The sequence below is a fragment of the Clarias gariepinus genome, chromosome 5 (genome assembly GCF_024256425.1).
Source record: "Clarias gariepinus isolate MV-2021 ecotype Netherlands chromosome 5, CGAR_prim_01v2, whole genome shotgun sequence".
Taxonomy (NCBI): Eukaryota; Metazoa; Chordata; class Actinopteri; order Siluriformes; family Clariidae; genus Clarias; species Clarias gariepinus.
Genome location: NC_071104.1, coordinates 3,296,339 through 3,368,427, shown reverse-complemented (window position 1 = coordinate 3,368,427; position 72,089 = coordinate 3,296,339). Strand labels below are relative to the sequence as shown.

Here is a 72,089-nt window from a genome sequence, read left to right as displayed (position 1 = left end):
TAAACGTATAAGATGTATCACCTTCATTAAACTAACAGCATTAGACATTTAGCAGAGAAACAGTTATTTTCTTTAAAAAATATATATTTCATATAATGATGTATAGTATAATACAGTGTAATGCAGAATTATCCAAACATTGCAGTGGATTAACATGTCTGGAAGATCACATGCCTAAAAGTTACAGGATAGGCATATATACATGTGTAAGTTCTTATTTATACAGTATATACAGTAGTGCAATAATGATTATCTATGGTGCAAAAATGAATAGTGGTAAAAAAAAAAGCAATGCAAAAAAACAACAGTTTTATGTAATCAGTGATATTATTATTATTATTATTATTATTATTTCAGATTAAAGCCCACATGTGTCTGTACAGCAGAACTCTCTGTCTAACTTATTAATACAAAGAAATCACATTCTGTAAGGTTGAGTATCTTATGCCTTGTTTACACTAAGTTGTCCTCCTTTCATAGGCCAAATCTACACAAAAAAAATAGAAAATTTAATAAAAAATTACAAATTGAACCCAAAAGGAATAAAAAACAAATACGAAAAAATAAACGGCAATCGTGCCTCCCTTTAAGGGAAATAACATACCTAAAACATTTAACAAACATTACAGTCATAAAAAGATTAAAAACCTTTCATAAACTCCTAAAACATACTTAAATAAAAATAAACATGACCTCTACCATCCGTTATTTAGGTTAGTGACATTCAGGCTGCCGTCCAGCCATAATAATAAAAAACTATAAAGTAACAACAAAGTAACATTAGTAAAGTGTGTGTTAAATACACATGACCATCGATCAGGGACTAATAAAACCACTAACTCCTGAACGACGCATCATTTGTTCAACACTCAACAAAACTCCTGCAGTATTTGATGATATTTGACGGCACTTAAACAACCCTGTAATCTGCTGCTACATTGCAGCAGTATAGGCAAATTATCTTATATTCATAAACCCGCAGCAAAAACTGATGGGATTTTTACTTCCCCAAAACACATCTCATTACACATATAATCAGAGATTAGACCTTTTAGTCTGCCAGAATTCCCATCACTACTAAGCATATTAAATATTTACTAAAAACGAAACTGACTTAATTATATAAAAACTACTATTGAAATGTGTATAACTCCTAATTAATGATTTGCTTAATTTACAAGACGTACAGAGATTTTATTGTACAGATTATTGGCCTATATAATATAAAGTATTTTTTGGTTGAATTAAATTAAAATAAAATTATTGTGTCATATTAATATGATGGCGTCCTCGATAATAATGATAATAAACAGAGGTGGAAAGTTATGAATTACATTTACTCGCATTACTGTAATTGCGTAGATGTTTTGTGTACTTCTACTTTTTAAAGTAGATTTTAAAATCTGTAATTTTATTTTTACTTAAGTATGTTTTGTTTAAAGTATTGTACTTCACTACATTTTAAATCATATTTGCTACTGAGTAAAAAATAAATAAATGAAAATAAAAAATAATACATACAACGGGGAAGGAAAAAAATTGCACCCCAGAAACCCCTGCACTGATTGATTGATGGAGAACAAACATGCTAAATTCACAAGAATGATACACAACTGAAAGTGAAATGCCAAACAAATTCTTATGAAGCAAACGCCTGGTCATATTTAAGCGACCACTTTAATTTCAAGCACAACAAAGGCAACAGATTTATTATGCAAGTGTGTTTCATCCCCCATCCCACCCCTGCTGTAAAAAAAATTTAACTCAGTAACTTTAATCTGGGTAAATTTTTAATGAGCTACTTTTTACTTTTACTTGAGTAGATTTTTATAATGGTAACTTTACTTTGCTTCTGTAAAAGTTTACTAAATTAACAGTACTTTTACTTAAGTACAAAATTTTATTACTCTTTCCACCTCTGATAATAAATATATAAATCCCTTTTTTTCACGCTCCAGCGAGATGCAGTGACTGATGGGAAATATTCCGTGAAGTAAGGACTCCTTGTTCACTCGTTTTCTACAACGTTCGATTTGAATCACACTTGTCATGGCGGAACACCCTGTGCAGTGCACTTCAAAGGGAACTTCAGCCAGTCGGAACGCAGCCCTAAATGAGGCGTCATTACGGCCCAGCTCCTCACCCCACCCCCTCTACCCTAATGGCAGCTGCGTGACGGTAATGCAAAAACGCCGTACCGCGACGTAATGATGTTACTGACCCGCGCAGACTTACACCGGCGGAGAGAGATGAGATGAACAGACTGCTGTGTAATGACCCTATTCTAATTTAGAAATCTGTCTTACCACAGATTCTAATTTCATCTGTGGTAATCTTTATTTCTCCAACTTCAACCACAATAATTGTAATTTCTTTATCGATAAAGTTCAAAAGTTGTTCTATGTACAGTAATTAACGAAAATTATAAGACAACCTGTGATTCCAATCTAACAAAATGTCATGATGCGGGTGTTACTGGCTGTTGTTAACACCGTGGGCTTAAAAAGGGCAGGCATAAATGCAGAGGGTTTTCCAAACATAAAGAGTCTTTTATTTAAAACCAAAACAGAATTCCCCAAAATAAACAAAACACTGGCTCCTTTGGCATACAACATCTAGGTTTCTTTTTAAACATAAGACACAATGCCTCACAGGATCTTTTTAAGCATTACTCACAGAATCTCTTGAAGCATGACGCACAGAATCTCTTAAAGCATGACGTACCCGCACTCCTATGAGCGAACCACACATACTTGTGCTCCAACGAGCAACATATCTATACTTGTGCTTCTACGAGCGGCGTACCACACATACTGGCGTTCCTACACACGGCGTATCACACATAATTGCGCTCCTACGAGCGACACATTCGTACTTGCGCTCCTACGAGCGACACATTCGTACTTGCGCTTGTACACTGCATTCCAAATTATTACGCAAATGATATCTTTCTCTGATTTTCATAATTAGTAAATGCAAATGACAGTCAGTATAATTTTCTAGTCATCAACTATTGGGATATAATTTAAATTTTGTTGAACAAACCTCCTAATGATAATATTTATTTTAAAAATAAAAAACTGAAAATCCACTGTTCCAAATTATTATGCACAAAAGAGTTAAAACATTTTATAGGTTGTAAAGAACTGAAAATAGGCTTTTGTTGAATTTGCAGCATTATGAGGTCATATTTACTGAAATTAAAAATTATTTCAATTAAAAACATCCTAACAGGGCAAGTTACATCTTAACATAGGACCCCCTTCTTTGATATCACCCTCACAATTCTTGCATCCACTGAACTTGTAAGTTTTTGGACAGTTTCTACTCAAATTTCTTTGTGGGATGTCAGAATAGCCTCCAAGAGCTGCTGTTTTAAATTAAACTGCCTCCCACCCTCATAGGTTCTCAATGGGGTTGAGGTCAGGGGAGGATGGTGGCCACACCATGTTTCTCACCTTTTATGCCCATAGCAGCCAATCACACAGGGGTATTCTTTGCAGCATGAAGTTGATTTTGTCACGGAAGGCACGGTTCTTCTTTTTGTACTATGGAAGAAAGTAGTCAGTTAATATACTTTGCAGAGTTCATTTTCACACCTTCAGGGACCCTACAGGGGCCTACCAGCTCTCCCCCCATGATTTTGACCCAAAACATGACTCCGGCACCTCCTTGTTGACGTTGCAGCCTTGTTGGGACATGGTGGCCACCCACCAACCATCCACTACTCCATTCATGTGGACCATCCAGGGTTGCACGACACTCATCTGTAAACAAGACTGTTTAAAAACTTGTCTTCATGTATGCCTGGGCCCACTGCAACTGTTTCTGCTTGTGAGCATTGATTAGGGGTGGCCGAATAGTAGGTTTATGCACAACTGCAAGACTTTAAGGGATCCTACACCTTGAGGTTCGCAGGACTCCAGAGGCACCAGCAGCTTCAAATACCTGTTTGCTGCTTTGTAATGACATTTCAGCATTCATTGCTCTCTTAATCTGATGAATTTGTCTTGCAGAAACCTTCTTCATTCTGCCTTTATCTGCACGAACCTGTCTGTGCGCTGAATCAGCAACAAATGTCTTCACAGTATGATGATCACGCTTAAGTTTTCATGAAATATTTATTGTTTTTATACCTTGTCCAAGGCATTGCAATATTTGACGATTTTTGGCAGCAGAGAGATCCTTTTTCTTTCCCATATTGCTTGATACCTGTTCCCTGCTTAATAATGAGGAACAACCTTCTTCAGTACTTTCCGTTTAATTGCGCTTATCTGGCAAACTATTAAGGCATGTCTCTCCCCTGTCTTTGGTGTCTCTCCCCTGTCTCTGGTGTCTCTCCCCTGTCGCTAGTGTTGCTCCCCGGCCTTTCTTCTATGCTCTCAAGCCTGTGTATGCTCTCAAGCCTGTGTATGCTTCGCTCATACACCGCGTTCCAAATTATTATGCAAATTGGATGTAAGTGTCATAAACATTAAATGTTTAGTTTTTAAATTCAACTCATGGATGGTATTATGTCTCAGGGCTCTTTGGATCACTGAAATGAATCTCAGACACGTGGGAAGCTCAGCTTCTCTGGGAGTGAATGGAGCAGTGGGCGGGCCAGGACGCTGGGCTGCTGCATGATGATCGGAGGAGCTGTTTAAAGTTCGGAACCCCTTTTTTGATTGACAGCATGTCTTAAGTATACATCAGCGCTACAGAGATTCGAGTTCAGTCACATGTGGATTTGCAGGTGAAGTGGTACGATGAACTGCTGCACTCTGTATTGTTTGCTGGTGATATAAACCATTTTTATTTGTACAAATCATTCTTTAAATAATAACTTAACTTCTTGTTTCAGCATTGTAAAGTTAGTTCAATCATATAATTAAAGAAGCTCATGGAATGGGAAACTAGCCAGAATTTACGTACAAATAACATAATGAATTTTATGATGAAGGCCTAATATGAGCTTCCCCTGTTTCAAAAGCTAGCAGCCGCCACTGATAGAGACACTTTTGTTTCTATTGGTATACAATGTACTCACAATTCAACGTTTTTAACTTTGGATCCAAGCTGGCCGAGTGAGATCCTGAGGGAGAACAAAGGACGCGGCGCGAAGCGGCGGCCCTGAGGGAAATGAGCCAGCATCAGGAACAAGCTGAGAGCCCGTGCACATCGCACACCTCTGCCTAGCATCCTGCTCGCCAATGTCCAGTCACTGGAGAACAAACTCGATGATCTCAGGGCCAGGATAAAGTTACAGAGAGACATTCGGGACTGCAATCTCCTCTGCTTCACCAAGACATGGCTGAACCCAGCCGTGCCGGAGCACGCCATCCAGCCGACAGAGTTCTTCTCGGTCCACCTCATGGACAGGACGCGGGACTCGGGGAAGTCAAGGGGAGGCAGCGTGTGTTTAATGGTGAACAACAGCTGGTGCAACAGCACAAGCGTTGTTCCTCTTACATGCTCCTGCACTGCTCCTGCTCCTGCACACTGGATCTACTGTCCATCATGTGTCGTCCTTTTTATCTACCTCATAATCAGCGCCGTTTACATTCCACCACAAATGGACACTGCCTTATGCGAGCTGCATAAGGCACTCACACAGCACCAGACACAGCACCGGGACGAACTTTTATCAGCATATCACCTGCCCCACCAGGGGCGAAAGGACACTGGACCACTGCTACACTACAGTCAAGGATAGCTACAAGGCGCAATCTTGTCCACCGTTTGGTAAATCCGACCACGCCGCCATCTTCCTTATGCCAAAATACAAACAATGGCTGAAACAGGAAGTTCCGGTTCAGAGGAAGGTCGCGCGCTGGACGGACCAATCAGTGGCCGCGTTACAGGATGCACTTGATGATGCAGACTGGGACATGTTCAGAAACAGCTCCAATGACGTCAGCGTGTTTACGGAAGCGGTTGTGGGATTCATCGGGAAACTAGAAGATGATACCATAGAGAAAAAGACTATCAGAACGTTTCCCCACCAGAAGCCATGGGTGAATGAAAGTCTTCAAGAGAGTGAACACTAGGAAAGCAGCAGGACCAGACAGCATCTCAGGTCGTATTCTTAGAGCCTGCGCAGACCAGCTAGCACCTGTGTTTACTGAGATATTCAACATCTCTTTATCTCAGTCAGTGATCCCCACATGCTTCAAAGAGTTCATTATTGTTCCTGTCCCAAAGAAACCTCATCCTACTTCTCTTAACGATTATCGCCCTGTAGCCCTCACCTCAGTAGTGATGAAGTGCTTTGAGCGGCTGGTCAAGGACTTCATCATCTCTTCACTACCGGACACACTAGACCCACTACAGTTCACTTACCCCCCAAACCGTTTCACAGACGATGCAATCTCACATCTCCTCCACACATCACTCACTCACCTGGACACTCAGGGGGAATTATGTTAAATTGCTCTTCATTGACTTCAGCTCTGCATTTAATACAATAATTTCCTCCACACTCACCACCAAGCTGGAGCACCTGGGACTCAGCTCATCACTGTGACAGTGGATCTCCAACTTTCTAACTGGCAGACCACAGGCAATAAGGATGGACGGACATGTCTCAGCCTCCCTCACTCTCAGCACTGGAGCCCCCCAGGGTTGTGTTCTGAGACTCCTGCTCATTGTACACCTATGACTGCATAGCCACTACGAACTCCACGACCATCATTAAGTTTGCTGACGACACCGTCGTGGTGGGCCTGATCTCTGACAACGACGAGACAGCCTACCTGGAGGAGATTGGAAATCTGGAGAACTGGTGTCAGAGGTGCATTCTCCTCCTGAACGTCAGCAAGACAAAGGAGTTGATAGTGAACTTTAGCACAAAGCAGGAGAGTTCACATCACACAGGACCTGACATGTTCCTGTCCCGAAAAAACCTTATCCTGCTTCCCTCAACGATTATTGCCCTGTAGCCCTCACCTCGGTAGTGATGAAGTGCTTTGAGCGGCTGGTCAAGGACTTCATCATCTCTTCACTACCGGACACACTAGACCCACTACAGTTCACTTACCCCCCAAAACCGTTCCACAGACGATGCGATCTCACATCTCCTCCACATCAACACTGTGGTGAAAAAGGCCAGGCAGCGTCTCTACCACCTCAGGCACTTGAGAGACTTTAGACTGCCCTCCAAGGTGCTCAGGAACTTTGACTCCTGCACCATAGAAAATCCTGACTGGAAACATCCCAACCTGGTTTGGGAACAGCACCATGCAGGACAGACGAGCTCTACAGAGGGTTGTGCGTTCAGCTGAGCGCATTATCTGCCCCAAGCTCCCTGACCTGCACTCGATCTACAGCAAGCGGTATTAGACCTAGACGAGGAAGATCGTGAAGGACCTCAGCTATCCCAACAATGGACTGTTCTCTCTGTTGCAGTCAGGAAAGCGATTCCGCTCTCTGAAGGCCAATACAGAGAGACTGAAGAGGAGCTTCTTCCCGCGGGCTATACAGTCTTTCAACCAGGTTAACACACAGGAATAATCATCTTCGTGTTTTGAAACATTGCACAGAAATGGACACTATGGCTATTCATCTGTGCACACACTCCTACACACAGTAGACCGAACAATCATGGACATAGAACATTTGCACACACATTGCACATTTGCACACCACTTGCACACATATTGCACATTTGCACAAACAATGCTCAGTTGCACACTTCAAGACAATTGCAAACTTCAGACATTTTTCATTTAATTTCACGTATTATTTGCATTTAAGTTCATTTTTGTCTGTACAGATAGGTTATATTTCTTATATATTTTGAAAACTTGTATATTTTGTTTAACTTTCTTATAGTTTAGATATTTATTTATTGCCTCTTTTATATTTCTTGTTATGTCTTGTTGATTTTTTTAAAAATTTTTTATTTATTTATTTTATTTTTTATTTTTTTGAGGTCACGGGCGGTTGTGTAAACATTTCACTGCATATCTTACTGTGTATGATTGTGTATGTGACAAATAAAATTTGAATTTGAGCATAGGGATGAGTAAGTAGGTGCAAAGGGCCGATGAGGTCTGGATCACTGGAAGCACAGGAGCAGCATGTGTAGCTCCAACCATCATAAAGCAGAATCCAGCTGGAGCTGGTCCTTCTCTGGATTTTTCAGGAACCTCGCAGGGCTGGCCTTTGCCTACTGGAGCTGGCACAATCTCCCGATGCCTCTGGATGGGTAGAAAAATAAAGTACATTAGGTGGAACAAATTAGCGTAGTTGCCATTCAGGATAGATGTACTGGAGTATGAGGTTATGGGATGAATTACATGTATGCCAGATTATAGAGATGCATCTTGAGTCTACTTTTAAACTGGTAAACTGTGTCTGAGCCCCGAACACTGTCTGGAAGGCTATTTCAAAGATTTGGAGCTAAATATGAAAATGCCCTACCCCCTTTTGTAGATTTTGAAATTCTGGGAACTACAGAGTTTTGTGATCTTAAGGAGTCTCTGATCGTCAGTCAGAGGTTAGTAAGTTTACAGAGGTGTTTAAATTAGCGAAGGTGATGTCTGATGGAGAAGTATGCTCTGGTCCCATCCCAATGAGACGTGGCGACATATAGCTTACAGCAGGTTATGGTCGCTGAACCGCTGGATGTCCAGGTGGCTCCGTGCACTGCCGAAATCTCCACAACAACATCATGCAATAGTGAGGACTTCATGAACTTTTTTAATAATAAAATTGTAAATATTAGGCATAAAATTAAGGTTTTGAAACCGAACAATGTACTTGATGCAGATGTTAATCTAGCCATGTCAGATGAGAATCTAGAATACTTTACTCCCCTTGAAGAGAATGAACTAATTTCACTCATCTCTTCTGCAAATTCATCAACCTGTATATTAGATCCTGTACCGACACATTTTCTTAAACAGATAGTACCAGCAATAACAGAACCCCTGTTGAGAATAATTAATTCTTCACTCAGCATTGGTTATGTTCCAAAATCTTTAAATTAGCAGTTATCAAACCAATAATTAAGAAATCTGACCTCGACCCCTGTCAGCTGTCCAGTTACAGGCCAATATCAAACCTCCCCTTTATCTCTAAGATTCTGGAAAAGATAGTAGTGGAGCAGCTATGCTCATATCTACATAGAAATGACATACAGCACTCGTTAAAGTAGTAAATGACATCCTATTGGCCTCTGATCAGGGTTGTGTAACTATGCTTGTATTACTCGACCTCAGTGCAGCTTTTGACACCATTGATCACACTATTCTTCTTCACAGATTAGAAAATGTAGTAGGAATTAAGGGTACAGCCCTCTCCTGGCTCAGATCCTATCTGACCCATCGTTATCAGTATGCAGACTTAAATGGTGATTATTCTGCATGTTCTCTAGTGGAGTTTGGCGTTCCACAGGGTTCAGTTTTAGGTCCACTGCTTATTTCCCTTTACATGCTTCCTCTGGGCAACATAATCCGTAAGCATGGTATTAGTTTTCATTGTTATGCTGACGATACACAGTTATATGTCCCAGCAAAACCTGATGAGAAAAAACAGCTTACTAAAATTGAGCAATGTGTGCAGGACATAAGAAATTGGATGCTAATTAACTTCCTTCTGCTTAATCCGGATAAGACAGAAGTTCTAGTCATAGGACCGCATACAGCTAGGAGTAAAATTTTAGATCACACCGTAACTTTAGATGGCCTTTCTGTTCCATCAAGTCCAACAGTGAAAGACCTTGGTGTGATTATATATTCCAACCTTTCATTTGAAGCTCATGCAGATAATATTACCAGGATAGCATTCTTTCACCTCAGAAATATTGCCAGGATAAGAAATTTATTGTCGCTAAACGATGCAGAAAAACTAGTTCATGCTTTTATCACCTCTAGGTTGGACTATTGTAATGCCTTACTGTCTGGTTGTTCAGATAGATGCATAAATAAGCTTCAGCTAGTCCAGAATGCAGCAGCGAGAGTCCTCACTAGAACAAGAAGATATGAGCACATCACCCCTATCTTATCTTCACTGCTTTGGCTCCCTGTGAAATTTCGCATTGATTTTAAAATACTACTCTTGACATATAAAGCAACCTACTTCAATAAAAGGATGCAGGCTGCTTGTCAGTACCTCGTATTATGAAAAATACAGCTGGGGGCTGAGCTTTTTCTTACAACTTCCTACAAGTCTACCTGGGTCTTCAATAACTACCTGGACTCCATATTAACATCAATTAACATCAGCTATTATAGCTGAACTGCCTGCCACCTAACACACCTATAAATGCAGATCATTTACTACTTTCTGTTTCACCCAAATGAAATAGAAGTGAACTATTACAAAATAATTAAAACTAAATTCTGCACTACTACATGATGAAAAGTCTGTTTAAAGGTTTAAATCTCTGTTAGTTACTGATTTGTAGCAGTCACATGTATTTGAGCTTCAATTCACACAGGAGTCACACAGACATTGTAATAGAAAACTAGTTATATTTCTTCCTGATTTTAAAACATCAGCCTGTGTATTTCACACATCACCCGCACTTGACTGGTTACAGAGTGTGTTTTTTTTTTTTTTTTTTGCTTCCTGAAATCACTAATACATCTCTATTGCGCTAGGTGAAAAGGATAGCATCGGACAAAGGTAATATTAGCGAGAAAGAGAATACTGGGTGGTCCAGTCAGTCCTGCGATCTCCACACCTGTTTTATTTTTCCTCTGATGAACAGAGTGCAGAGGAAATGGAAAACAAAGGTCTTGGAAAATAATAAGCAGACATTAATATGTATTTTTTTTTTCTTCCCCTCGGGTAGCTCCTCGCGCTACACTCGCTTCATTCCTCAGGCCATGAGGCAGGCGAAGACGGTCATCAACATTTTGGGCTTGACTTCCACCAAGTCTTCAGGAAGTGCATAGACCCGTTTGGGTGGCTTGCTGTCTGGTCTCTGTATTTTTATTTATTGTTTTATTGTTTAATGGTTTACATCTTGTTTAATTAACAATGTCTCATCATTTTTGGTGTACGATCAAGCAACACTTCTTATGTTACGCTCTACTGTTATCCGACTTTATAAGCAAGATCTGGGAGGTAAACAACATCCTTTACCCCCTTTTTTAGCAAACATACCGGTGAATCTACGCCACTCTGTTTGCGCCCTACACCCAATTGAAAATGCGTAGGCGCCGGGGGAAACGGGGAGGCCTATCGATAAGGTTCAAGACTAGCACTCATCACCAGTTATTTATTTCTGGACTCTTATCCGTGGGTGGTTATACTGCACAGCGCTCACTGCAATCCATCTATCAATGGGTTCTACTTGTTGTGCCATCGCACTCATCTCATGTGCCTGGTCACCTTTTCCCGCGTCTTCGCAAAGGAGAAGTAACTCATCGGAACCTTCGTTGAAACCCGAGGACGACTCGGCCCGGGTCACGATGGCTTTGTTTAATACTAGATCACTAGCAAACAAGATTTTCATCCTTGAAGATTTTTTCACTTCAAATGGATTGGACTTTTTTTGTGACTGAAACCTGGCTGAGTGGTGGTGAGTCAAGCCCTCTATCTGAACTTGTTCCGGTGGACTGTAACTTCTTCAACTCGCCCCGGCTGACAGGTCGCGGTGGCGGCTTGGTCCCAATATTTCGGAACAGTTTTCAGTGTCGACAGATTTCCACCGAAGTTTATACTAGTTTTAAACTTCAGTTATTTCATGTGGACTTAAAATATCCTATACTATGTGCTGTGATTTACCGTCCACCAAAGTTCAACAAAGATTTTTTTCAGGTGTTTTTTGATCTTTTAGCTGTGTTTATGCCGAAGTTTGATCGCAATTTAATTACTGGAGATTTTAATATTCATGTAGCTGTCCATCTAAACCTCTGGTTAGTGACTTTTTAAATCTCATTAAATCTTTTAATCTTGTTCAATGGGTGTGTAGCCCGACTCATGAACATGGTCACACCCTAGATCTAATTTTATCACATGGTTTGCCATTATATGATATTCAGATATGTGATGCTTATTTTTCTGATCATAATCCTGTTAAGTTCGGTATTCACATTTCCTGTCACATTTCCGCAGGAATCTGTTAAATTCTGCATTCCGGCATCTCTCTCACGCAAAATCAGTCCTGGTACTGCGGGACAATTTTGTACACAATATGAGAATGCTGTTGAATTGGTTGAGCTGGTAAATCCTGGTCCCGAAGTGAAGAGTGCTGAGAGTTTACTATCTCTGTTTAGCTCCACCTGTTTACGCATCCTCGACTGTGTCGCCCCATTTAAACCAAAGTGCTCCAAACTAAAATCTAAGCCCTGGTAAAATGGGAGAACCCACTCTATTAAACAGAAATGACGGCGAGCTGAACATAAATGGAAAAAAGACAAGTTACAGGTGTCCTTTGAGATTTTTAAAGAATGCCTGTCAGAATACCAGAAAACTGTCAAAACAGAGAGAACTAAATATTTTTCTGATCGGATTGAAAACAACCACCACAGACCAAGAGTTCTGTTCCAGACTTTAAACACTGTTATTAACCCCACAGACACTACCTGCCATAATGAGAATTTTCTAACATTCTTTATAAATAAAATCAGTGACATTAGATAGTTCTACATGCTGGAGCTAATAATATACGCCTTCGTCAGTCAGAGGTTAGTAAAATTAACTTTATAGAGGTGTTCAAATTAGCGAAGGTGATGTCCGATGAAGTAATATGCTCTGGTCCCATCCCAATGAGACGTGGTGACATAACTTACAGCAGGTTATGAAAACAACATGGGCTTTATAAATAATTGGAAGACCCTTGAGGGCAAAGCTGGCCTGTTAGGGCGGGACGGTGTCCATCCCACTCTGGAAGGTGCTGCTCTCATTTCTTGTAGTATAGCACATAGTCTCAGAAGAGGCCTAGTCAATCGGTGACAATCCAGAGCCCAGGCCAGGGAGCAGACAGACAGGCTAAACCAACCGCCTGCTAGCTGCATAGAGTCGTCACTCAGGGTTTACTATATTGAGCCTGTGTCTGTTCCCCGAGCTAAACAAAAATTTTGAAAGACTAAGAAAGTCTGTTTTAGTAATTTAATTAACATAGACACCACAAACTTGGATCATACTAAATGCGCAGCCGGCACCTCTGATCTGAAGCTAGGACTGTTAAATATTAGATCTGTCGCGTCTAAAGCAGTTATTATTAAAGAAACTATCACAGACCAGGAGTTTGATATATTATGTCTAACAGAAACCTGGATTAAACAGGACGAGTATGTAGCTTTAAATTAAGGCAGTCCTCCTGGATACAGCTACATAGACCAGCCTCGGTTAACTGGTAGAGAAGGAGGCGTCGCAGTTATTCACAATGATAATTTGACCATTATACAAAAACACGAACACAAATTTAACTCATTTGAAGGTCTTTATAGTAACATAACAAGTGTAGCTACAAATATTAAGTTAGCTCAGTCGATTCCACTAATTGGTGGAGACTAATGGTCTCAATCACACCACCACACAGTACTGACACACATATGGTTTTTACACACACACACTGGACATTCTGGACATTCGTTTACACTAGTAGCCACTGCACAACTACACTTGGTGGTCACAAGTCACTTTAAATAAATCACTTTTTAAGCATTTTTTTTGCACGGCACTAGACACTTTAAATATGTGGATTGCACACACAGTGGACATTACATTATCATTACATTACCATTCTTTCATCACTATTTATTCTAACACCAATCCACACAAAAATTACATAAATATACCTACCCATTCAGCTGCTCTTATTGTTTTATATTTCTTCATACTGTAGCGTTTTTACGCCGGGAAGAATGCTGGAGAGACGAGTGAGCTTATTTGCTACCCAATGCAATGGCTGGGAGTACTTTATTAAGCACACAGCATGTAAAGCATAAGCAGCACCTTCACTCAGGAGCCTACATCCAATTCAGCACTAGCTTGAACTGGAGCACATTTCACACGTCACACCCCCCCCACACAAACAGGGCCTAAGCCACTAACCAGAACACCTTTCCCCATCATGGTGAACACACCGACATCCCCGCAAGGCATGCTGGTCGTCAGCCGCCGCCCCGCCCACGCCACACTGCCCCCACCCGAGCTTTGACCGTCCTTGATCACCATGACGAACTCCGTTTCGGAGGCATGGAGGCGGTCGGCGGTGGGAACGCCGGCGTCCTTTGGCAGGTGAGGGGTGAACGCGAATGTAGTCCTGAGGCGGTCCGGCCTCCAGAGTTCGATGGTTCCCCGGCATGCGGCTGGTGAGGCGCAAGACGGTCCCGGTGGGGCAAAACTCGTGCCCGCCCTGCCAACCGCACCCGGTAGATGACATCGGAGAGCCGAGCTGGCTGTGAGTGTCCACGCCCATTCGCCCCATAGGTGCCCCCACCCAAAAGTCTTGCAGCGGTGCCTGCGAGCGCTGGGTGGGGCCCTTCTGCCTGGCGATGAGCGGTTCACAGTTCCACAACCCGTGGGAAACAGTGGAGCCGGTGTCCACGAGCGCCCGCAGTAAGACGCCGTCTGGCACACAGTCGATGTAAAGCCCCGCGGGGCTCCCCAACCGTCCACCCGGCGCTAGGTTAGCGGCTGCTGGTGTACGCTGTCCCTCAGGCCTGAGAACGTTGCAGTGGTAGTCCGGCGGTCCCTGGCCTCGGCGTCGTCGCGGAATCTCGGAAGCGGTGTCGAGGCCTAGCCGCGACGGGTAGCCCCGTACCCGGCTAGGTTCACCTACCGAGCGCCACTGAGCTGCGGGCGGTCGCTCGCCTCTTTCGCCGTGATGTGCCGCCATTATGGGCTCAGCGCGCTCGACCTCGCGCAGCGCCTCCTTACGGTCACCCGCGCCATCGCCTCGCCGCGAAACGTCGGAGAGCTGCTCGTTGCCTAGCCGCGACGGGTAGCCCTGTCCCCGTCAAAAAAAGCCCCAAAATTATGGAATAGTCTTCCAAATAGTGTTCGGGACTCAGACACAGTCTCAGTGTTTAAGTCCAGGCTAAAAACCTATTTATGTAGTCAAGCATTTTTATAAATAGATTTGCCATAGGTAAAGGAGCAGATCTGGGGGACTCATGGATGTAGAGTATTATGGTGAACTGGTATGTTTGGATGCTGTCTTCCTCACTCTCATTGATCACTTAGGTTTGCTGACTGTGAGGTGATTGTTTGCTTTACATGTCAGGAAGCCCTCATGTTTGTGTTTCCTTCTGGCTCTCCCTTTTAGTTATGCTGTCATAGTTAGTCCTGCCGGAGTCTCTGCTTGCACTCTACAGTTAATATACATTCACATTATACATTGTGTGACTGTGACCATACCTAACTGCCATCTCTCCTCTTCTTCTCTTCCCCCCCCTTTCTCTTTCTTTTCTCCTCCTGTCTCCCCCTTTCACTCTTTCTCTCTCTCTGTCGAGCTACACATGTCGTTCCTGAGCTGCCAGTGACCCAGACTCCCTCTGCCCTCCGGACCTGTCTGACCCATGGATGCCCCGTGTGTCTCTCTGGGATGCGTCTGGTGTCTGGGAATGATTCTCTCTACCTAGAAAATGGTTCTGGCCTTGACTGGTGTTGGCAACTGTTTCTCTGGGGACTTGACAGTTCGATAGTCCATGACTGAAACTTCTTACAAGTCTACCTGGGTCTTCAATAACTACCTGGACTCCATATTAACATCAATTAACATCAGCTATTATAGCTGAACTGCCTCCCACCCTACACACTGTATAAATGCAGATCATTTACTGCTTTCTGTTTCACCCAAATGAGGATGGGTTCCCTGTTGAGTCTGGTTCTTCTCAAGGTTTCTTCCTATTACCATCTCAGGGAGTTTTTCCTTGCAATGTCGCCCTCGGCTTGCTCACCAGGGACAAACTGACCATTTTGATTCATACAAATTCACATTTCATACAAACCTAAATAATTCTTTTGACTGTGTAAAGCTGCTTTGCGGCAATAAAAATTGCTAAAAGCGCTATACAAATAAAATTGAATTGAATTGAATTGAATCTCAATAGTTTTACAAACATCAATGTTGGATGGCCTGGAAGTGTTCATGACTCCAGAGTTCTCAGGAATTCAGAAATTAATGACAAGGCAGAAAAAGGAGTGCTTTTTCCCAACGTGAGTTACTTTCTGTTATTGAGATTTACAATCATATGTTAAACCATATTATAGTTTTGTTGATACAAAATGATGTGTACTGCAATATACTTAAAACACGAACCTGAATTGTAAATACTTATGATCTGTACTTTTAATCTGTACATTGACTGCAGATACACATTTTCTGATATTTCCACACAGATCACAGATGATATCCAAGGCACGCAGGTCCCCATCATGCTGCTGAGAGATCCGGCCTACCCACTTCGACCATGGCTCATGAAGGGTTACCCTGATACAGGAAACCTAACTGAAGACCAGCGCTACTTCAACCAGAGGTTAAGCAGAGCTAGAATGGCAGTGGAATGTGCATTTGGTCGATTAAAAGGTAGATGGAGCTGTCTAGCCAAACGACTTGATTTTGACATAGCTTTGGTCCCCACAGTTATTGTTACATGTTGCACTTTGCACAATATACTGTATGTAAGAAGCACAATTAAACATATGGTGAAGACCTCCCTGCAGCTGGTCCTCCTGAAGCAGCAGGTGAAGATGGTGACCCAGTGGGTCCTGTGGACACTCAACCACTGAGTGTTCGGGAGGCAATGACCCAACATTTTGCTACACAGTGCTGAATATGACAATACAGCAAGATAAGAATGTGTAAATACTGTACAAATTCAATTAAACATAGAATGAATACCTTTAAATTATTATTTTTAAAACTTTTGAAACTGTTGTCACAGTTTACAGTCCCACTTAAATTACCAAGTTATCTTGTTCCAATAAAATCAAGACCACATTTATTCTTGCTGAACATGTATTTATTTAAACTGTATCAGAAGCATGTTGAAAAATAAAAATGACAAGTGGATTCAAGTCACATGGGATCAAAACAAAGCTAAATTCCTCTAACCTGAGACAGCTCAAATGAACAGTGGCTACACATTATGACAAAACAAAAAAGTCCATTCTGAACCTTTAATTCCCTGAGTACTAATAAAAACAAAATAGGATGCAAGTTTTGCCTATTCCTTTTCAAATATGAACAGTAGAGAAAACAAACTAAAAGGAGTTCTTAGCCTTGAACTGCTAGAATATTATTTCTCAACACTATCAATTGTGGGGGTAGGGCTGGGTGCTGAGGCTGAACACTGTTGGGGCTGCCTGGCCTTGGCTGAGTAAAAACGATGGGTTCAGAGTGTGTATGGCCCTGGGAAGGGGTCGAAGGTTGGACATCATGGTGAAAGGAAGGTATGTGTCTGTGAGTAGAAGCATAACCTTCATACCAGGTACAGTAGTTGAACAATTGGAATGGTTTATACCGTCGCGCTCACCGCCGCGTAAAAACGTCAGCGGCCAAAATAAATCAGTTGCATTTCAAAGTCATTCGTAAAATGGCCGCCAGGTGGCGCAAAGTGACATTTTCGCTCGTTGCCGTAAATACAACAGTGACCGTTATACAGCGTATCTCTGTATCGGTTTATTGTTATTTAAGTTCTAGATTATTTCAGGTACTTTAAACACATTCTTGGGTTGCTCATGTTGGCTCTTATGAGATGTAGTTTACAAATGAACACCTGGTTGGGTTATTTTGACCTAACAACTGGTTTATTCATTATTCTTTCCTTTCTCCAAATATCAGCCTGCAGAATGTTTGAAATATTACTGTTTATTGTGTTACAGGTGTAGTTTTAAGAGTTGTTTAGGCAGGAATGCGTGTGTATACAGCTCAAAACCTCCATCAGTTATTAAAGATAGCGGCTATTTAGAAAACATGCCCAGTGATTTCGGAGGTTCAGGAAATCTCCCGGCGCTCTGCGTATAACACCGGGCCAACTCATGTCGGAAAGAATTTATAAACGGTTTCTAAACATGGGCTATTGTTTTTTTTACTTATAATATTTGTTGATTTAATTTAAATGAGGTTTGGGCTCAGGACTTCGCTTCGACATCGTGATTCTCCTCTTTAATTCACTCCATAGTTTTAATCAGCGCTCAGCCGCATGCATGAAGTTTTCTAGAGCGCACCGGCAGAAGTAGACTAATGAATATGAACACGTCGGGAAAACAGCAAGCAGACTGACTCTGACCATTTATATAAACGTTTGCGTTCATTTTCTGACGCGCTCAAGTTCACCAAAAACAATACAGAACAGCGCAGCTTACAACACTTACAAAATCACAACGTTTTCGTTATTGTGAGTGCGCTTAAATAAAAGTTGAGTCTTATAAAGGCATGTAGTCTTATATAGTTTTATTATATAGTTTTTGCACATTATCTGACACAGTTTTTTCAGCCTGTCACGGCGTGCACCCAAATCAATATCGCTCCTCGCTCACTAGTTAGGCGGCCTTCCCTTCAGACATGCGAAGCAGCGAGACCGCAGAATTACACATGACTGGTGAGCTATCGTTGCTATCGTTGCCCGGGCTTGCACCCCGCGCTATAAAATACTCGGGGTTTGTTGGGCTACAGTGGATTTTACTACGCGCTGTGTATGCAGCGCGCGTGCAACAACGCGGAAGTGCGGCAAATGGAACGCGCCCCAGGGACTTCAAAGGAGCGAGAGGTGGGAGGGGGCGGTACGGCCATCCGCGGAAAGCAGAGTCAGCGCGAGCAGACGGATGGCCATTGCACTCACACCGCGTAGTAAAATCCACTGTAACCCAACAAACCCCAATCATCACCAGCCGTGCCTTATTCCGTCATGTCATGTGGGCATTATAAGCTTTGTATTGAAAACTTCTAACTAAAAAGTGGCAGCTGGCACGCCTAAAAATAGACGCAGGTTATTTTTTTAATAGTCTAAATAAAAACCCTCCGATTTAATTTCCTATAGTCTAACCAGCGCTCAACCGCACGCATGGTTTTCCCGAGCGCGAGGAATTTTTTTGTGCTAAATAATGTTTATGCAGTATAATAATTCCTATTAATCCTGGGTTGTTCTTTTAGTGTCACTATAGTGCTTTACAATGCCAGCCAACATTCAAATACAAATTATTCACCCTCCCCAGGTGTGAATCGGCTGTTCTCACCTATACATTCAGAGGAACTGAAATGCACTTCTCCCCACTTTAAAAACCTCTTGAATCTGAGGCTCTTCTGGAGACTTTCAGTGATTTCAATTTGTGTAATTTTAATCTGCTGGATTCTAGATTCTAAAGTTGACATTGTTTACCTTTTTTAATCATTGGAATGGAAGAACTTGTTATTTTCCTTATGAAAGCATAAATTGCATTGTTTTTAATCAGTCTATACACAATAATATATATATATATATTTTTTTAAACGGGTATGGGGGCTATCTTGGTTCAATAATCTCCGTGCCTGGTTTAGGTTTAGTATTCAGTGCGCATCTGTTATATTACAACCATCATAACACTCAAATACCTTTTATTGGGGGTTAAGTGACTGATGTGCCTAACATTTTTCAGCTGAGCCTTTGTTTCACTGAAAACGACCGCGACACCCCTCTCTCTCACACACACACACACACGCACACACACACAGAGCCGACCAAATCATTAGCACGTCCCTCCCCCAAACAGCACAGACATTTACCTTCTATCCATTTAATTACACCTGAACTGAGTTGTTTGAGTAACATGGGTCAACCCGTTACAAATCATAACAGTCTACTGCATTTCATTCTTATAATAACGCAAAAACACAAGCGGGGCTGAAAGACCGACATCTGCTGACGCAGTAGAACGTCCTAACACTGTTTTAATTTTATGGTCATTTATTTCAGTTAATAAATCTACTATAAATTTAAAGAACACAAGAAATAAGATGGCACAAATCCATACCCGCTTTTTTTTCTAATTACAAGTAATAAAATCAAAAGGCTCACTGTGTTAACATTTATTGTGCTTAAATTTGATCCTAAGAAGATATTTAATTTGAATTTTAGAACAGTGGAAGCTGGAACACCTAAAACAGATGCAGGATTATTTTTTTATAATCTAAATAAAAATGCTTTTTTAAACGTGGGCTATTGTTATTTACATGCAATATTTGTTAATTTATGTTAAATGGGGTTTGGTCTCCGGAATGTTGAGCATCAGGATCCTTTTCTTTACTTTCCTACGTAGAATCAGCGCTTAATCGCACGCATTAAGTTTTGTAAATTCGTTTAATGTTTAATAGTAAATAATGACCCCCGTTGCGCTGTACCACCGCTCAGAAAACCTTATGAAATACAAGTTTAGGACAATTATGATGATCTGCCACGGCGTGCGCGTGTGATGGGTGTACGCCCAAATCTACTTTAACTACTCCCTCACTCCGTAGGCTCCCTGAATAGGCGGCAAAGGGGACGGGGCCGCCTATTTGTGCCGGCTGGCGATAATTAACGTTAATATGATGTCGGGCTTGCTCCGCATTATAAAAGCAAGGCACGGAGGTTTGTCTGAGGTCTGGGAAGTACGTGATGTAATGGAGAATATAAAAAAAGCATGTCAGTGGGGAGATGTGACGCGCCCCAGGGACTTTAAACAAGGGCACTAGAACTCCGCCCTTTGATCTCCGCGCTGAGGACAGCGCGAGAAAGAGCTGCGCGAGCTCCCGCGGCATCTTCACTCCCGCACCGTGCCCGACCTCGCAGCCCCGCTGCCGAAGAGGAAAAGTGTGGTTAGGTTTTTGCGTCAGCGAGAACTCGCGCCGGCCATCGACAGCGGGAGAAGCGCCGTCACGAGGGAGCGTGCAGGAGCGCTGCCTCCGCGTGCTCAGTTCTGCCACTCAAACCAACACTTAGCATCAGCTGTGTGCCCGCATGCCAGTGTGGCACAGCCCCCGGAACTGCACATGCACAACCTTTATCCCATTCTTTCCTTTCTCCCTCCTTCAACACTTTCCTTTCCCATTTTACCTAAATAAATTACCCTTTTCCCGTAAGACCTCGCCTCGCGTCCGTGCTTTATGGTGCCGCCCGTGCAACATGGGTCGCATCCGTTACAGATCATAACAGTCTACTGCATTTTATTCTTATAATAACGCACAAACACAAGCGGGGCTGAATGACCAACATCAGCTGACGCAGTAGAACGTCCTGACAATGTTATAATTTTTATGGTCATTTATTTTAGTTAATAAATCTACTATAAATTTAAAGAACACAAGATATAAGACGACACAAAACCCTACACGCGTCTTTTCTAATTACACGTGATAAAATTTAAAGGCTCACTGTGTTAACATTTATTTTGTTTAAATTTGATCCTAATAAGATTTAATTTAAATTAAATTCTACATTTGTATCATCATTTTAGTTCTGTGATTATCAATTTGTTTAACTACAATGTTTTACTTGATTTTATCCGCTACTACGTGCAGTTCTAAAACTCCGTGTCTCATTAATCCAGCAGAGAATGAACTAAGGCATGAGGCGTCAGTCTGTAGTTATATAGCGCCACTCAGCGGTAAAAGCCAGCAAACGCACAAAGCCAAACGGTACCGCCGAGCGCGGCGGCGGTAGGACCTACATTCCGATTGATTAACCACTGTATGTAAGCTGTTAGCTTCACTTTGGTGAGGTGTTACTGTTGTGCGTGTTTGATCTGGCTGATAGAGGCAAGGTGGGTATAATCTGGGTGGAAGTGAGGAGGGCGAGTGTGGTCTTGGTTGGAGTCATAAGCATTTCTATGATCTGGGTAGAAAGGTGGAATGTGTGATTGATCTGCGTTGAAAGGTGGAGTGTGTGATTGATCTTGGTAGAAGGGAGCAGGACGTGTGTGTTCAAACCAAGGAGGTTAATCTGGGAATGACCTTAGGACAGGAGGTCTGCTGGCGAGGAACTGGGTGAACATGTTCATCGTGCGTAACTCGTGGGCATGCTGGGCAGCTCTATTGTGGATTCCATCTTGTTTTTCCGTTTTCTCCGTGTTGTAGTAGAACCTGTAAAAAACAAAACAAAACTGAATTTCTGGTAACATTTTCAATAAGCTGTTAACGCTTTAAAAATAGTTAATTTATTAATAAACATGAACTAACAACGAACAATCTATTTGTTACGGTATTTATTTATCTTTGTTAAGGTTAGTTAATAAGAAGTTATTTGTTAGTTTACAGTGCATTAACTAATGTTAACAAACCAGTCATTTGATTTTAATGTACTGTATTAGTAAATGTTAAAATTATCATTAAGATTAAGAAATGCTGTAGAAGTCTTGTTTATGTTTAGTTTATGTTAAGTAATTTAGGTAAATAGTGTTAACTAATAAACAGTATGAAAATTATTTATGACACCAACTACATTTTTACTTTTTCCATTTAAACACCAAAAAACAATTATTTGTAAAGTGGACAGACGGTGACTGGTAAAACCCTACCAGTTCCACCAACCTCCTGGCATGAACCTCATCTTTGATAGATGAGGTAGGCCTATTGTCGCTTGAAGGAGTTGAGTCACTGAGTGAGGTCTCAGGAGAATCATGAGAATCATGAGATGCATCATTAGGATCATCTGGATAAAAATTAATTTATTATTGATACATAAAAATGACAATTACAATATCAGAGAATTGTGCTATTTAAAAGGTCAGTTTTAGGCATATAAACAATGGCAATATATGAATAAAGCAAATTTAATTTGGGATGTATAATATGGGCAAAGCCTTTTCAACTGACATATTTTAGCCTAGCGTGTAGGTACAGGATGGTTCACAAATCAAAAATGTTATCTTTTTAATGTTTTATATACAGCTCTGGTATAGTGTGACCCATGTCTGGAATGTGAAAAACTGGTGGAGAGCATGCCAAAACGCATGAAAGCTGTAATTGCAAAAAGGAATTATTCCACCAAATACTGATTTATTAATGTTATTTAGCCTAAATAAGCATTAACACAATTTGTTTACTAATTTTTTGTATTTTGTTTATTTGAGTTATTAAAGCTCTGCAAATACTGCATGATCTTGGGTTATTTTTATGTGTTGTGATGATGTAATTTCCTTAAACAATAGTTTTGAATTCAGAAGAAATATTTGTAAGCAGTTCAAAAAATTAAACAAAACGTCTCGGGTTACTTTGCTGTAACCCTGTTCCCTGAAAAGGCGGGAACGAGATGCTGCGTGAAAACGCTATGGGAACATCTTTTCGTGTTGCCGGTTGTGAAGCATGTGTGTATCAAACACACCAAATTTTGGCTTATATAACCTCAGTCAGGTGACATTGTCTGATGAGACGCACCTGCAGGTTATAAATAGGAGTAAACTGGAAACATTTCTCAGATTGATTTTGTTTAAAGGGACGTCCGGTCACGTGGGCAGTGCGGCATTGGAGCGCAGCATCTCGTTCCTGCCTTTTCAGGGAACAGGGTTGCAGCAAAGTAACCCGAGATGTTCCCTTTCAAAGGCTACACTCGATGCTGCGTGAAAACGCTATGGGAACGAGAATACCAACGCCGCCGCACTGCAAGTGTCTGGACCCCCGGGTTGTGTAGCTTGTGCACACAAAGACCGAGGAGGTCTCAGAACTATCTCTGGGAAGCTGACTCGAGGACCCGTAACCCCGGAGTAGCAGTCACATCCAGGCTATAAAATCTAACAAATGTGTGCGGAGAGGACCAACCAGAGCGATAGATGAGGCAATCCCCCTGTTTGAATGAGCCCTAATTCCTAGAGGCGAAGTGAGCCCACGCGCCTTATAGGAGAGGGCAATAACATCCCTCACCCAGTGTGACAGAGTCTGTGTAGTGGCGGCTATCCCCCGGTTGCGGCCCCCATAGCATATAAAGAGCTGCTCTGTTTTACGCCACTGGCCGGTGCGGTGGACATAAATCTGAAGAGCACGTACTGGACACAGTAAGTGAAGTCTCTTCTGCTCCGGAGCTGTAAAAGGCAGAGGACAGAAGGTCTCAAGAACAACAGGGTGCATGGTTAAGAATGAAACTTTTGGTACAGATAGTACCAGCAATAACAGAACCCTTGTTGAGAATAATTAATTCTTCACTCAGCATTGGGTATGTTCCAAAATCCTTTAAATTAGCAATTATTAAACCGTTTATTAAGAAACCTGACCTTGACCCCTGTCAGCTGTCCAATTACAGGTCAATATCAAACCTCCCTTTATTTCTAAGATTTTGGAAAAGATAGTAGCAAAGCAGCTATGCTCATATCTACATAGAAAAAGCTTACATGAACTGTATCAGTCAGGATTTAGGCCTCATCACAGCACAGAGACAGCACTCGTTGAAGTAGTAAATCACCTCCTAGTGGCCTCTGATCAGGGTTGCGTCACTATATTTATGTTACTCGACCAAGGAAAAACTCCCTGAGATGGTAATAGGAAAAAACCTTGAGAGGAACCAGACTCAACAGGGAACCCATTCTCGTATGGGTGAAACAAAGAGCAGAAATTGATCTGCATTCATACTGTGTGTTAGTTAGCAGGCAGTTCAGCATAACAGTTGATGGTAATTGATGTTAATATGGAGTCCAGTTAGTTATTGAAAACTCAGGTAGACTTGTATAAAGTTCCAGTCCTGAACTATCGAACAGTCAAGTCCTCAGAGAAAACAGCTGCCAACACCAGTCGAGGCCAGAACCATTTTCTAGATAGAGAGAACCATCCCCAGACATGAGACGCATCCCAAAGAGACACACGGGGCATCCGTGTGACGAGATCTCCAACCAGAAGCAGGGCACCAGGATGGGTCAGACAGGTCCGGAGGGCAGAGGGAGTCTGGATCACTGGCAGCTCAGAAACAACATGTGTAGCTCGACAGAGAGGGAAGAGAAAGAGCAGGAGAGAGAGCAGAAGAGAAGAGATAACATTCAGGTCTGGTCACAGTCATATAATGTTTAATGTAAATGTATATTTACTGTAGAGTGCAAGCAGAGACTCCGGCAGGACTAACTATAACAGCATAACTAAAAGGGAGAGCCAGAAGGAAACACAGACATGAGGGCTCCCTGAGATGTAAAGCAACCAAACACCTCACCAACAAACCTGAGTGATCAATGAAAGTGGGAAGGACAGCATCTAAACATACCAGTTCACCATAATACTCTACGTCCATGAGTCCCCCAGATCTGCTCCTTTACCTAAGGCAAATCTATTAATAAAAATGCTTGATTAAATAAATAGGTTTTTAGCCTGGACTTAAACACTGAGACTGTGTCTGAGTCCCAAACACTGCTTTGTAAAAAAAAAAGCTCTGCCGCAGCTGTAGTTTTCATAATACGCCGTACTGATAAGCAGCCTGCACTCTTTGATCGAAGTAGGTGTGGCGAATCATAAGACACTAGCAGTTCACACAGGTACTGCGGTGCAAGCCCATTTAATGCTTTATTTGTCAAAAGTAGTTTTTTTTAAATCAATGCGAAATTTCACAGGGAGCCAATGAAGTGAAGATAAGATAGGTGTGATGTGCTCGTATCTTATGGTTCTAGTGAGGATTCTCGCTGATGCATTCTGGACTAACTGAAGCTTGTGTATGCACCTAGTATAACAACCAGACAGTAAGACATTACAATAGTCCAACCTAGAGGTGAAAAAAGCATGAACTAGTTTTTCTGCATCGTTTAGCGACAATATATTTCTTAGTTATGCTGTCATAGTTAGTTCTGCCGGAGTCTCTGCTTGCACTCTACAGTAAATATACATTCACATTATACATTATGTGACTGTGACCATGCAGATTAATTCCTGCTCTCTGTTTTACCCAGATGAGGATGTGTTCCCTGTTGAGTCTGGTTCCTCTCAAGGTTTCTTCCTACTACCATCTCAGGGAGTTTTTCCTGTAGACTGTTTTATCTGCCACGGGGAGTTCACTTCCACCATTATAACTGTCGCTTACATCCCTCCCGACGCTAATGCCAAGCTTGCTATGAACGAACTTCATGTGGCCATCAGCAAACAACAAACTGTTCACCCGGAGGCTGCTTTTATTGTTGCGGGGGACTTTAATCACTCCAACTTAAAGACAGTACTCCCTAAATTTCACCAGAACATTTTCTGTCACACGAGAGGAAACAAAACTTTAGATCATGTATACACAATCATGGCTGAAGCCTATAATGTGGACCCCCTCCCCCACTCGGACAATCTGACCACCTTTCTTTGCTCCTCACCCCTAGATACTCACCCCTCATTAACCGTGTGCAGCCATCAGTGAAGACCATCAAAGTGTGGCCAGCGGGGGTAGACTTTACACTCCAGGACAGGTTTCTACACACAGACTAGAGTATGTTTGCTACTCAGGCCACCTGTGGCTCTCACACGAACATTGACAGCTACACTTTCTCTATTCTGGATTACATCAATACTACCATAGACAGTGTCACAACCCAGAAGCCGATCACCACATACCCAAATCAGAAGCCATGAATGAACAAGGAGGTGCGTCTTCTACTGAAGGCACGTAACACTGCCTTTAGATCAGGTGATGCACAGGCCTACAGCACTTCCAGGGCTAATTTAAAGAGGGGCCTTCAAAAAGGCCAAACACTGCTACAAACAAAAGCTAGAGGAGCACTTTTTACACTCTGACCCTCGGCGCATGTGGCATGGCATCCAGGCCATCAGCAACTACAAACCCAGTCACTCCACTCCCACAGCCACTAATGTCTTCTTTCTGAATGAGCTTAATGGCTATTATGCTAGCTTTGAGAAAGACAATAAAGAAAATGTCACCAAGATCGCCTTCCCACCCGACCACTCACCCATCACACTTACCTCATCTGACGTCTACAACGTGCTGAATTGAATCAACGTGCACAAGACTGCTGGACCAGACGGTATCCCTGGGCGCGTACTGAGGGCATGTGCAGAGCAGCTCGCTGGGGTATTTACAGACATTTTTCATGTGTCCCTTGCCCAAGCAGCCGTACCAGCGTGCTTTAAATCTACCTCGATTGTGCCAGTGCCGAAACACTCTAGCCCAACCTGCTTGAATGACTACCGCCCTGTAGCACTCACACCCATCATTATGAAGTGCTTTGAGCGGTTGGTCCTGACACACCTAAAGGACTCTTCAATTTTCACTAGACCCACACCAGTTTTCTTACAGTGCCAACAGGAGCACAGATGATGCAGTCTCCAAAGCGCCTCACTTTGTACTTACACACTTGGACAATACAAACACCTATGCACGACTGTTTGTGGATTTTAGCTCAGCATTTAATACTGTTTTACCCTCTAAGTTAATCACCAAACTTAGGGATCTTGACATTAACACCTCACTTTGTAATTGGATTACGGACTTTTTGACCAACAGACCCCAGCATGTTAGGTCAGGCCACATCTGCTCCACTACCGCCACACCCTACACTGGCGTACCACAGGGCTGTGTGCTAAGCCCCTTCCTTTACTCCCTCTTCACCCACGACTGCAGACCTGTGTATGGATCTAACAACATCATTAAGTTTGCAGACAATACTACGGTGATCGGCCTCATCAGCAACAATGATGAGTCTGCCTACAGAGAGGAGATCAAGCACCTGGCCATTTGGTGCACAGACAATAATCTGCTCCTTAACACCAACAAGACCAAGGAGCTCATTGTGGACTTCAGGAAAGGTAGAAGAGGTTCACATCAACGGGATGGTTGTTGAGCCTGTCTCATCCTTTAAGTTAGTGGGGACCCACATTTCGGAGAATCTATCCTGGTCCACTAACACCTCTAGCCTGGTCAAGAAGGCTCACCTATTCTTCTTGAGAACACTTAAGAAGAACCACCTGTCCTACTCTGGTGAACTTCTATTGCTGCACAATAGAAAGCATCCTAACCAAATGTGTCACAGTTTGGTACGGAAGCTGCTCTGTTGCTGAGCGTAAGGCACTGCAGCGGGTGGTAAAAACTGCCCAGCGTATTATGGGGACTCCACTTCCAGCCATTGAGGACATTCAAAGGAAACACTGTCTGCGACGAGCACGCAGTATTCTTAAGGATTACTCTCACCCTGCCCACAAACAGTTTTCTCTCCTGCCTTCCGGTAGGCGCTTCAGGTGTGCCAGGTCAAGAACTAGCAGACTGAGGAACAGCTTCTTTCCCAGAGCTGTCTCCTTATTAAACTCTGTCACACTGACACCTGCCCACCCCTCACACACCCCTATACTCTTCCCATTACACTAATTACATTTAGGCATTTGGCAGACACTAATTACACTTTACACTATTTAATATGGACTGCACTACAATGTACATACCTGTTTAAAAATACAAATATCCATGCACAATATATTTGTAAACTTCTGGCTGAGTATATACCCCAACATGCCTACTTGTAAATTCCTGTACATTATGTTCATATTCACCTGTACATATCTACTTGAAAATTCCTGTCTATGGAGAATAGCAACCTGTACATTATGCTCATATCTATTTGGAAATTCTTGTCGACAGTTAATAACAACTTGTATATATTGTCCACCCTGTGTAAATTTTATAATTATAGTTACTTGCAATATGTATATTATGCTTACATAAAATCCTTGCACATTATGTTCATATCTATTTGCAAATTTCTGACTACAGTTAATAACAACCTGTATATACGGCTCATCCACTGTAAATTTATAAGTATAGTTATCAGCAATCTGTATAATATCCTTCTGTAATAGTTACCCATAGCTTCTCCCTGCACATATCCCTCTTAAGTGTACTTAGAACTTATACCTTTATCCTGCACTTTCTGCTAATTGCACTTCTGGTTAGACCTAAACTGCATTTCGTTGCCTTACTTGTACATGTGTAATGACAATAAAGTTGAATCTAATCAAATCTAAATTAAATTTGCATGATATCAATGTTCATTTAAAACCTACGTATTGCCCCCTAGACGTTGTTCCAGCCCGACTCATTAAGGAGACCTTTAACACAATTGGTCCTACTGTTTTAACATTGATAAATCGTAGTTTCGAAACTGGAAATTTTCCTGATGCTTTAAAACATGCTATTGTCCAGCCTCTACTGAAAAAGCCCAATCTCGACCCCACAGATCTAACAAATTTTAGACCGATATCAAAACTGCCATTTCTCTAAAGTATTAGAGAAGGTTGTGTGCTTACAGCTGCAGACTTTTCTAAATAAAAATGCAATATTCGAATTATTTCAGTCTGAATTTAAAGCACACCACAGCACAGAAACTGCACTTTTAAAAGTTTATAACGATCTTTTATTGACAGCTGATTCAGGAGATCCTGCTATTTTAGTGCTATTAGATCTTAGTGCGGCGTTTGATACCATAGATCACAACATTCTTATCTCACACTTTGAAAACTGCTGTGGCATTCGAGGATTAGCACTGAACTGGATTAAATCCTATCTGACTAACAGAACATTTTCAGTGAGGTTTTTCTTCTTCAGAGGCTTCACTAACTTGTAGGGTACCACAGGGTTCTATCCTGGGTCCTATCCGCTTTTCTTCATATATGCTACCTCTGCTACCTACGGAATCTCTTTTCACTGTTATGCTGACGACACCCAGATCTATTTGCCTTTAAAGAAAAAACTCACTAAAAATGCCATCAAGTCCCTTATAGCTTGTTTAGATGACATTAAAGCATGGATGTCTCTAAATTTTTCTCAAATTAAATGAAAATAAAACTGAGATTGTGGCCTTCGGAAAAATGGATTCCTTGTGTGCTCCTTGCAGCGACTTTGCTCCATTAACGAACTACTGTAAAACATTTGTAAGGAATTTTAGGCGTAATATTTGATAATGATTTAAAATTTGATAAACAAATAAACTCAGTGGTTAAATCTAGTTTCTTCCAACTGAGAGTTTTAGCTAAAATTTATCATTCACAAATTTTGAGAAAGTAATTCACACTTTTATTTCATCTCCAGTCATCTCTTTCTCGTCCACATCACCCCAGTATTAAAGTCACTTTACTGCCTCCTGGTTCGCTACAGGATTGATTTTTAAATTTTATTACTTGTTTTTAAATCTCTGAATGGTTTCACACCTCTGTACATCTCTGAGCTTTTACAACCGCATACAATATCAAGAAATCTTAGATCCATAGACCAGTTACTCCTTTATGTCCCAAGGTCTAGATTAAAGCTCAGAGGTGACCTAGCATTTATTGTTGCTGCGCCTACATTATGGAATGGTTTACCGTTCAATATTAGAGCAGCACCTACATTAGAAACTTTTAAATCCAGACTGAAAACTCACAACTTTTCCTTAGCCTTTACACCTGGCTGAGATATTTGACCCTCTTTTATTCCTTTTCATTTTAAATTTTACTTTTAGTTAGTTTAATTAATTATTTATTTATTGTTAATATTATTATTATTATTATTTTTTTTTAATTAAATTGTTTATGCATGTGTTCATTTGATTAGTGTTTTATTAACTGTCACTAACTGATTTTTATAGTCATAATTAATTTTATTTGCCTTCATTTTATGCTGTTTAATTCTGGTCATTTTATTTCTATTATTGTACAGCACTTTGGTCAACTTTGGTTGTTTTTAATTGTGCTATAAATAAATTGAAACAATCAAACCTCAAATAATTGCAAACTTTCAGTTTCAAATGTAAAAGGGAATTGAGGTATCTCTGACTGATGAGGTGAATCAAATTATCTGACCCAAAAACACTGGAGATGAGCAGACTGCCCTCATCAGCGTTACACACAACAGCACCAGTTAAAGTTTTGCACAGCAGGTTAGAAGAACATACTTGGCATTGTTGAGTTTCTCTTCATCAGTAAGGTTTTCAATCTTGAGCAAATCGTAACGAATTGAGCCTGGCTGGATGGCATCAATCAGGTCCAACACTGGCAAGCTACTGCTTATGGATCCATCCTGCAGGAACCAGAGATCAGAGTGAACCATCACATCGCTGCACAGAGCTTTGCCAAATCATGTGATGTTTGTTCATAAGCATTGGCTAATCACATGATTTCGAAAGTTTTAACTTTAACAAATCTTTATTTTCAAAGTACCCGAACCTCATTTTAGGCTCAAACCAAGAAAAAAAGCTCACAGTAAATGTTTTCTCAACACATGTAATAACGAAGACAGGTTGGATTTGCTTCCTTGAAATCTAAGGTGGTGTTCTTTCCAGCTTGTGTGAACATGTCATTCACCCATTGGACGATGGTATCATCAGTTACCTTCTGGCCATCTCCAAGATCTTCCAGAATGTTCAGAGTGTACCTGAGGAACAGAGGCAAATTTACCAACTTACCAAATTTACCAACTTGAGTAACTTAGCCTTTTATTGTTATAATAATCCTGTTAAACCCGCCCACTAAACGCTCAGAAACGTTCCTGATGTCAGGGATGGAAACACAGGAGGTAGAGGATGAATTAGAGGAAGTGACTGGATAGCGCGTTACCCTGTGTGCGCGTTCCCTTGATGTTGCATAAGCAGCAGTTTAAAGAGATGCAGTTGACTGGCTTCATGTTTCTTAAATAAATAGGGTAAAATTCCACCCAAAATCTTTTCAATGGATAAACGCTCATTTTGATCAAAACACATAAATGTTTTCTCTCTGTCTTTACATTTACATGCACAGCTTGACTACACCAGATTTTACCGGGGTTATTGTCCTTGTCCCGTTATACCAACAGGCAGGGGCATCAGTTTAGACTGGAGTATGTTGGATTCTGTTACGATAGGTGGCAATATGCCTCTTTTAGCTTGTTAGCATCGTGCTCCCAGTTGACAAATTCTGTCACACACCAAACACTCCACAAACAGTTAGAAAGCATCAAACTGGTAGCATGTCCAGCAAGGAAAACTTTACAGCTCTGTACATTTTCGTATTTGCTGTACGCTTTACTTTTTGTACAAATGAGATGCACTCTATTCCTCATGATCATTGTTAGCGGGTTCTTCCACCCTTATGCATTTTGACATGGACTTCTGGTTCAAAGCCCATGGTGGGAAATGTGAAGCATGCTCAAAATTATCAAAAACAAAAACTGTTGCCTAAGATGTGTTAGAAGAGTTTGCTGAAAAGTTTTTAAAACATTATACTTACACATAGCCTTGATGCTTAACAGATCTATTAAGCATGAAGGTTTAGTGACAGAGGAACCAAGTCTAAACAATCAAGAACTTCTACTTTTACATTCTCTTAGATTTTTTCTTTTTTAAAGTTTTTAAAATCAAATTATTGCTCACAACATTTACTAACAAAACCTTTTTGTTAAAAATTTCATATGTGGAAGTTTAATGACAGAGGAAACAAGTCTAATCATTCAACAGTATCAACTTCTTACTCGGATACAGTATGTTACAAAAATAATTTGTGTAACTAAAATTCCAGTCTAATTTCTTTTAACTTAAGTGGAGAAATATTGTAATTAAAGATGCAACCATCAAGCAAAAAAGAACAACTTTTACCTCAGATTTTTTTGTAGGAGTTTTCTGAAAACTTTCTAAAATGGCATTATATTTACACTTAGCAATGACAGCTAACCAAACTTTCAAGCGTGAAGTTTTAGTGACAGCAAAAAAAGACTATGCCCTCAAGAACATTTACAGATCTGTTTACTTCAGATCAGTTTTTGTTAAGCTTTTGAAAAAAATACTGTGTGTAACTCACATTACCGGTTATTTTGAGAGCATTGAGAGCTAACTCAACTCATATGTTAGGGTCTAGTGAAACATCAAATCAAAACTGTAAGGGGTATTCCTAACCCTGTGTGAATGTTTCCCTACCGAGATATACTGTAATACAACCCCATGTGTGACCGGTTTGTGTCAAACTCTGCATTGTGTTGTGAATTGAAGGAGACCGGACAACAAATATTCCACAAGCCACTCTTTTTTATTATTCTGAATAAATAAAAAAACAAACAAATGAATAATAAAAATAAAAAAAAATCATGTTTGCTTATAAATGACCTGTGAAATAGATCATTTTAGCCATGGAGTTCAAACATACATACATACATACATACATAGTGTCACTTCCAAAGAAAACATGCATTAAAAAGCCTCTATTTTGCTTCAATACAATTAAAATGCATTTTTTAACACGAAAATACATCCTACTCGCAATAAACCAACTTTAATTAATTTTTCATTTTTTTTAGCTAGAGCTCCATCAGAACTTACCTCACTCCAGCCACACTTACCGCGCAAGAACTAAAGGAGAGCAGCTGGAACCGGGAAAAGCGGTAACTCTTAAAGGGTCCATGTCCACCGCGGTGAAGTTGGTTTGACGTTGGACGTTGGATATTTGAGCTCCGGTATCCAGATTACCAAATTGTAGCGGAGATTCGCTGATTTGTAGCGGGGATTCGCCAACAGAGTCCGGCGAAAGCAGCTCGCCTACTGCGCTCGTTAGGGACCGTCTGCAAATTACTGTCCGACTGAAATATGGATAATATTAATATTATAAACAATGATATTTAAAACAAATAAACAAATTATTGTTTCAAAATCCATTCTAAAATGTGTGTCCACCTGTTCTGCAGAGGGCACAACCTTTTTTTTGTCAATATTATTACTTTGCATATTTATTAATCAATTTTTATAGAATTTTCATTGATTTTACTTTAATACCTTTCAGGTCATGAGACCTATTGCCTCAAAATCTATTCTAAAAGGTGTGTCTACTTGTCCTGCAGAGGGCACAAACTTTTTTGTCAATATCATGACTTTGCATATTTATTAATAATTAATATTTAATAATTCTGCATTTTACTTCAGTACCTTCCAGGTCATCTGACCTATTGCCTCAAAATCCATTCTAAAATGTGTGTCCACCTGTCCTGCAGAGGGCACAACCTTTTTTCCAATATTATTACTTTTCATATTTATTAATAATTAATATTTAATAATTCTGCATTTTACTTCAATACCTTCCAGGTCATGTGATCTATTAACTCAAAATCTATTCTCAAATGTGTGTCCACTTGTTCTGCAGAGGACAAGTGGACACATTAAATTATCAGTATTATCACTTACATTTAAGTCACTTATGCAGTGCAATGGTGCAAACGTTTTAAAGAGGTCCGTACATCAATGAATGATGATCCCAGTTGAGGTGGATCAGTTGTTCCTGTGAACTGTCAGCAAGAAGAACACTGATCCCTGATAAGCAAAGGAAAACTTGCAGCCAACTCGTGGAAGACATGCATTTGTCTGCAGGAACTATACAGAATATCATTCACAAACACCACTTGCACATTACAGGAACTGTTTTGGGAGTTACTGCCACATTTCCTGTACAGTCCTGACGTTTGGACCATTAAAGGAGTTCCTGGGGGGCCAGTGTCTGAGACATGAAGCAGGCAGTCCTGGCATATGGAGAAATCTTTCTACCTTGATGGTATCCAAGCACTAGTGAAAATCTGGGAAAAGTGCATTAGTGAATGAGGAGATTATATTGAGAAATAAAGGGAGTTTTTACTCTCATACCTGAGATAAAACAGTCCCAGTTTGACTTGAACACCCCTTGTATATTTTCTGTATGTTTTAAGTGTCCAATTATGAAAAATAAACATTTTAATTAACATTATGAGCAAACTGATTCCATTCTATTTATATACTTTTTCTTGTATTAAATCATCACATCACATGATCACCCAATGTAGGATTAACATATAAATCCTTCTGATCTAAAAAAAAAAAAAAATGCTGGTGGAGGGAAACTTACAGATTGAAATCTCCTGCACTGCACAGTTTCACATACAAGTACAAATACAGTAAAGACATTTAATGTCTGTTTATTATTAATCAATCAAAATTAAATATAATTTTTTTTTAACAGAAAATATAAAAATTAAATTATCTATTTAAGAATATAAATTGGGCAGCACAGTGGTGTAGTGGTTAGCACTGTCGCCTTGCACCTCTAGGGTCCGTGTTCGATTCCCAGGCTGCATCTCAATACTAGTCTTGCTTGATCTTAGTGCTGCTTTCGACACTGTAGATCATAATATTTTTCATAGATCGTTTACAAAATCACATAGGTATTCAGGGACAGGCATTAAAATGGTTTAGATTATACCTGTCTGAACGATACCATTTTGTAGATCTAAATGGAGAACTGTCTGGTGTAATGCCAGTAAAATATGGCGTCCCACAAGGGTCAGTTTTAGGACCTCTACTGTTCTCAATATACATGCTTCCCTTGGGTAACATCATTAGAAGACATGGGATTAGTTTCCATTGTTATGCTGATGATACCCAATTATATATCTCAACAAAACCAGACGAAATACCTAAGTTGTCTAGATTAACCGACTGTGTCCAGGACATAAAAGATTGGATGACCAATAACTTTCTTTTACTAAACTCAGACAAGACAGAGATATTACTCATCGGCCCAAAAACCAGCACACAACAGCTTTCACAATTCAGCCTGCGTTTAGAAGGATGTACTGTTACTACTAGCCCAACAGTAAAAGACCTGGGCGTAATATTAGACAGTTACTTGTCCTTTGAAAATCATATTTCCAATATCACAAAACCAGCCTTTTTCCATCTTAGAAATATCGCCAAACTTAGGAGCATCTTATCCGTATCTGATGCAGAAAAGCTAGTTCATGCATTCATGACCTCCAGACTGGACTATTGTAATGCATTACTAGGTGGTTGTCCTGCATCCTCAATAAACAAGCTTCAGTTAGTCCAAAATGCAGCCGCCAGGGTTCTCATTAGATCCAGAAAATTTTATCATATAACACCAATATTATCATCCCTGCACTGGCTACCTGTTCAGTTTAGAATTAATTACAAAATAGTATTACTTAAATGGTTTAGCTCCCACATACCTAACCAGTCTTCTGATACTCTATAATCCACCACGCTCCTTAAGATCACAAAACTCTGGACTTCTAGTAATTCCCAGAATTTTAAAATCTACAAAAAGGGGTAAAGGGGGGGCTTTTTCATATTTCATTTTACATTTAGCTCCAAAACTTTGGAATAGCCTTCCAGACAGTTTTCGGGGCTCAGACACAGTTTCCCAGTTTAAAAGTAGACTCAAGACACATCTCTTTAATCTGGCATACGCGCAACTCATCCCATAACTTCATACTTCAGTACATCTATCCTGAATGGCAACTACGCTAAATCTCCATCTGTTCTGTATTTTTCTACCCATCCTGAGGCATCTGGAGATTGTACCAGCTTCAGTAGACAAGGGCCAACCCTGCGAGGATCCTGAGGCATCCAGAGAAGGACCAGCTCCAGCTGAATTCTGCCTTATTATGGTTGGAGCTACACATCCTGCTCCGGTGCTCCCAGTGATCCAGATCCCATCTGCCCTCTGCACCTACTGACTCATCCCTATGTTGAACTGGTCTTCATGTTAATTTAAATAATTTCTGTTATATTGTACTGTACTTTCAGCTGCATAACACACATGGTGTTATATCATCTCTATCTGTTATCACCCAAATGTGGATGGGTTCCCTGTTGAGTCTGGTTCCTCTCAAGGTTTCTTCCTATTGCCATCTCAGGGAGTTTTTCCTTGCCACTGTCGCCGTCACCCTTGGCTTGCTCATCAGAGAAATTTCATTCATTCATCTCATTATTATCTAGACACATTTTTCTCACACATACACAATTTATTATTATTATTATTATTATTATTTTATTCTATTATTTTATTATATATATATATACATTTTTTTTTTATTATAATTTTTTTATGAATTTCTTTCATTTTTGTGAAGCTGCTTTGAGACAATGACCATTGCTAAAAGCGCTATATCAATAAAATTGAATTGAATTGTTCTTGGTGGGTTTCCTCCGGGTTCTCCGGTTTCCTCCCACAGTCCAAAGATATGCAGGTTAGGCTAATTGACGTTCCCAAATTGCCCGTAGTGAGTGAATGAGTGTGTGTTTGTGTGCCCTGAGATGGATTGGCACCCTGTTCAGGTGTACCCCGCCTCGTGCCCTAAGTGTCCTGGAATAGGCTCCGCCCACGCAACCCTGAATACAGGATAAAGCGGTATAGATGATGAGTGAGTGAGTTTTAAATTGTACATCAAAACAGACTTCATCCTGTGGTTTATTTAATTTTGAAGCACTGAACTAAACATTGAAAGGAAAAGTGCTCTGTAGTTATTTGAACCTAATATCACAGTTTTTTTAATTTAATATCTCTTGTAAGGGTTAGCCCCTAGAGGCTGGTTTTTGTTGTGTTTCATTTGTTTTTTGTTTTTTTAGGAGGAAAACTTCAAGTCCCAGACTGCACCTCGATCAGGTGAGGGAAGCACTCACCTGAATTGAGGCAGGTAATTTAGTTTATTATAAATAGCCTGACTGAAGCTCAGCTAGCTTTTGTTGCATTATCTCTAGTTATGGTTTTCGTGACGGGTGTTTTGTTAATGAAAAAGTTACATTCACTAGTTCATTAGTGCTCTAGGAAAGGAGCTTTTGTTTTTGTTTTTGTGTTTTACTTTAAATAAAGATGAGCTTTTGAAACTACATCTTGCCTCTGCAAAATATGCCACGTCCACACACACGCCGTAATCATGACATCTCTTTATTTCAACGAAGTAGGTCATTATTTTACCTCAAAATCCTTTTCATTTAAATTTATTTTGAAACTTGAAACCCTTTTCACAATGAACTACTCAGTGTTTTTTTTTTTTTAAAGAAAACGTTTATAAAGACTATGAATCTGCAGTATTTCATTAATGAACTCTAACTGATCTGATTGACTCTTACAGAGCACTGAAGTGGGAGGAGCTTTACAGGAGATATTTTACTACAAACACTTAGGAATGGCAGTAATTTGTCAGTAAATGTGTGTGTTATAGTGTATATGTGTGTGTTAGTGAGAGGGTCAGACAATGACAGTTTTCCTTCGTCCCAGTCCAGCTTCACTCTTACCCCTTTTCCACTGCTCTGGTTCCCGTGCCGGTTCCCAATTTTGGAACCAGTGCCGCGCTTTTCCACAGAAAACAATTGGTGCCAGTTCCCTAAAATAAGCACAGAACCGGCCCCTAAACTCTGCTGGTCTAGTTGCGAGAACCCATGACGTCACGAGTGGTGGGCGGAGTTATAGGGAGCGTTAAAAAAAATGGCGGAGACCCAAAGTCTGTTAATGTGGAGCGTGGACGAAACAAAAGCATTTTTTCAGCATTTTGGACATTTGCCGAGATTCAGCAGAAATTATAAAGTGCTTTAAGAAAAAAAACAAAGTGTATGAGGAAATAAGAGAAGAACTATTAGTTGCAGCCTTCACACGAACAACCGACCAAATAGTGTATAAGCTTAAAAAAAACTGAAGAAAGACTTTCAGGGGTTATAACACGTCGAATAAACTGCTTTTGAATACTGAAATACATTTTTATACTAGTTTGGAGAATAACCAGTAAACTGACATCGGCCATGGTAGTTTCTGTTTAGTGGGCGTGGCCTGTGACATATTATCAGGCAGCTCCCGCTGAGCTCCTGTCTAGTGTAAATGCGGGCCGGTTCTCGGTGGTTCCCAGTCCAGCACCGGCCGAGCACCAATGTAGTGGAAATGAGGTATCTGATCCTCTGGAGTTTCTATAATACTGAGAGGAGAGTGTCTGTGTGTGTGTGTGTGTGTGTGTGTGTGTGTGTGTGTGTGTGTGTGTGTGTGTGTGTGTGTGTGGTGTAGAACGTGTGTAATATTTACCATCATAATACCACACACACCAGATTCCACTTCTGTCGAATACACCTCCCTTTCTTTAAACAGATTCTGTCATCACACCAACAAACCAACATGTACAGTCTCCAACTTCAACATCCCAGCAGTGAGTCCCTGAGTTAAAGCCCTCAGAGCCCAGGATACACAAATATTCATCAGGATGAGCAGTGTTGGGGTCCAGAGTTACAGGTGCTAAAACACACACACACACACACACACACACACACACACACACACACACACACACACACACACAAACAATTTGTTTGTTTTAGTAGGGCTTTGCTAACTTAGGCATTATGTTAGCATGGCACTAATTTATTTATTTATAAACACCACATAAGTGTTATTAACTACTACCACACACACACACACACACACACGACTAGCTAAGCTAACTTAAACATTATGTTATGATAATATTGACTAAAATTTGCCTAAATATTAACAAAGAAATAAACTTAATAACGTATATAACTTAACATCATGTCTTGTGCCCTTTTGATGTGTTTTAGTTACAAATTTAAACAATATTTTTTAGCTGTAACTGATGCATCTCAATTATTGAACAGTCTGTCAGCAATCAAAGTCTTTCAAAATAAAAGTTCTGTTAAATTACAGTCAAAATAAAGAGTGAACAGATCATCATCATCACCAAGAACATCATCATCAACAACAACAAACACAAAGATAAAACTAAGGCTTACTGTATTAGACAGTGTGCTGCATCTTCTCCCAGACTCTGAACTTCAGGTTGTCCAGATGTTTGGCCACATGGATCAGTGCTCCTGAAAGCTCCTCTGGATACCACAGTGTGCTCTGGGCTCTGGAAGAACATTCAGGAGTCAGTGTTGCTGTGGGTTTGGATTCAGAAACACAGAACGAGAGAGACAGGAAGCACATCACTCACCTTTTTACTGTGGCCTTGTAGTTCTGTAACACAACAAAGCAAACATCAGTGGATATGATTTACATTTTTACACCACTGAAATGTGACGTTTCTGATGATGGAAAGAAGTTTGACTCTCACAGTATAAATACTGACTAAATGATCATCACTTGTAATAATGAGACGTCTTCAGCTCTCATCTCCTCTTCTGTGGCTCTGATTGTGTCTGAAAGAGATGATATTTCTCTGCTCAGCTTCTCATTCTTCTCCTTCATCATCTGACTCTTCTGCTCCTCTTCCTCTCTCAGTGCAATGATCCTGGCTGCCTCTTCATCTCGTAGAAACTGGTGAAGCTTCTCAAACTCCTCCTTAATCTGACGCTCTGTGTGTCGGGCCTGAATCTGCAGTGAAGAGGAAATGAAATGAAATATAACTGATTATATGTGATAAAAAATATAATTACAATATTAAAACCATGTTATTGATTCTAACCTTTATATGTTCTGCAGTCTGACTCCAGTTCAGTTTACAGTCATTAAAGATCTTCAGTTTCTCCTGTAGGGGCTTCAGTGCAGTTTTGAGCTTCTCCTGAAACAAATCAACACACTGCATGGAGACTCTGTGTTTCAGCTCTTATTTTACACATCATTAACTCAGATCACTGACAGGATTTAACTCTACAGTATTAATGTGAGTTTAAAAGTAATGTAACTGTAATACTGTGTATTTCTGTTCTCTTTCATAAACACTCTGATGGCCTTTTAAACTTCAGATAGAATTTATAAAATGTTTAGACGTATATGATGTTAGTTGTTTCTACTGTTAGACACTTATAATAATATAATAAAATATTAGTAAAAAGTAATTATGTCATTTAATTATTACACCTTATTCTTTACTTTGACACTGTAGATAATTTAGGGAGAATAAAGGTTATTCCTTATTTATTTGTCATATGATCCATAACCTCGCAGGAATATAATATTTACCTCACAGTCTGTTACTGCCTCGTCAACGGGGCGGAATTCATGGTTGTTGTGTTTTACTGAAGTCTGACACACCACACACACCGGCTGTTGATCGTCCAGACAGAAGAGTTTGAATTTCTCACTGTGCAGACTGTAGACTGTGTTACGGTTTCTTAGTCGGTGGGTGTGTGGTCGTGGCATATTTGCAGGAGGCGAGCTGGCGTTTCAAGAAAGGTTTTTATTAACACAAAACACATAAATAAACACCGACATAAATCATATAATTCGAACAAAAGCTAGACGCCTGACTTGTGCTCCAGTCAGGCTATTTATAATAAACTTAATTAGCTTACCTCGGTTCAGGTGAATCCTTATGTCACCTGACCGAGGTGCAATCTGGGAAACGAAGTCCAAACTAAACAAAACTACAACATAAAAAAGAACAAACCCAGGCGCTTTGGCGCCCTCTAGGGGTTAACCATTACAGTACCCCCCCCTAAAAAACGCTCCTCTGGAGCGTTACCGGAGGACCGGGACACCCTCCCCAGCGGTCCCAGTCTGGACCCCCAACATTGAGGCGGTCGATCCCCTCTCGCGAGCAGGGCCGGAAAGGCTGCGTAGTCCAAGCCCCCATTCGAGGCTGAGGAGCTGGAGCGACACTCGGCGGTGGCTGAGGAGCTGGAGCGACGCGTGCTGAGATGGGCGGCGGCGGCGGAGCGACGCGCGCTGAGCTGGGCGGCGGAGCGACGCGTGCTGAGCTGGGCGGCGGCGGCGTAGCAGCGTGCGCTGAGCTGGGCTGACGAGCTGGAGCGACGCTCGCTGAGCTGGGCGGCGGCGGCGGAGCTGAAGCGACGTGCTCTGAGCTGGGCGGCGGCGGCGGAGCTGAAGCGACGTGCTCTGAGCTGGGCGGCGGCGGCGGAGCTGAAGCGACGTGCTCTGAGCTGGGCGGCGGCGGCGGAGCTGAAGCGACGTGCTCTGAGCTGGGCGGCGGCGGCGGCGGAGCTGAAGCGACGTGCTCTGAGCTGGGCGGCGGCGGCGGCGGAGCTGAAGCGACGTGCTCTGAGCTGGGCGGCGGCGGCGGCGGAGCTGAAGCGACGTGCTCTGAGCTGGGCGGCGGCGGCGGCGGAGCTGAAGCGACGTGCTCTGAGCTGGGCGGCGGCGGCGGCGGAGCTGAAGCGACGTGCTCTGAGCTGGGCGGCGGAGCTGAAGCGACGTGCTCTGAGCTGGGCGGCGGCGGCGAAACTGAAGCGACGTGCTCTGAGCTGGGCGGCGGCGGCGGAGCTGAAGCGACGTGCTCTGAGCTGGGCGGCGGCGGCGGAGCTGAAGCGACGTGCTCTGAGCTGGGCGGCGGCGGCGGAGCTGAAGCGACGTGCTCTGAGCTGGGCGGCGGCGGCGGAGCTGAAGCGACGTGCTCTGAGCTGGGCGGCGGAGCTGGAGCGACGTCCTCAAAGCCGGGAGGCGGAGGAAGAAGCGTGCCGTCCTCGCAGCCAGGCTGAGGAGCTGGAGCGACGCTCGCTGAGCTGGGCGGCGGCGGAGGAGCTGGAGCGACGTCCTCAAAGCCGGGAGGCGGAGGAAGCAGCGTGCCGTTCTTAAAGCCCAGCTGAGGAGCCGGAGCGTCGTTCGCTGCGTCCGTCGGCGGCTGAGGAGCTGGAGCGACGTCCTCAAAGCCGGGAGGCGGGGGAAGAAGCGTGCCGTCCTCGCAGCCAGGCTGAGGAGCTGGAGCGACGTGCCTCCGGGACTACAGCCTGGCTCTCCTGAACCAGGACGAGCAGCTTTTGGAGCTGCATCACCTGCTCCTGCAGGTCACCGATGCGCTCCCTGTTTTGCTGCGCCAAAAACCTGTAGACATCTCCCGTTTCTCCTTCGCCACTGTCCTGCCAGACCGCCTCGGCCTGAAACTCCCCGTCAGAGCATGGGAACCTGTTTCCTCTCGCCGCGTCACCTCTGAATGGTGTCCGCCGTATGGCGAGCCTGCAGCCTTCCCAGCTTTGCCGCGCCTCTGTCTCTCGCTGCTCCTCGCTGTCTCCCAGCCAGTCCGCCGGTTCGGCGAGCTTGCAGCCCTCCCAGCTCTGCAACAGCTCCCTCTCTCCTTGCTCCTCGCTGTCCTGTATCCATTCCGCCAGCTCAGACGAGATGGTAATAGCGCCCCCCAAAAAAACATCTAGGGGAGCGACCTCCGCTATGCCACTTTTACATTCTAGCTTTCTGTTACGGTTTCTTAGTCGGTGTGTGTGTGGTCGTGGCATATTTGCAGGAGGCGAGCTGGCGTTTCAAGAAAGGTTTTTATTAACACAAAACACATAAATAAACACCGACATAAATCATATAATTCGAACAAAAGCTAGACGCCTGACTGTGCTCCAGTCAGGCTATTTATAATAAACTTAATTAGCTTACCTCGGTTCAGGTGAATCCTTATGTCACCTGACCGAGGTGCAATCTGGGAAACGAAGTCCAAACTAAACAAAACTACAACATAAAAAAGAACAAACCCAGGCGCTTTGGCGCCCTCTAGGGGTTAACCATTACAGACTGTTTCTGCAGATGCTGATAAAGATCTCTGACTTCTCTCCTGTAAGAAACTACCTTATTAGATGAACGTAATAAAATTATGGAAAGAATTACCACCCAAATCAAATGATTTAATTTAGCTAGAAAGAGTTTAATTTAATTGATGACCTTTTTAATCATAAGAAAACAAGTTTTTGACAGTGTTTTTATAGTCAGGAATTTAAACATATGTTTATCTACTGTAGTTTACCCACCATTTGATGTAAGATTAGGACAAGAAAAACACAATGCAAACTGAACTTGAAAAATTGAACCAGAAAACTGACTTAGCAACTGCTTGAAAAAAAAGTTTCTTTGAATACACAACAAAGAGAAAACCTAAAACTTAAAAAAAAAACAGTCATACAACATAATGCACAATCTGTTAGAATTTTAACAGACAGACAAGCAAAAATTGCATCTGCAGAGTTAGAAAATTGCAGCCCACTGTTTGAACCTGCCCTTAGTTAACATTGTACTCATATTTAACATTAAAACATAAAATGCATTAATTAAAACAAATCTAAAGTATTATATATATATATATATACACTCAGGCAGACATTTTGGTAAAAAAATATGAACAATTCTTCATTTTTAAAGACTGGATTCTGACTTGGTAGCAAAAAACATACATTCCTACATACATTAACAGATTTGAAGTATAAACCATTTTAAACAATTAAGCAATATTACTTGTCTAAATTTAGATTTTTAGATTTCTGATTACCAAAATATAAATTTCAAATGGTTACAAAGTTAGGTGCAGAATATGGTCCTGGCAATTGACTGACAAAAAGAAATGAAACTAAAAATACAGCAGTGCGCATCCTTATATGTTACAAGTCTTTGACATTTAGCAACACCTAGAGCCTGGTCACTATTGATGATGACTAGCGTGCAAGTAGAGTTTTCAGTGCTTGATTTTTTTTTTTTTATGAAAGTCTGTTTCCATCAAGCTCCATGATTATTTTCTGCAAAGCCTCAAATGTGTATCTCAGCTCTGGAGGGTAGCTGAGGTTCAAAGCGTATACAAGTGCGAACAACATGACCACAGCAAGTGGTACATTTTCCAACTCATCCAGAACGTGTACACCCTCCAAAATGATACCTATATCTTCTGGCTAATCACCTGGCTCTGCACCTTCTTTGCGAATGACAAAGATTCCAAACGTTGTCTCCATCTTTGCAGCTTCACCGCTTTCACCATCTGTGTTTTTCACAAAATAAATACAGACATACATTATATCACTCCCATTTTAACTTATATATACACACTACTGCTATCATTTATTTAATTTACCTAGTAAAAGAATCTATAATTAAGCATTTTCTTTTTCTAAGTACATAACTGGTTTGTTTACAGTCAAAATAATGACTCTAGAGTAAAAACTAAAATTACATACCATGTATTCTTTTACCAGGTTCTCAGGCTCTTCATTCAGGTACACACACAAGGCTTTGATGATGCACTTTCTCCTGACTTCCATGGCGTTGGTCTGAGTATGTAGGCCAGACAAAGTCAACACAAATATAATACATGATAATGAACAGGTAGAGCAGATGTCACAAACATAATGCAACACTGAAAACACTTTTTCGAATGTAACAATCTTTATTGACAAATTTTATGATTCATGAACTTCATCTGTGCTAACTAACTTTCAAATTTCAACTAAATGAACCTTCAACAATGTGGGTTAAACAGCACAGTACACGCAAAATAAAATGTAATCACAGAAAAATGTCAAATAAACACATTTATGTGGTTCCAGGTAACATTGTAATTTAAGTAAAAATCTGCCCAACGTTGCATTATTTTATCAGATCCTTCTTAGAGAAAGTACCTTATGCTCTCTCAATCTAGTCTTATTTCTCTCTCTCCCTCTTACGTTACCTCGTACCTAATCATCATACCTGGGTTATGGGAATCATAATGCTCTTAATCTTTCTTCCTTGAACGCCGCCTTTTTTGCCGAACACCTTATCAGGTTTGAAGACTGAGCATCCAGCTCAGAGAAGAACTTGGACAGCAAATTGACTGTTGTGATCCTCCTAAATTCAGCAGTCAGCTTCAATCGGAAAAAAAGGTACACAAAAGTAAGTTTTAATATCACAGCAGTAAAATGATTAACTAGTTTAAATGTTTAACTGTTTAAATGTTATCATTTACCAAATCTTGAATCAGCTCACTTCAATGTCCTCTCATATTTTATTTGACTGATGTGAATAATACTGTACATATTAAATAAAGACATATTCCAATCAAAGTAAATAAGTGCTGTGCATTTATTCACCTACCTCATGGAAACAGAAGAGAGCCGGCCTCTGCTTTTCAAATCAGCAATCAGGGGTGCATCACAAATAACTTCTTGCCTTCTGTGTGCAAATGTCTTCTCCATCAGTGCTGCGACTGTGTTCTCATTGTTCCTTTTCCTTACTTCTAAAAGAAGGATCTCTCTTACCTTTTCAAACGTCTCTGCAGATTCACCAGATGAGTAGGTGGAGCAGTAGTTCACTTCAGCCTTTCTCGGCTTCTTCACACCATAAGCAGGACTGCATCTGTCTGCAGGTTTATTTGTGTGGGAATTCAGTTCAACTTCTGGGCATCCAAGCCGCTTGAGCTTTCGTCTGTAGTTGGCAAGTATTTGTATTTTAAGCTCACCTTCCAGCCACCATATCCAGTGGCAGAGCCTGGCTCTTTCAAACATGGATGGGATGTGACAAGGGCTTCAGCAACCTCTTCAAACTCATTGTCTGAACAATCGCTCAGTAATTGTTTGTTCCACTTTTTTGAATGCAGCATTGGCTTTGTCCAGCTGCAGCTCACAATCTTATGGGAAACAGGGCACAAGAAAAACAACAGGCCTTCCAGAGGACCGTGAAGGGGTGGACTCAGGAGTAGACAAAATGTCGGTATCATACGAGCTACCAGATGAAAGTTGCTCCTCATTATTAGACCATGATGTGGCTGGAGTGGAGTAAGGTTGAGGGGGTGGGGAGCCACCATCCATAAATTGCAGCCCTATCAGATCTATGTCATTAGTTGGACATCCTGTGAGCTCAAAGGTTCTGTGATGCTCACTATACCACGCACAAAGTCTCTTAACTATAAAACAACCTACCCTGAATTTTAAAAATCATGGCCTTTTTAAAACGTACACCTTTGGTTGACACAGATGTAGTTATGTGTACCTGTCTTGTACCAGGAAATTTCTGCTCAATATTCTTAACTATTTCTTTTTTTAAAATATCAGCAGGAACTGTTGAGACATGTGTCACCTCAAGAGCAAGCTTTTCAAAACTAGATGCTCTCATGTGATATGAAATCATGAGCTGATGCTTGATGGTTAGCGAGAGGGGCACATTTTTGAAGCAGTGAGTGTCGAATGACGTTTGGATAGAAGCTGCACGTTAGGAAAGAGTTCTTGGTATATTTTGCGGTGCTCTGACATTTTGCACTCAAGATAAGCAATGGAGTCTTCTGTGTGTGTTGGAGCAACAAACAGCTCTGCAATGTCTTTTAAAACCATTAGAATTCACCATGCCATTTCATCTTCCGGCACCAGATGCCCGATCATAAATGGGAGAAATCTTATCAATGCCCAATTCTCATGAGTGTTCCCCCCAATTGTTTTTGAGAATGTGTGCGGGATCATGTGAGGCCTGTTAGTTTTATCTGACCACCTGTAGGGAAAACTAAGGATAGATTTATATAAAAGCTCTAGACTGAAATATTTCTTTGATATCAGCAGTGACAAACAATGTGCAAGCCCCAATGCCCTCAAACATGTCATGCATGATATCTGGGGGATATCCTGTCTAAACACTAAAGTGGGCAAGGTTTTTAGTGATTACACACTGTCTTTTAACCCCAAAACTGCTTGAAATGTTCTGCTGTGCTGAATTTACAGGAGAATCATGTAGTTCTTTAGTCCTTAGATCAAATGAACCTGATCTCACGCCCCTCATTTGGATCTCTGATCGTTTTGCTGTGCAAAATCTGCAGATGTTTCCAGCAGTAAAGCTTTCATTAAAACCTGCTATACTGTGGGCACTGAGTTTATCTGCTGCAACAACTTGAATAGTTCCTTTGACACATTTACCAAGCAACGGAACAAAAATTCCATTCTGCTCAAGGGTTTTTACGTCTTGAAGAAGAGGATGCAAGACACAGTCATTACCATCCTTCTTCACATAATAACATTTGCACAAGACTGCGAGGTAAATCAAAGAAAGTGCTGAATGTGAGCCTGGAGGCAAATTACTCAGAGTCCCGTAGATTTCACAGAGCTTATGTTTCCTGCGGGAAGATCCCAAAGGATTGCAGACCTCGAAATCATCTATGTGCAAACTTAGCAAGATTCTCAATTCACCACGGGAAAGAAAATTATTTCCCTTGAAGTGTGAGCCATCCTGAAATGATTTATAAGTTTTCTGTTCTCCAGTTATCTGACGTGTTCTGTGGTTTTCAACAACTTTATCCACAACATCTTTCCTAATGAACAGCTGTTGCAAGCTCTTCAGTATAGACACATACTGAAAGCTCTTCTTTTGCCTTTCATCGAGTGTGTGCTCAGTTGGCTCAATGACATTAAAGTTTGCTCTGTAAAACTTGTTTCAGAGATATGTTGTGCTCAAACAGCCACCCTTCTCTATAGCTTTTAGCAAGGGGTGAGACTCAGAGACGGATGAGGCCACTTCTTTTATCACTGACTTTTCAGGTGTGGAATCATGTTTCTGTAACACATCTTCAATAATGTTTACAGAGAGAAGAAATGTGGCTGAGCATAACAAATAGTGCAGTTCCTTTAGAAACCAATCAATTTTTGTGCCTGGCACATGTGCAAAATGTTCAAGTTTCAGTAAAGCTGCGGCAAAATTCTGCTCAACTATGTCAGGCAGGGTCTTGCTTATATCAGCATCATTACTTGGAGATGCACTGTTTGATTCCACTGCAGACCCATCTGGGTTAAGAGTATTTTCCTCTACACAGTCAGATGATTCTTGAGAAATTCTGGTTGTCACAATACCGGTTGGACAGTTTAGATGTGGGCCTGAGTAACGTTGCCTATGGTGGTTCTGTAGTCCTAAATGTTTAAGTAGATCATATCTACTCGAAAAATATACACTGCACTCCTTGCACCTCCACATTTCAGTTACACATAACAGTAAAAATCAAGCACATCTGGGCATAATATTTAACCCATAGGTCGGCAATTAGCGGCCCCCGGGCCACATGTGGCCCGCAAGCAAAAACATCTGGCCCGTGAGATTGTTTAAACTAGAGAATGAAAATAAATAAATGATATTTTTTTTTTAATCGGACTGACAGTCACAAAAAAGCTATTTGTTTGGAAACCTCATTTTTCAGAACAGAAATATTTCAATCGATCTAAATTCTTATTTGTTATATCTGGATACGAGGGTGAATAAGCGCATCAGCGAGGTGCAGAGCGAACGCTCAACATGCAAAAACAAATGACGTCTTGTTGTGCTTTGCGAGCACCCAGGGGTCCGTTCTTCGTACGTCGCTAACTCAGTTAGCTGGATTTGATTGTTGTGGATTTGTCCTGATCTTGGATTGTTTCGTTCTTCGAAGCGCTTCTAGCATTTGTTGTCATAGCAACATATCCGTAAGCTTGAACCTGCTCGGGAGCAGGTTTATTTCATGTAAACAGGATTTAGCCTGCGCTCCTGGTGGGTTATGATTGGTTGAAATGGCGAGGTCACATCTGATTGGTTAAAGAGCATGACTGACTCACGTGGAAAAAGAAAAGTATATGCCCCCTGCCATGGACTCCCCCCCACTCACACACACACACACACACACACACACAATCGCTATCAAATATTATATATGAACATAAATTCATAGGTTTAGTATTATCAAATATGATATTACTATTATAATAAACCCTAGGCATGAGACAGCCGTCGAGACCATTAATACAAATTCTTGTATAATGTTTTTTTTGTAACATTTATTTTTCAGAGGTTTGTCATAAAAATATGCTAATAAATATTTATATATGTTAAAAATTAATCTTTTATAATGATGAATTGGACGAAAACTAATTTTATTATAAAATAAACAATATAAAAGTATATATAATATTTTTATTTTTTCATATACGACATATTTATTTTCATATTGCTTATTTTATTTTATTGTCTCATGTAATTTGTAATTTGTAAACCATTAACCTATGAATTTATGTTCTAATATAATATTTGCTAGCGATTATGTAGGGGGGGCAATCCATGGCAGAGGGGCATTTCAGCATATAACACGTGTTACAAAAAAAAAGTTGAGCCGCTCTTTTTCCATTTCGTCAACCAATCAAAGGGCTTGTGATCAGGTGTTTCTACTGTCGATGCATATCGCCTTTTAAACCAACGCACGAGCGCGCAATAAACCTAGACAACTCAGTCCAGCTATACTAATCATCAACAACAGGTGAGCTCGAAGAACCAACTTAGCCAGATTGTAATTAGCACGATGATCTCATCTTAGATGTGTCCGTTCATCTCGGATGTGTCAAGCGACGTACGAAGAACGGACCCCAGGGGTCCGTTCTTCGTCTGTCTCTAACTCAGTTAGCTGGATTTGATTGTTGTGAATTTGTCCTGATCTTGGATTGTTTAGTTCTTCGATGCGTTTCTCGCATTTGCTGTCATAGCAACATATCCATAAGCTTGAACCTGCTCGGAAGCAGGTTTATTTCATGTAAACAGGATTTAGCCTGCGCTCCTGGTGGGTTATGATTGGTTGAAATGGTGAGGTCACATCTGATTGGTTAAAGAGCACAACTGACGCGGACTGACTCACGTGGGAAAAGAAAAGGATCTTGCATATATCCTTGCATCTTGCACATTTATTTTTCAGGGGTTTGTCATGAATATGCAAATAAATAATTATATATAATAAAAATAAATATTTTATAATGATAAATTATATAACGGAAACTAATTTTATAACAAACAATATAAAAGTATACATGTATTTCAAAAATATTAATATTTCTATTTTTTCATATACAACATATTTATTTTCATATTGCTTATTTTATTTTATTGTCTCATGTAATTTGTAAAGCATTAATCTCTAAATTTATGTTCTAATATAATATTTAATAGCGATTATGTGGGGGGGGGGGGGGCAATCCATGGCAGGGGGCATTTCTGCGCATAACACGTGTTACAAAAAAAATGGAGCCGCTCTTTTTCCATTTCGTCAACCAATAGCAGGGCTTGTGATCAGTGAGTAGACAACTCAATCCAGCTATACTAATCATCAACAACAGGTGTGCTCGAAGAACCAACCTAGCCGGATCGTAATTAGCACGATGATCTCATCTCAGATGTGTCAGTTTATCTCGGATCTCGGTTCTGTCATTTTACGAGCGCCTACCATTCATCCTCCCCTATTAATTCAATAAAGTAGCCAATGTTTTGGTTGTGGCCCGCCATGTAATGGCTTGGAAAAAATCTGGCCCGAGGCCAAACTTAATTGCCGACCCCTGATTTAACCTCTGTTTCCTATCTTTCCCTCTTCACCTTCTTTGATCTTACACAGCTTACCACTATATTTATGCACTAAAATATAAAGTCATGAACCTGATAGAAGATGTCTCCCTGTTCCAGCAGTCACTCTTGTTTGATAAAGTCAGGACACACAGAACTGGATGGCGAATGGAGGTAGAGACTAGGGCTGCACGATATTGGGAAAAACTTACATTGCGATATATCTTTTTTCCTGCGATATATATTGTGATGTGTACAAATTTATTTATGTTCATTGGGTGTTTTGAACTGCTTAAAAATAAAATAATAATTTAAGAATAATTGGGGTAATTTTGTAAGCATTTTCAAATAATAAAAGAAATTTAAAAGTATAATCAAAACCCTGAAATAAAATCCTTTTTTAAGCTTATTTTGGGTTGTAATAAAGACTGTGTCCTTATTATTCACTGTCAATTCAAGCAAATCAAGGCTCTAATATGTTATGAAATTAATAATGAATGTTGCTTTTACCCTGATAAATGGGAACTCATTTTGTGAATGAAAAGAGGACACTTTAATATCACATTAACTAATTAACATGAGTCCCAAAATAAGCAATTTACTATTTTATTCAACAACTTTTTTTTTTGAATATATTTTGTATATTCACTACAAGATATTCTAACCCGAGTGGTAACAAATAAATTGTAATAAGCTAAACTTGTTGTAATGGCAATAACAAGTGTTGTTAACAATAATTATCTTACAATAATATAAAATAATCTCAGAAGAATCTTTTTTTTTTTTTAAGTTTTGCATATTTTGTTTAGCCAAAGTAAAACAAGTGTTTTCAACATCTCTATAAAAAAATTTGGTTTCCTTCTCAGAGCTGTTGCATAAAGTAAATATAACTATTTAAATACACCAATTTGGTGATTCTGTATGCATTAACTTACTCATTGAAGCTTAGAGGTTTTTAGCTAAGAACACCAGTCTATCCACGATTGCAGGCTTGAGACTTGAACACTGACAGGTGATTATGTTGCCGCTTGCACTGAAAACCCTCAAAGTGACTTAAATGGTCAAACAAATTCGTAGTGTTTCCGCGAGTTGTGGCAACAACTGCCAGGCACTCCCGACAAAGCACATGTTTTTGGTCAGCATCATCCTTTTTGTATCCAAAATACTTCCATATGACTGACGTTGTGTTTCTTTTTGCGACCAAATCTTCCAGCATCAGACTGCATGCATGAAGTAAGTGAAGCAACGTGTGCTTTGTAGTTTTTAAAGAACCCTTAAATATGAGTTCATTACTTTATATTAGACAAATATAGATCCGTGAATAGAAAGTTCAGAAATATAGAAAGTACATTTTTAAATCAGACACACATTTTTTTTTTATTTTGCCCGGCATCGTGACTGCCGCGATGTGACTACCGCGCATGCGTACATCGTGATGACGATGCTGAAATGATGTATCGTGCAGCCCTAGTAGAGACACTTTTTTTTTACACAAATTTCTGTGATAAATTGAGAGAGCGAAGAGAGACGGGATAAAGGAGGAATCAATTCTGTGCTATTTAATGACATCACACAATCTTAGTAAGGGAGCTACAAATGGTTAAAGGTTAACAACATGAATAAAATGTAAACATACCATTTTCCCATTGACCACAGTTTTTTTTTTTACAGAGAGGATAGCAGACTGTGAAAATCCTCATCAAACGCTTTAATGAAAGTTATCCCCCTCCACTCCCCTCCCGCCGCACCTTAACGAAGTTGGGAACCGTTAGAGAGTCTCCAAAAGTCTCCAATAGCACCATAAAAAGTCACTGGATTTGTCTCTAGTCAATTTTTTAAAAAACAATACTCGTTAATTAATCCGACAAAGCCGATACGTCGGCAAGGCTGAGTGCGTGAATGCACGTGGTGACAGTCAGATATATTAATGCATTCTAATAAAACACCCAGTAAAGAAATAAATTATCCAAAATGCCAAAGAGGTCAATAACCAACTTTTGATAACATATCTGCACCTGTATTGTTTTCTGTTCGATGGATGATAAGGGAATGAACGCAGGTGATTGTTGCTCTTCGTCAGGGACACACCATTGACCATGGATTGACTGATAAAGATAAAATAATCTTATATGCGCCTAATTTGCACATTACTGCCTCCCTGTGCTCTGGAGGTATAAAATGGAAGTGATTTGCAAACTAAACCCTTTAGAATTATGTTGTGTTGACATAAATGATTCTAGTGAATTTTAAGTTGTTACATAATGTGCTAAAACTACATGATTTAAAACTGTGCAACTTTAAAACATGATTTTGTATAATAGAAGCTACATGTTGTACTTAGGATAATGCAACAAACACCCAGGTTGCTTTTTTTGAGTGCACATTCCCTGTACAGTCCTGACCTCGATCCACGTTTGGACCATTAAAGGAGTTCCTGGGAGGCCAGTGTTGTAGACATGAAGCAGGCAGTCCTGGCGTATGGAGAAATCTTTCTACCTTGATGGTATCCAAGCACCATCAAGGTAGAAATAAGTTAGACAGAGAGTGAAAAGCTAAAAAAAAGTGCATTAGTGAATGAGAGATTATATAGAGAAATAAAGAGAGAATTTTTTGTATTTTTACAATTATGAAAGATGAACATTTTAATTAACATTTTGAGCAAACTGATTTTATTGCACTTATATATATTTTTTTATTATTATTATTATTATTATTATTAAATTGTCACATCAAATGATCACCTAATGCAGGATTTACATACAAATTCTTCTGATCTTCAATAAAACTACTGGTGAAGGGAAACTTAGCAACAAAGCTTGAAATCTCCTGCACAGCGCTAACAAGTACAAATACAGTAAAGACATGAACTTTTAATGTCTGTTTATTATTAATTTGAAAACATAAAAAATAAATAATCAATTTCAGATTTAAATTGGACAGCACGGTGGTGTAGTGGTTAGCACTGTCGCCTTGCACCTCCAGGGTCCGGGTTCGATTCCCGTTTCTGTGTGTATGGAGTTTGCATGTTCTCCCTGTTCTTGGTGGGTTTCCTCCGGGTACTCGAGTTTCCTCCCACAGTCCAAAGATATGCAGGTTAGTCTAAATGGCATTCCAAAGTTGCCCGTAGTGTGTGTATGTGTGTGTGCCCTGTGATACATTGGCACCCTGTCCAGGTCCCCACGACCCTGAATACAGGATAAAGTGGTATAGAAGATGAGTAAGTGAGTTAGGTTTAAATTGTACATCAAAACAGACTTATGATTTTAATTTCCTCCTGTGGTTTATTTGTTTTTGAAGCCTGAACTGAACATTGAGAGGAAAAGTGCTCTTTAGTTATTTAAACTTGATTTTAATTTTAATTTCGATTTAATATCTCTTTATTTCAACAGAGTAGGTCATTATTTTACCTCAAAATCCCTTTAATTTAAATTTATTCTGTAACTTGAAACCCTTTTCACAATGAACTATTCAGTGTTTCTTTAAAAACAAACGTTTATAAAGAATATGAATCTTTAATGTGCAGTATTTCATTAATGAACTCTAACTGATCTGATTGACTGTTACAGAGCACTGAAGTGGGAGGAGCTTTACAGGAGATTTTTTACCAGCCACACATAGGATTGGCAGTAATTTGTCAGTAAATGTGTGTGTGAAAGTGTGTATGTGTGTGTTAGTGAGAGGGTCGGAGAATGACAGTTTTCCTTCGTCCCAGTCCAGCTTCACTCTGATCCTCTGGAGTTTCTGTGACACTGAGAGGCGAGTGTGTGTGTGTGGTGTAGAACGTGTGTAATAATTACCATTATAATACCCCACACACCAGATTCCACTTCTGTCGAATACATCTCCCTTCCTCTGAGCAAATTCTGTCATCACACCCACAGACCACCATGTACAGTCTCCAACTTCAACATCCCAGCAGTGAGTCCCTGAGTTAAAGCCCTCAGAGCCCAGAATACACACATGACCATCAAATCTCTCTGGATTATCAGGAAGTTTCTGGTTCTTATCACTGAGTCTCACACTGGTCAGATCATCAGATACTATGAGTCTAGGAGAAGCAGTGTTGGGGTCCAGAGTGACAGGTGCTGAAAACACACACACACACACACGCACGCACGCACGCACACACACAAGAATACACAGGCACACACACACACACACACACGACAAGCTAAGCTAAGTTAAACATTGTTATGATAATATTGACTAAAATTTGCCTAAACATTAACAAATGAATAAACTTATTTAACATATATACCTTAACATCATGCCTTGTGTCCTTTTCATGTGTTTTAGTTACAAATTTAAGCAATATATTTTTTTAACTGTAACTAATGCATCTCAATTATTAAACAGTCTGACAGCAATCAAAGCCTTTCAAAATAAAAGTTCTGTTACATTACATTCAAAATAAAGAGTGAACAGATCATCATCATCATCATCATCATCATCACCAACAATAACAACAACACACACAGACACACACACAAGGACAAAACTAAGTCTTACAGTATTGGACAGTGTGCTGCATCTTCTCCCAGACTCTGAACTTCAGGTTGTCCAGATGTTTGGCCACATGGATCAGTGCTCCTGAAAGCTCCTCTGGATACCACAGTGTGCTCTGGGCTCTGCAAAAACATTCAGGAGTCAGTGTTGCTGTGGGTTTGGATTCAGAAACGAGAGAGACAGGAAGCACATCACTCACCTTTTCACTGTGGCCTTGTAGTTCTGTAAAACAACAAAGCAAACATCAGTGGATATGATTGACATTTTTACACTGAAATGTGATGTTTCTGATGATGGAGAGAAGTTTGACTTTCTCACAGTATAAATACTGACTAAATGATCCTCACTTGTAATAACGAGACGTCTTCAGCTCTCATCTCCTCTTTTATGGCTCCGATTGTGTCTGAAAGAGATGATATGTCTCTGCTCAGCTTCTCAATCTTCTCCTTCGTCATCTGACTCTTCTGCTCCTCTTCCTCTCTCAGTGCAGTGATCCTTGTTGCCTCTTCATCTCGTAGAAACTGGTGAAGCTTCTCAAACTCCTCCTTAATCTGACGCTCTGTGTGTCGGGCCTGAATCTGCAGTGAAGAGGAAATTAAATGAAATATAACTGATTATATGTGATGCAGAATATAATTCTAATATTAAAACCATGTTATTGATTCTAACCTTTATATGTTTTTCAGTCTGACTCCAGTTCAGTTTACAGTCGTTAAAGATCTTCAGTTTCTCCTGTAGGGGCTTCAGTGCAGTTTTGAGCTTCTCCTGAAACAAATCAACACACTGCATGGAGACTCTGTGTTTCAGCTCTTATTTTACACATCATTAACTTAGATCACTGACAGGATTTAACTCTACAGTATTTAATGTGAGTTTAAAAGTAATGTAACTGTAATACTGTAGTTATGTTCGCTTTCATAAACACTTTGATGGCTTTTTAAACTTTAGATAGAATTCATAAAAAGTTTAGATTTATATAATGTAAATGTTTCTACAGGTGACACTTATAATAATATAATAAAATATAAGACTAATATATTTGGTAGTTATCATATGAATAAACTAATTAAAAAGCAATTATGTAATTTAATTATCACACCTTATTCTTTACTTTGACACTGTAGATAATTTAGGGAGATTAAAGGTTATTCCTCATTTATTTGTCCTGTGATCCATAACCTCACAGGAATTTAATATTTACCTTACAGTCTGTTACTGCCTCGTCAATGGGGCGAAATTTATGGTCGGTGTGTTTTCTCGAAGTTTGACACACCACACACACCGGCTGTTGATCGTCCAGACAGTAGAGTTTGAGTTTCTCACTGTGCAGACTGCAGACTGTTTCAGACGCTGATGAAGATCTCTGACTTCTCTCCTGTAAGAAAGTCTCACACAGGTTCTTTAACACCAGGTTTGTGGGAGGTCTCTGCTTAGACGACTTCCTCCTACAAACAGGACATTCTCTGTATCCTTTGGTCTCCCAGAACTTATGCAAACACACTTTACACACACTGTGACTGCAGCTAAGAACAACAGGATCCTTGAAGATTTCACGGCACACAGGACAGGAGAAATCCTCCTCTGAAAACTTTGAAGCCATTTTATTTGGCTGCTGTTTTTCTCTCCAGTCCAAATGTTCAGAGTTTCACTTTCACTTTGGTAAAAAGTAATCACACCCTGATTTTAGGTTTGTTTCAGGATAAAAACATGACTTTGTAGGTTCAGTTAATAATCATTTCCTTTTATCAGGTGTTTTTGAGGTTACTGAGGAAACCTTTTGTAAAACTGACCTAAACCTGGCGTCAACTCAGATCTTTTAATATTTCTGCATTCAGTGGAGACTATTTATAGATCTTACAACAAGAAAAAGGAAAATCACAATTAACGCCAACCAAGTTACAACAGAATTCTATGAGAGAAATAAACAAATCCTAGGGTGTAAATAGTTATTAAGAGCAACGAATATCAATAAATAGAAGAATAATTGACCAGGAACAAATAAATTAACAAACCATCAAGATAATAATATTAGACCTTAATGCCTCTCATGACCAGTTATCAGAGGTGGGTAGTAACAAGTTACATTTAGTTAAGTAAGCTAAAAAAAAATAAAAAATTACTTCTATGAGTAGTTTTACTGCACCATACTTTATACTTTCACTTGAGTAGATTTTTAAAGAGGAAACGCTACTCTTACTCCGCTACAATCAGCTCCACTCGACTCGTTACTTTTCTAACCGTTTATTCTACACATGCAGCTGGTGGATCTACTGTATTCAATTCAATTCAATTAACTTTTAGCAGTTGTCTCCAGTCCTGAACTATCGAGTGACTGCAGTCACAGGTCCTCAGAAAATAGCTGTCTACATCAGAACAGAGGACAGGACCGTCTTCATGGTAAAGTGGAACCGTCCCGTCACCACACACATCCCAGACAGACCACAGTCCATGTGACCAGATCTCCAACCAGAACAGGGACACCAGGACGAGTCAGACAGGGTCAGAGGACAGAGGGGGTCTGAATCACTGGCAGCTCAGGAGAGACATGGAGCTATACAGAGAAACAAGGAGAGAAGAGAAGAGAGAAAAGGAGAGAGCAGAAGAGATGACTGTTTCACCAATCGGATGCAGCAAAAATAATCACATGTTACATGACCACAAACAAACTGGTGGCACAGTGGGGAAAAAAATCTTCAGCCAGCATCCCTGGCTTCATATACTGAGCAAGTTTAATGTTTATAGTGAAATGGTTGCATTTGTGATACAACAGTTGTTTGTTTTAACTGCTATGTGAATGGATGTGTCTAAAATACAGAGTTGAAAAAGGCTTTGTGGTCAGAAAATTTTTAATGCTCTAACGACCCCTATTTCTCCCAAATACTGTATGGATAGGTAATGTTTTAACCATAACTAACCACTGTAGGACTACATTCTTCCCATATAATCTGTATATTTACTATTTACACTTACGTTCCATCTCATTTCAGGAGAATATAATTTTCACAACTGCAAGCAGTGTTGGGGTAATATATTACAAAGTAGTACATTACTGTAATTAATGTAATGCATCATTTCAAAATTCAGTATTTACATTAGTTATTAAACAAGCAACTTGCTTTTCATAGCTGAAATTATCTGCATAATGGTCTCTGCTGAATCCTGGGGCAATTGATTTCACTCACCACAGTGGGCTGTAAGTGTCAGGGAATCGGAACATACACAAGTGAACCAGAGGATACTGGCTTGGAGCCAAAACAAACTACACAGACAGGACTAAACAGGACATGAAACGGGCAGGCGATATGGCTAGTGACACGGAACAACGATCAGACACAGGACAACAGGCAAGAGAGAATAAATAGGGCAAATGATTTCAACGAAAACGAGGGGAACAGGTAAGTGAAATTATCTTGGTAGAGTGATAAGGAGGAAGTGGGAGGGATGGTGGTGATGTCAAAGACGCGGGCACATGGCGAAGGATAAAAAAACGTCATGTGCTTGAATAGACATGATAAAAAAACACAGGGAGAGAGGAAGAAAGAAGAAAAAAAAATGAAAATCTTAATGATCAGACCAGGGGTTTAACAGTAGCCACCAAACCCCCACCCGACCTTGGGTGACCCCAGGGAGGGGCTCACCTTGTTTTTGACGGAGGTCCACGACCAGCGCCTGATCCAGAACATCCCGGGCCGGAATCCAACTCCTCGTCTCTGGGCCATAGCCCACCCAGTCCACTAAGTACTGAAACCCCGACCTCTGCGATGGACGTCCAGCAACCTCCTAACAGTGTATACTGGGGAGCCATCCACTAGACGGAGGGGGGGGGGGGGGGTGTCGGAGCAGAAGGTGCAAGAGGGGAGGAATACACAGGTTTAACCCTAGAAACATGAAATACTGAGTGTCCTGAGTGAAAGCCATACTCTTTGAGCACAAACATAGTTAGGGGCAGGAGTCCGGTGGCGATCGGCCGCGGGTTTGGTCCGTCTACTAGTCCGGGCCAAGACCTCCTTAGCTTTTTTCCAGGTGCGCCAGCAACGTTAAACAAAAGCCAAGGCAGACGGACATACCTGTGGCAGAAACCGGTAGAGTATTGTGAGCATACTAGACCCAGGACAGCTCTTGACACCAGCAGGTCGTATTGTGGGATGCCAGGCAGCGGAAAGCACGTTCCAAATCCTGGTTAGCCCGCTCAGACTGCCCATTGGTCTGGGGATGGAATCCAGATGACAGACTCCCAGAGGCCCCGATCTGTCTGCAAAATTCCTTCCAAAACCGAGAGACGAACTGTGGGCCCCTATCGGAGACCACGTCTACCGGAAAATCATGAATTCGGAATACTTGGTCAACCACCACCTGAGCAGTCTCTTTGGCGGAGAGGAGCTTGGGAAGAGGGATGAAGTGGGCTGCTTTGGAGAAGCGGTCCACCACCGTGAGAATGACGGTGTTGCCCCTGATTTGGGGAGGCCAGTGACAAAATCAAGAACTAGATGTGACCACGGGCGAGCAGGGATGGGTAATGGGCAAAGCAGACCAACGGGAGGCGAAGGTGAACTCTTGTTTTGGGCGCAAACTGAGCAAGCTGCCATGAACTGCCTGACATCCTTGGTCATGGAGGGCCACCAAAATCGCTGACGGATAGACGCCAGCGATCTCCGAACTCCTGGGTGACAAACTAGTCTGGATAAGTGAAACCACTGGATGACTTTGGAGCGTAGTCCCAAAGGGACATACAACTTGCCCGCTGGAACCCCTCTGGGTACACGGCACTTACGCAAGGCCTCCTGAACTTCCCTCTCGACATCCCATGAGAGTGAGGCCACCACCATGCCCTTGGGCAGGATGGTGTCGATAGAGGCCTCCTTCTCGGGGGTCTTAAACAGGCGAGAAAGGGAGTCTGGTTTGGTGTTTTTTACAGGCCTGTAGGAGAGTGTATAATTAAAACAGCTAAAGAAAAGGTACCAGCAGGCCTGTCTAGAATTTAGTCTCCTGGCCTAATTGATATATTTTAGATTTTTGTGGTCGGTCCAGACCATGAATGGTTGGACTGCGCCCTCCAGCCAGTGACGCCACTCACCCAAAGCCAGTGTGAGTGCCAACAACTCCCATTTACCTATGTCATAATTCCGCTCAGTGAGGCTCGGGCGGTGGGAGAAGAAGGCGCACGGATGCACGTTCCCATCCCAAAGAGAGCGTTGTGACAAGACCGCACCAACTCCAACATCTGAAGCGTCCACCTCAACAATAAACTGTTGCTTAGGATCTGGAGTAGACAAGACAGGAGCAGAGAAAAACCGGGACTTTATTTAAGGCCTCCTGGGCCTCATTACTCCATTTAAACAGTACCTTAGGAGAAGTGTGCGCTGTTAAGGGTGCAGCCATCTGACTGAAGTTCCGGATGAAACGCCGATAAAAGTTGGCGAACCCCAGTAACCGCTGCAGAGCCTTCCGAGAGTCAGTAGTTGGCCACCGCCAACTACCGCTACCGCCCTTATTTTAGCAGGGTCGGCTCTGATCTCACCCGCTGAAATCACGAACCCCAAGAACGAAACCAACCTTGCATGGAAAACGTACTTCTCCGCTTTCACGAACAGTTGGTTTTCCAAAAGCCATTGCAACACCTGGCGGACATGCCGAGTGTTTACCTGCAAAGAGGGAGAAAATATCAGGATATCATCTAGGTACACAAAGACAAATTGATTTACCATGTCTCTCAGCACATCATTGACCAGTGCCTCGAAGACAGCATGAGCATTGGTCAGACCATACGGAAGGACCCGGTATTTAAAGTGTCCCGTGGGTGTGTTGAAAGCTGTCTTCCACTCATCTCCCTCCCGAATACAGATAAGGTGGTAGGCGTTGCGCAGGTCAAGCTTGGTGAAAACCTTGGCTCCCTGCAAAAGTTCGAAAGCTGAAGACATAAGAGGAAGGGGGTACCTGTTCTTAATTGTAATGTCATTCAGCCCATGATAATCAACACAGGGATGCAGGGAACCATCTCTCTTTTTGACAAAGAAGTACCCCGTACCCGCAGGAGAGGAGGAGGAACGAATGAGGCCGGCTTTAAGGGACTCGTTAATATATGTGTCCACCCAACTTTGGGTGTCTAGTGAGAGACAGGAGTAATTAAGGTCCCATTTAGGGATCGGGCAGGAATAGGTTTAGGCAAGGGAATAGCTGGAATACCCAAACGTGCAGCTATCGAGCTGTCCATGAAATTACCCTCAGTCCCTGAATCGACCAAGGCCGAGCACGACTGTGAAGTCTCCCCATACTGAACTAAGACAGATAAAACAGTGCGAGAGGAGGGGGATTGTGAAAAAGGAATAGCGCTCACCAGGATCCCCCGCTTCACTGGTAAGCCTTGGCTTTTGCTGAGCAGGCTGCGGCAAAGTGGCCGGGCTTGCCACAATAGAGGCACAGACCTTTGATCAGACGCAGTTGTTTCTCCTGGGGTGTTAGATGAAGGCGTCCCACCTGCATGGGTTCAGGTTCTGGCAGGACAACGGTCGCCAAGGGAGAGTGAGGGCCCTCCACCCTGCTAGAGGGACGGATCCTCCGGCGCTGGTGCCGACGGCAGAGACGAGCCTCGATGCGGAGTGCCAGGTCGATGAGGTCCTTAAGGTCGCGGGGCAGGTCATGAGTGGCCAGTTCATCCTGTATCTCATTCTCGAGTCCTGCCCGGAACATTGCCCGACAGGCTGCCTCATTCCAGTCACAGGAGGCTGCTAAGGTCTTAAACTGAATGGCAAACTCCGTGACTGAGCGGCCTGCCTGATGAAGCTGTGCGAGCTTGTCCGCTGCCTCCTGTCCTCTGACGGACCGGTCAAAAAGCCTTAACATCTCCTGTCGAAGCTCGTTAAATGAGTCACAACGCAGGGCTCTGGATTCCCAGACAGACGTTTCCCATTCACGAGCTTTGCCCGTAAGAAGAGTCAAGATAAATGCTACCCTTGACTCTTCTGCCGCGAATATGCGTGGCTGCAGAGCAAACACTACAGAGCATTGTGTCAGGAAGGCTTGGGAGGAGTTAGGGTCCCTGTCATAGGGAGGTGGGTTGTTGCAGCGGGGTTCATGATCGTGACATGAGGAGAGGTGGACGGAACCAGCTTGAGTGCCTTCCCACTGGAGTTCCTGGATGTCTGCCATGAGGTCTGCCACCTGGTTGGCGAGGAACTCGACCTCTCTCGTGGTGCTTGTCAACCGGGTCTCATGCTGGCCTAGGAGCACTGCTGATCTGATGGGGTCTGGACCTGCTGCGTCCATGCTGGTCAGATCGTTCAGTCACACAAGTGCAGGTCTCTTCCAATCTTTTATTTGTTGCAGAGATTTAGGCAGAAAAACAAAACAAAAATTATGATAATAAAGATAATAAAATCAGTGACAACCTGCACTGTTCTTTTCCTTTAGTCAAAAAACTTGGGAGCGCCAACGTCCCAAAAGTGGCTTCCTTCGGTGGCCAGCAGGGGGCGATAGGGCCAAAGCCCACTGAACTGCACGGCCGCGAAGAAGGGCGAGAGCAGGCTGGCCTCGGAATGGGAAACCGCAGCGCAGCGCACACTAAAAAAAAAAAACAGGACCCAGCCTGGATTCAAAGAAAACAAAAACACCCAGGAAGAGGGGGGGGTAAAAAAACAGAACCGAAGGATACTGGCTTGGAGCCAAAACAAACTACACAGACAGGACTAGACAGGACATGAAACGGGCAGGCGATATGGCTAGCGACACGGAACAACGATCTGACACAGGACAACGGACAAGAGGGAATAAATAGGGCGAATGATTACAACGAAAATGAGGGGAACAGGTGAGTAAAATCATCTTGAGTGATAAAGAGGAAGTGGGAGAGATGGTGGTGATGTCAAAGATCAAAAGGATCAAAAACAAACGCCATGTGCTTGAATAGACATGTAAACAACACGGAAAAGAGAGGAAGAGAGAAGGGAAAAAAATGAAAATCTTAATGATTAGACCAGGGGTTTGACAGTAGGATGCAGCACTTCAGCAGTGAGTGACTTTAAATAAGAATACAGCTCCTCTCAAATTTCTCAAAACACTGAGGTGACTGAAGATTTAAAGTCACGCTTTGTCTGGGCGCTAAAGAGACGCTTGTCTGGGCAGTAAAGAGCTGATTCCAAGGAGAAACAGTTTTTCTGACAAAAGATTAGAGAAACTACTCCTCCAAAAATATTGAGGGAAAAGAAAAATCACTGTTTTCATGACAATCTCAAACATTTAAATAATGACAATACGGGAAATAAGGATAACTCATTATGCAATTAAATTGCCATACAACAATCATTATTTGGTATGTAGTCATCTTCTTCTAAACCAGAGGATTCTGTACAGAGATGGACACCATGGCTTTAGTTAGTAAAAGTTCTGCCACCTAACTGTTCTATCAATTAATGAAAGCAGCTGATTTTAATTAACACAACTCTTCACCCAGGCCCGAATTAATTAGTGACGTTACCTGTTCTGTACACAGAAAGAACTAATACATGGCACATGTTGTTCTAATACTTTTGGCCACCTCTCTCTCTCTCTCTCCCTCGCTCTCTCTCGTGTGTGTGTGTGTGTGTGTGTGTGTAACAAACATCAGTCTGGGTCTCATGCTCACTAGCCCAACTTTAACTGAACTTTGGCTAAATTCCCTAATCACAGTTAAATGACTAGAATATCTGACAGTATATAATAAGTGTAACACACTGCAGGTGCACTGACCGGGCCGCTTCCCACCGCAGTTAGCAGTGTCTCCTCCATTGAGTTGAATTCATCGGAAAATGCTGAGGATCTTAATAACTGGTTTGATTCACGCCCAGATATGGATGACCTTTTTGCGATTCCTCTACCTACAACTCCCTTAAAACCTGCGCCAAAAAAAAGCGAAGAGCGATCCTGTGGATAGTAATGACTCCTCAACGGAAATTCTTATGGCCATTCATAAGGTCTCTGGAAAACGGTGTCAGAGAAAAGGATGGAGACGATGTTTTTGATTGATGTCCCTAGCAACGTAGTGCCTGGCATCAGCGATGACCTTGGGGGTGCCGTTGATATTGCACATCGTCTTGGACTGAAAAGAGGAGATGGTTCACACAGATCTTGTTTGCACTCTGTCGTTTCAAAAAAGCATCCTTTCGGGGATCCTTTGCATTAATTGATGGGAAAAGAGTCAATTACGTTGATGTGAGATAGACTTGTCCCATGGCTAATGTTAATGGTTCTCAACCATATTGTCTGTGTGGACAATTTTCATGGCATTGATGACCTCATTTGACTATGTGTTAGACCTACACTTGAAGGAGGTCTAACTGACTATTGTCTACTTTTACTCCCAAGTGAAAAAAAGTAAGCGATTTTGAATCACTTTTGGTTCCTCCTGTTGAACTCACAGAGTTAAATGCTGGAGTGTATTTCACAGTTAATGATGTTCTGTATTTAAAGGGGTCATATTATGCCATTTTAAAGGTTGCTAATATTGCTTATTGAGTCTCTTAAAACAGATTTACATGTATGCAAGGTCAAAAAACACTTTTGTTTTCTCCAAAAATAGATTTAATTTTACCCCATTTCTAAATGATTTGTAAACGACTCGTGTAAAGCAGTTCAAAAATTCAGTCTGTCTAAACCCCTCCTTTCCAGAAAAACGACCATTACCATAACTGAACGATCGCTCTGGAGACCCATCAATACATTTAAAAGATGCCGTCGGTTTTACCGTGTAACGACCAGCTAATTTAATATTAACTGTGGCTACAAAAATCGAAAGGTCTTTTATCTTTGTGTCGGTGCTGCGTTAAAAGGCCGGTGAGCAAAAAGGACAAACACAAACAAAGTAGATAAAGCAAACATGTATTATACAAAACTAAATAAAGTAAACGAAAAAGGTGCACCGCAACCAAACAAAGATATAACCAATATTTACAAACTATATATAATAAACGGTATGTGTGCATGAATGCGAGTGAGTGGAAAATGTCCGAAGTCCGTGTTTATTGTATGTGTGTTAGAGGAGTATACTGAGTATGGTTCGGTCTCACGCGGGTTAATAAAGTCTGGGAGGCTTATGACGGAGGGTGAGAAGTCCGGGGAGTATGTCCAGTCAAAGATAATCTGGTTAAAAAATCTTCGAAAGAAAATGATCCACAGCAATCTCTCCTTCTCTCGTGCAAGCAAATAGCGGCTGGTCCACCATTACTACTCCTCGTAAAGATTATGTTCGGTAATATATTATTCCTATTTCAATTTAGGAATTTGTCTGTTCAGATTTAAGAGGTATTAGATCGTTTTGGGTGTTTAATAGAATTTAAATAAAATTCGTTTTCTGTTGTTTCTTTAAACGTAAGGGGTTTACGTGATGCTGTAAAAAGGAAATCAGTTTTTTTTCTTCTGTAAGAGCAGTGAGTCTGATATAATCTTCCTCCAGGAAACACATTTATGTGAAATGGATGTAAAGTTTTGGAAAAATCAGTGAGGTACTACTATTTATTGTAGTCACGGTTCTAACCACTCGGCTGGAGTTTCAATTCTCTTTTACAAATTTAAAGGGCAAATACTTGGAGTAAAGTCATCTGACGAAGGGAGATGGATTATTTTATCACTTAAACCGGATAATGTTAACTTTGTTGTTTGTAATATTTATGGTTGTAGTTCTCGATCGGATAATAGGTCTCTGTTTTCTCAGATAACCTCTGAATTAAAAAGAAACGCTTATTAATTACCCTGACTCTTTTGTAATTCTAGGCGGCGATTTTAATGTGTGTTGACAGGACTTTGGACCGATTTCCGCCCAGATGCAATATCTTCATTTGAATAGTAATATTTAAGCATTAAAGAGTTTTCTCTCACTGATACAAGGCATTTTTTTTTCACCCTGATTTACACGAATTTACTTGGTCCAATAGAAATAGATCCTCCCAATCAAGAATTGACTTCTTTTTGCCCCTCTGTCTGATCATAAACAAATATGTTTAAAATTATCTAGCAAAAATGATCAAATTTCAAGGTTATGTGGTTATTGGAAATTTAATAATTCACTCTTAAAAGATGCTTCCTTTAATAATAGTGATAAAAGCTTACTTTCAGATACATTCACTAAAAAAACTGACGACTGAAGAATAAAGTCAAATGGAATTTTTTTTTATATAAGGCTAGGCAGATGGCTATTAGAAGAAGTAAAGATATTAAAGCCTTAAAGAATTAAAAAATAAATGAATTAAAAAATATTAATATTTTATTGCAAAAAACACTAACTCAGGAAGAAGAATTGCACTTAAAGGAATTAAATCTTCAAATTAATCAAGCTTATTTGGATTTGGCTAGAGGTTTTTTTTTATTAGATCTAGAGCCAAGTGGCTTGAGGAAGGAGAGACCAATTCCAGTTATTTTTTTGCTTTAGAAAAAAGGAATTGCAGAAGAAATTCTTTGACAGCTCTGAATAATAATAGTGTTAAATGCACTACTTTTTCTACTTTCTACTTTTGTAACAGCCTTTTATAATGACCTTTATACTTCTGAATTCAATATGGATAATTGTGAGAATTTCTTTGAAACAGTTAAGAATCACATTCCTGTCATTGATAATGATTTTAAAGATTATTGTGTGACCTCTTTAACAATTGACATTAAATCTGCTCTATTTTCTATAAAAAGAAGGAAATCCCATTTCCCATTGAATTTTACATTTATTTCTGGGATTTAATACAATCCCCGTTACTTAACATGTATAACGAATGTGTTGTTCAGAGAGAAATGACTTCAACAATGAAACAGGGTATTATTTTCCTTATCCCAAAACCTGAAAAAGATTCTCTCTTAATAGATAACTGTAGACCAATTACACTTCTTACAGTTAATTACAAGATCTTTGCCTTGGTTTATGCAAATAGGTTAAAATTTAAGCTTAAAATTTTGACTTTGATACCCCCTTACTGTAATTGACTTTTACTTTACAATGTTAATGTTCTCCTGAAGGTGATTGTATATTTCATCTGTTTGGAAAATAAAATATAAAAAAAAAAATCTCCTGTAAAGCTCCTCCCACTTCAGTGTTCTGTAAGAATCAATCAGATCAGTTAGAGGTCATTAATAAAATACTGCACATTAAAGATTCATATTTTTTATAAACGTTTGTTTTCAAAGAAACACTGAATAGTTCATTGTGAAAAGGGTTTCAAGTTATGAGTTTAAATTTAAAGGATTTGAGGTAAAATTATGACCCACTCTGTTAAAACAAAGCCGGTGTTCTCAAAAGTGTGGGACGCCCACTAGTGGGGAATAAAGACATGACAGATGGGACGCAATGAACGGGAGAAAATTAGTGACAAGTACAAGTAAATTAAAATAACATCAGTTCAGGGCCCGGGCATGTTAATTACAGAGGAACAATATAAGGAAACTTTCACGAAGTGGGTCAATAGCATATGTGATGGGCAATGGATAAATTTCTTACATGGACCACAAAAAAAGCAGGTGATTCAGCGCAAGCAGACAAAAATAAACGACAGGCAGTAAGTCTAATCAACCAAAAAGCCAGCTGAAAAGAAAATATGATGAAGCCTATCTTGCGCTTGGATTCACGGTGGGTATGGAGAACCATGTGTGTTTTGTGTCTTAAACCAGTGGCAGCAGACAGCATGAGACCCAAAAATTATGAGGACACTAAAGACAACAGACCCCAGTCACGTTAATAAGACACTCGACGTATTTGAAAGAAAGCTGGAAGAAAATCGTCATGTATGTTAAAATCTGCATCAGTGAACAGCGAATCACAAACGACTTCATTCAACGTTGCATACAGAATTGCTCAGTGCAACAAACTACACATGATTCCTGAGCTAAGCTAATTTTCCCTGCTGCTGTAGAGTTGGTGTCTATTATGCTGGTTGAGAAAAGGGCCGCAAAATTTAAAGCTATCCCCCTGTCAAACCATACACTTGCTCTACAGTACATATATGCGACATTTCATGTGACCTTGAAGCCCAACTCATAGAAAAGCCCAAGTGAGGCTACTTGTAGTGGATGTTCCTCTGTGTTGTGTTCCTAATCTGCTTGATGAGGAAGTGGATGAGCATCCTTCACGGTCCTTCAGCCATTGGAAATCTGTGCATACACCTAAATCACCTAAATCACCATTTCTTTCCCACACCAAAAGCAATGGCGATGCAAACTCACTGCTTGACTTCCTTATAATTTCCCTCTCCTCCATTTCGTCTGAAGTCTTTTTTAGCTTCACATAATGGGGCACTGTGGGGCAGTGGTGGCTCAGAGGGCTAAAGAACTGAGTTAATCGGAAGATTGGCGGTTCGATCCCCAGCTCCACCAGGCGGTTATTCCAGAAAGCTTGGTTAACTTACCATTTGGTAAATTATACCCTCTGGGTTAATTTACCACAAACCCACATACCATGAGTATGTCGGTTCCTAAATACCTGAGAGTTTAATCAACCTCCTACTGGTTACCCAGAGTTAATGCGCGTGAACGGTGCATACATAAAGACGTTTTCAATGGATCGCCAATTTCACGAGTCAAAGTGAAAAAAAGAGAGCGGCATACTTCACAAAGGCAAGTTGGAGGTTTTAATGCACACATATGAAAAATTCAAGCCAAAAATAATGAAAAAAAGCAATACGGCTAAAGAAAGAGAGTTGGCTTGGCAAAAAATAACAGAGTACAGAGTAAATGCGTGAGTGTATTAAATTGCAAATTCGACATCGCCCCCCCTTTTATTATAATACAAAATAATTGAACGCCCTTTCTGCATCCTTTTGACTGTTAAACCACTATGAAAGCATTTACGTTTCCTGCCATTCATTTTTTTTTAGGTTAAAGTACCAATGTATATTGACTAGGAATATATGGTTTCTTATTTAATGAGGTGTAATCCTTCTGGAGCCAGAAGAACTTTGAGCCAAGTCAAAATGAAACACAAAAACATTCTGCAAAAATGGTAATATTTGATTACACGATCACTGAACTATTAATTAAACACGATTTAGTATATTCTTTTTGTCATGTAGCTAATAGAAAGAAGGTTGAAGCCCGTCTAATCGGTGGAGGCCGACCACCACCTCCCCTCACCCCATCTGAGGAGCTGGCTCTGTCCCTTAATAAAGGGCGACCAGTGACACTAACATGGTGAAATGTAAGTTTACCACTACGATTTGTTTATATTATATGACTTTATAAAATACTTTCTCTTTCACTTAAAGGCTTTTGATCATGCTTAATGTTTTTATGCAGGCTTGCTTTATTTAACTGCATATGAGGTATAGGCTACGATACAGGTCGGATACATAGCGAGGTCGATAACCTTAAATGAAAACCAGAAAAAGGGTACATCACTATTCCTGATAAATAACAGTTAAATCACTACTTTTAAAACACAACAGTTAAATAAAGTTTAAATAAACACAACAGAATTATTTAACTAAACTTCCAAAACAACTAACACACGCTATTTTATTACCCTTTAAAAGACATGTAATACACATCATACATTTTTGGTGAATACATGGAAACACTTAAACAACAATCACAGCATAACATGTTACTCTTTCTCTTGTAATGAGCACTATAGTGAATAAATTAAATATTAATTAACTCAATCAAGATTCAAGTGATCAGTCCTTAGTATAAGTAAAGAGCGGTGTTATCATACCATCAGTGTTCCTGAGATGAGCAGCAGCCGATGCGCTTCCCTGTCTCACATGTTACTGACTGTAGTCTCTTACATACAAGTTTTTATAAAACAGACCCTATACTGTTACATCATAGTTACATCATAGTAGATACAGTGAGGGGGCGGTTCTCTGTCACAGATGGTGCTTGTATGTTGAGTCTGTACCTTTGCTTCATTAGTGATTGTGAGGTGATGCACACTGTGATGTCATACTCTGATCGTCTCACAGTTGTTCCTTGTCGAGTGACTTCAGCTCCACCATTTCACTTATTTAACTTTACAGGTACCTTTAGTTCAGTGGCGGCTGCTAGCTTTTAAAACAGAATGGGGATGAAACAGGGAATGTATGGGAAGAAAATCAAGTCAGCCGACCTGCTATATCTAACTGATTCTAAACGAACTCGTCTTTGAGATGAACGTTTTCTAACACATTTTTAGTCAATAAAATGTTAATACAATAGTACATAATTTGACCATTAATTTTGTGACATTATAGGGGAAGCTGAGCTTCCCTTGCAGTCTTAAAGAAATCGCCACTGCTTTAGTTGCCTTTATATATTTTTTCTTTTTGCCAGACAATGTATACTTGCATATTTCCATTGAAGGATGAAGATGATGATGAAGAGATCACATCTGCTGTGACAGAAGTGGACAATGCTGGTAGATCCACTGAGGTATGATGAATACCATTATAATGCAGCGCCCCCTTTTTACATTAGAGTAATAAACTGTCATTGTTCTTTCACAGTACATACCTGGGGAATAAGAATTTGTAAGAATTTGTGTGCAGTTATCCATATTTTAATTTTATTGTCTAACAGAATCTCATTTATTTAATTATTTTTTAATAATAATTCCTAGTTTCCTTCTTAGTTGCCAGCAAAGGAGCTGTATAAGGTCCATCTTCAAAAACAAATAAGAAAAAGTGACATGGAGATGGACCTTATACAACTTCAAATGGAAGAGAGAAGGCTATCCATTAAAAAAGCAACACTAGAAATTGAATTACTGGAGCATCGCCTTAAGGTGAGAACGCGTGTATATTAATCTGTTGCATGTTAAGTGTTGTGTACATAAAGCAATGTAATAAACACCATTTTATTTCATTTTACTTTCTTTGTTTTTCAGGAAATAAAGAAATGAACTACACAGCAGACCAGTGCAAACTATTTAATAAAAGTAATTTTGACAAACCCTGTCTCTCAAAAGTCTTCCATCTCTGTTGTGTGCCAAAATCTGTAGAGGTTCCTCTGGGCCATCTTCTTCAATACAAGGAAGGTGGCTCTCTCCTCTTAAAGTGTCAATGTGGTGAAGCACAACACAAGCCACTATGATGTTGCATGTCCTCTCTGGACTGACCCTGAGCCCACACAGACACTGAAACCTAGACTTGAGGATCCCTATGGTCATCTCCACCTTGGCCCGTGTTCGGCTGTGAGCCAGGTTAAAGCGTGTCTGTGGTCCAGGATCAGGTTCAGGGTAGGGTGTCATTAAATAGGGCAGACAAGGGTATCCTCTGTCCCCCAGCAAGTAACCATTGTACTGTCCTGTAATGATTCAAGTGTACAATACAAATATAGTAAAAAGGAAAAAAAAATGCCATTTTGCCTTATAATTAGTAATGATGTGGGTTGCCTCACATATTACCTATAGTCAGTGGAAAAAAGTACTGTAATGAGTTTAATGATTTTAACAAGGCAAAAAATTAAGGACACAAAATCAAGTTGTTACCTGTACATTGATACTATGAATAGATTTCCTATTAACATAGTCTCCCTCATTTATTGAAGGAGTAATAGGAATGTGGGTGCCATTAATGCACCCAATTACATTTGGAAACCCTGAAATAGAAAGTCATATATGGAAGGATCAAGTGTGTGTGTGCAGGATGAATACATGTATATAAATAGTATGACTACATATTAAATATGCGTTATCGATGTGGAATTCCTTTAATAACACACAGATGTTTATGGCCAGGGAACTGTACACATGTGTGTAAAAAGTGTTTAAGTGCCAGACATACAGTTGCCCTTCCCACATGCTCTGCATCACTTGCCCCACATTGTAAAAAAAATGCCCTGACGCAAAAAAAAAAAGAAGTGCTATGCACAGAATGTTTTCTGTTCTAAGCGCAGACCTGCCGTTTGTGACATTTGCAATATGCGGTTTAGTAATGTAGATGTGTTAAGTAAATTAACGATCCTATTGAAACCCAATAACGCTCTTTCAAATAATCATTAGGAAATGAAAAAACATCAATACGCGGTCTTATAATTCTCTCCTGGCGGAAAAAAACCTTGTATAATTTGTGCCTCCATGTCCATGGGATCA

General features: G+C 40.8%; 2 protein-coding genes across 3 annotated transcripts; both read right to left on the bottom strand.

Moving 5' to 3' along the window:
* Nucleotides 1–39,349: 39,349 nt before the first annotated feature.
* LOC128523983 (E3 ubiquitin-protein ligase TRIM35-like) lies at nucleotides 39,350–40,139 on the bottom strand. Its single transcript, XM_053496240.1, has 4 exons — nucleotides 40,020–40,139; nucleotides 39,698–39,928; nucleotides 39,549–39,571; nucleotides 39,350–39,464 (listed from the first exon to the last, which is right to left on the bottom strand). Exons 1-4 carry the CDS (start codon nucleotides 40,137–40,139, stop codon nucleotides 39,350–39,352), a joined length of 489 nt encoding a protein of 162 aa, XP_053352215.1.
* Nucleotides 40,140–53,268: 13,129 nt separating this feature from the next.
* Nucleotides 53,269–69,800, bottom strand: LOC128524459 (zinc-binding protein A33-like). 2 transcript variants are annotated; one of them, XM_053497035.1, is made up of 7 exons: nucleotides 69,735–69,800; nucleotides 56,280–57,629; nucleotides 55,748–55,843; nucleotides 55,426–55,656; nucleotides 55,278–55,300; nucleotides 55,082–55,200; nucleotides 53,269–54,657 (listed from the first exon to the last, which is right to left on the bottom strand). In XM_053497035.1, exons 2-7 carry the CDS (start codon nucleotides 56,676–56,678, stop codon nucleotides 54,113–54,115), a joined length of 1,413 nt encoding a protein of 470 aa, XP_053353010.1. In that variant the 5' UTR covers nucleotides 56,679–57,629; nucleotides 69,735–69,800; the 3' UTR covers nucleotides 53,269–54,112. The 2 variants fall into 2 exon arrangements, with proteins under 2 accessions (XP_053353010.1, XP_053353011.1); XM_053497036.1 differs by lacking the exon at nucleotides 69,735–69,800 and adding an exon at nucleotides 58,717–58,768.
* Between the last annotated feature and the right edge of the window lie 2,289 nt (nucleotides 69,801–72,089).

What these genes read in the sequence shown, in the direction of transcription:
- LOC128523983 (XM_053496240.1), bottom strand. Translation starts at nt 40,139, where the DNA reads ATGCAGTGTGTTGATTTGTTTCAGGAGAAGCTCAAAACTGCACTGAAG. An exon ending in AGACTGCAGAACATATAAAG is followed by an intron (nt 39,929 to 40,019) that starts GTTAGAATCAAT and finishes TCTTCACTGCAG; the next exon opens with ATTCAGGCCCGACACACAGA. An exon ending in AAGACGTCTCATTATTACAA is followed by an intron (nt 39,572 to 39,697) that starts GTGATGATCATT and finishes GTTGTGTTACAG; the next exon opens with AACTACAAGGCCACAGTAAA.
- LOC128524459 (XM_053497035.1), bottom strand. Translation starts at nt 56,678, where the DNA reads ATGGCTTCAAAGTTTTCAGAGGAGGATTTCTCCTGTCCTGTGTGCCGT. An exon ending in AAGACGTCTCGTTATTACAA is followed by an intron (nt 55,301 to 55,425) that starts GTGAGGATCATT and finishes GTTGTTTTACAG; the next exon opens with AACTACAAGGCCACAGTGAA. An exon ending in GCAGCACACTGTCCAATACT is followed by an intron (nt 54,658 to 55,081) that starts GTAAGACTTAGT and finishes GTGTGTTTTCAG; the next exon opens with CACCTGTCACTCTGGACCCC.